At 50.0% G+C, this 72089-nt stretch overlaps 1 long non-coding RNA gene across 1 annotated transcript; it reads right to left on the bottom strand.

The window, feature by feature from the left end:
* Positions 1-48879: 48879 nt before the first annotated feature.
* On the bottom strand, positions 48880-62779 carry LOC123107048 (uncharacterized). Its single transcript, XR_006451579.1, has 5 exons — positions 62676-62779; positions 62525-62588; positions 60307-60311; positions 58996-58999; positions 48880-48889 (listed from the first exon to the last, which is right to left on the bottom strand). It is a non-coding gene; the product is annotated as an uncharacterized lncRNA (long non-coding RNA).
* Between the last annotated feature and the right edge of the window lie 9310 nt (positions 62780-72089).

Raw genomic sequence — 72089 nt, 5'->3', positions numbered from 1 at the left:
TGGGCATCCACTTTCGAGTCTTCCCCGGCTCCGCGTCATCCCCTTCCTAGGCCTCGCCTTCATCCACCGCCCTGGTGCTCTCGGCGCGGCGTGGTCAATGTGGTCAACGGACGACTTCCGTCGGAAGAGTACTGTACGTGAAGAGGTTGACAGCTGGGTCCACGGCCGCAGCAAGGAAGTGCCTCCTTATTACGCGCAAAATAATTATTCCTCCACCTGACAGTAGGGACCCATCGTATGGGCCACTGTATTTTGCAATAAAAACGTTTCCCCCTGACTGCTGGGACCCACCATCTACATCTTTGCACACAAGGAAGTGCCTGACAGTCGGGACCCACCTGGTCGAAGCTTACGTAGCGTTGTCTTTATGGTCGCGAACGTGTACGTACATACTGGTCGATGTAGAGGTGCGCACGTGTCATAGTACAGGCGCGCACGTAGCATGTCCATGTACGTACAGTAGCCAGGGTGCAAGAAAGAAAATACGGCCACGTACATACATACGGGCGGGGTCTCGAACGCCTACTCGCGCATATGTACGGCCAGGGCTCGTGTACATGGCTGCGTCGGAATGGAGAAGTTGTGTCGTCGTCGTGTTCATGGGGAGGCAACCGGCTGGGTCAGAACGGAATGCGTCGTCGTGTTCAACGGGATCCAACCGGCTTGGATGGAACAACCAATGGAAACGAGGCCTGGCGTACCACAAAACGGAGGAAACGGGCTTGTGTTCGACCGGCCACGGTCGAAACGGGATCCTGTTCATCGGGAGGGGTATAGCGTACCGCAAAACGGAGGAAACGGACATCCTATGGTGGAAACGGGGTCCTGTTGACCGGGAGGGGTGTGGTGTACCGCAAAACGGAGGGAACAGACTTGTGTTAACGCTACAGTCGAAATGGGGGTCCTGTTCATCGGGAGGGATGTGGCGTACCGCAAAACGGGACTCCACGGGATAATGTTCATCTCCACCATCGACTGCCTCCATGGGCTACTATTCATCTACTGTCGACCTTCTCTAGCCTCCACCTGTGACTGTTCATCCACGGGCTCCTATTCATCCAGCCTCCACCGCACGCTCCTCCACCAGTTACTGTTCAACCAGCCCTCTCCATGGGGTCCTGTTCAACCACCCCTCCACGGGCTACTGTAAATCCAGCCCTCCGCCGGCTAGTGTTCAACTAGCCCTCCACCGGCTACTCTTCATCCATCCCTCCATGGGGTCCGGTTCATCCGTCGGCTCAATCGATCAGGGTACTCTTCAACCAGCGACAACAGCCTCTACTACCACGGGGTCCTGTTCATCCAACCCCCACCGTGAATTGTTCATCCACCCCCCAACAACGCTCACTGTTCATCTAGAGGCAGCATCGACCGGCTTCAATTAGCAGCAGTAGCGAAGGAATCACTCGGGTTCAGTTAACAGCAAGGGATCGATCGATCGCTCGGGTTCAGTAACGCGTAGCCTGCAGTGCAATTGCTCGGGTTCAGTTAGAGCCCAGCGCCTTGCTCGGGTTCAGTTAGAGCCCAACGCCTCGCACACACGTGTGTACATACGAGAGAAACGTGCATCGCTCGGCCCCCGACCACCCGTCGTGACAGGGAACTCCCCGATATTTTCCTCGCACTCGCTTCTACCATGGTTTTTTCTGTCATGGACGGCCCAAAGAATGTCATGCAGCTGCGTCTCTGGCCTGCCCAAGACGAAAAGCCCATTTTCTGTCATGATTTTTTGTCATAGAAGTAGGACCGCACCACATCTATGATGATACCGGGTTTTGTCACAACTATCATCCTAGAAGTGTCATAAGTAGGCCAGAAAAAAATTTCGTTCAGCCCAAAGTGTCACGGATGTGTCTTTTTTTTGTAGCGATGATTATTATTTGTGAGTAGTTACATTTGTTCTTGAGGTGATGGGAGAAATCATGTTGCAAGTAATCATGTGAATTTGATATGTGTTCGATATTTTGATAGTATGTATGTTGTGATTCCCTTAGTGGTGTCATGTGAACGTCGACTACATGACACTTCACCATATTTGGGCCTAAGGGAATGCATTGTGGAGTGGTAAATAGATGGTGGGTTGCGAGAGTGATAGAAACTTAAACTCCAGTTTATGCACTATTCCGTAAGAGACCGATGTAACACCCATGATGCGACTATATCTCCCACGGGTCGGAGCATGACTTAGAGGCATAACCGCATAGTAGGCATGTCGCAAGAGGGTTAATCTTTACATCCCATGTACTGAATAAGAAAGGGATAAAGAGTTGGCTTACAATCACCACTTCACACAATACATAAATATAACATTACATCATCCAGAATACAATCAAGGTCCGACTACGGAACCAAAATAAAGACAACCCCAAATGCATAGATCCCTGATCATCCTGACTGGGCTCCACTACTGATCAACTGGAAAACAAAACAACACAACGAACACGATCTTCATCGAGCTCCCACTCAAGCTGGGTTGCGTCACCTGCGCTGGTATCACCGGCACCTGAAACTGTTTGGAAGTATCTCTGAGCCACGAGGACTCTGCAATCTCATGTTGGGTTTCGTAGTAATTTCAAAAAATTTCCTACGCTCATGCAAGATCATGGTGATGCATAGCAACGAGAGGGGAGAGTATGATCTACGTACCCTTGTAGATCGACAACGGAAGCGTTTGGTTGATGTAGTCGTACGTCTCCACGGCCCGACCGATCAAGCACCGAAACTACGGCACCTCCGAGTTCTAGCACACGTTCAGCTCGATGACGATCCCCGGACTCCGATCCAGCAAAGTGTCGGGGAAGAGTTCCGTCAGCACGACGGCGTGGTGACGATCTTGATGTACTACCATCGTAGGGCTTCGCCTAAGCACCGCTACAATATTATCGAGGACTATGGTGGAAGGGGGCACCGCACACGGCTAAGAGTATGATCACGTGGATCAACTTGTGTCTCTAGGGGTGCCCCTGCCTTCGTATATAAAGGTTCAAGGGAGGGGGGCCGGCCGGCCAAGGTGTGGCGCGCCAGGAGGAGTCCTACTCAAGTAGGACTCCCCCCCTTTCCTAGTTGGGGTGGGAAAAGAGAGAGAGAGAAGGAGGGGGGCGCCGGCCCCCTCTCTCCTTGTCCTATTCGGACTAGGGGTGAGGGGCGCGCGGCCCAGCCCTGGCTGCCTCTTCTCTTCTTCCACTAAGGCCCACTAAGGCCCATATACCTCCCGGGGGTTCCGATAACCTCCCGGTACTCCGGTAAAATCCCGATTTCACCCGGAACACTTCCGATATCCAAACATAGGCTTCCAATATATCAATCTTTATGTCTCGACCATTTCGAGACTCCTCGTCATGTCCGTGATCACATCCGGGACTCCGAACAACCTTCGGTACATTAAAATGCATAAACTCATAATATAACTGTCATCGTAACCTTAAGCGTGCGGACCCTACGGGTTCGAGAACAATGTAGACATGACCGAGACACGTCTCCAGTCAATAACCAATAGCGGAACCTGGATGCTCATATTGGCTCCTATATATTCTACGAAGATCTTTTATCGGTCAGACCGCATAACAACATACGTTGTTCCCTTTGTCATCGGTATGTTACTTGCCCGAGATTCGATCGTCGGTATCCTATACCTAGTTCAATCTCGTTACCGGCAAGTCTCTTTACTCGTTCTGTAATACATCATCCCGCAACTAACTCATTAGTTGCAATGCTTGCAAGGCTTAAGTGATGTGCATTACCGAGAGGGCCCAGAGATACCTCTCCGATAATCGGAGTGAAAAATCCTAATCTCGAAATACGCCAACCCAACATGTACCTTTGGAGACACCTGTAGAGCTCCTTTATAATCACCCAGTTACGTTGTGACGTTTGGTAGCACATAAAGTGTTCCTCTGGCAAACGGGAGTTGCATAATCTCATAGTCATAGGAACATGTATAAGTCATGAAGAAAGCAATAGCAACATACTAAACGATCGGGTGCTAAGCTAATGGAATGGGTCATGTCAATCAGATCATTCAACTAATGATGTGATCCTGTTAATCAAATGACAACTCTTTGTCCATGGTTAGGAAACATAACCATCTTTGATTAACAAGCTAGTCTAGTAGAGGCATACTAGTGACACTCTGTTTGTCTATGTATTCACACATGTATTATGTTTCCGGTTAATACAATTCTAGCATGAATAATAAACTTTTATCATGATATAAGGAAATAAATAATAACTTTATTATTGCCTCTAGGGCATATTTCCTTCAGTCTCCCACTTGCACTAGAGTCAATAATCTAGATTACACAGTAATGATTCTAACACCCATGGAGCCTTGGTGCTGATCATGTTTTGCTCGTGGAAGAGGCTTAGTCAACGGGTCTGCAACATTCAGATCCGTATGTATCTTGCAAATCTCTATGTCTCCCACCTGGACTAGATCCCGGATGGAATTGAAGCGTCTCTTGATGTGCTTGGTTCTCTTGTGAAATCTGGATTCCTTCGCCAAGGCAATTGCACCAGTATTGTCACAAAAGATTTTCATTGGACCCGATGCACTAGGTATGACACCTAGATCGGATTGAACTCCTTCATCCAGACTCCTTCATTTGCTGCTTCCGAAGCAGCTATGTATTCCGCTTCACACGTAGATCCCGCCACGACGCTTTGTTTAGAACTGCACCAACTGACAGCTCCACCGTTTAATGTAAACACGTATCCGGTTTGCGATTTAGAATCGTCCGGATCAGTGTCAAAGCTTGCATCAACGTAACCGTTTATGATGAGCTCTTTGTCACCTCCATATACGAGAAACATATCCTTAGTCCTTTTCAGGTACTTCAGGATGTTCTTGACCGCTGTCCAGTGATCCACTCCTGGATTACTTTGGTACCTCCCTGCTAGACTTATAGCAAGGCACACATCAGGTCTGGTACACAGCATTGCATACATGATAGAGCCTATGGCTGAAGCATAGGGAACATCTTTCATCTTCTCTCTATCTTCTGCAGTGGTCGGGCATTGAGTCTGACTCAACTTCACACCTTGTAACACAGGCAAGAACCCTTTCTTTGCTTGATCCATTTTGAACTTCTTCAAAATCTTGTCAAGGTATGTGCTTTGTGAAAGTCCAATTAAACGTCTCGATCTATCTCTATAGATCTTTATGCCTAGTATGTAAGCAGCTTCACCGAGGTCTTTCATTGAAAAACTCTTATTCAAGTATCCCTTTATGCTATCCAGAAATTCTATATCATTTCCAATCAGTAATATGTCATCCACATATAATATCAGAAATGCTACAGAGCTCCCACTCACTTTCTTGTAAATACAGGCTTCTCCAAAAGTCTGTATAAAACCAAATGCTTTGATCACACTATCAAAGCGTTTATTCCAACTCCCAGAGGCTTGCACCAGTCCATAAATGGATCGCTGGAGCTTGCACACTTTGTTAGCTCCCTTTGGATCGACAAAACCTTCCGGTTGCATCATATACAACTCTTCTTCTAGAAATCCATTCAGGAATGCAGTTTTGACATCCATCTGCCAAATTTCATAATCATAAAATGCGGCAATTGCTAACATGATTTGGACAGACTTAAGCATCGCTACGGGTGAGAAGGTCTCGTCATAGTCAATCCCTTGAACTTGCCGAAACCCTTTTGCGACAAGTCGAGCTTTGTAGACAGTAATATTACCATCGGCATCAGTCTTCTTCTTGAAGATCCATTTATTCTCAATTGCTTGCCGATCATTGGGCAAGTCAACCAAAGTCCATACTTTGTTCTCATACATGGATCCCATCTCAGATTTCATGGCTTCAAGCCATTTTGCGGAATCTGGGCTCACCATCACTTCTTCATAGTTCGTAGGTTCATCATGATCTAGTAGCATGACTTCCAGAACAGGATTACCATACCACTGTGGTGTGGATCTCACTCTGGTTGATCTACGAGGTTCAGTAGTATGTTGTTCTGAAGTTTCATGATCATTATCATTAGCTTCCTCACTAATTGGTGTAGGTGTCACAGAAACAGTTTTCTGTGATGCACTACTTTCCAATAAGGGAGCAGGTACAGTTACCTCGTCAAGTTCTACTTTCCTCCCACTCACTTCTTTCGAGAGAAACTCCTTCTCTAGAAAGTTTCCGAACTTAGCAACAAAAGTCTTGCCTTCGGATCTGTGATAGAAGGTGTATCCAATAGTCTCCTTTGGATATCCTATGAAGACACATTTCTCCGATTTGGGTTCGAGCTTATCAGGTTGAAGCTTTTTCACAAAAGCATCGCAGCCCCAAACTTTCAGAAACGACAACTTTGGTTTCTTTCCAAACCATAGTTCATAAGGCGTCGTCTCAACGGATTTTGATGGTGCCCTATTTAACGTGAATGCGGCCGTCTCCAAAGCATAACCCCAAAACGATAGCGGTAAATCAGTAAGAGACATCATAGATCGCACCATATCTAGTAAAGTACGATTACGACGTTCGGACACACCATTACGCTGTGGTGTTCCGGGTGGTGTGAGTTGCGAAACTATTCCGCATTGTTTCAAATGTACACCAAACTCGTAACTCAAATATTCTCCTCCACGATCAGATCGTAGAAACTTTATTTTCTTGTTACGATGATTTTCAACTTCACTCTGAAATTCTTTGAACTTTTCAAACGTTTCAGACTTATGTTTCATTAAGTAGATATACCCATATCTGCTTAAATCATCTGTGAAGGTGAGAAAATAACGATATCCGCCACGAGCCTCAATATTCATCAGACCACATACATCTGTATGTATGATTTCCAACAAATCTGTTGCTCTCTCCATAGTACCGGAGAACGGTGTTTTAGTCATCTTGCCCATGAGGCACGGTTCGCAAGTACCAATTGATTCATAATCAAGTGGTTCCAAAAGTCCATCAGTATGGAGTTTCTTCATGTGCTTTACACCGATATGACCTAAACGGCAGTGCCACAAATAAGTTGCACTATCATTATCAACTCTGCATCTTTTGGCTTCAACATTATGAATATGTGTGTTACTACTATCAAGATTCAATAAGAATAGACCACTCTTCAAGGGTGCATGACCATAAAAGATATTACTCATATAAATAGAACAACCATTATTCTCTGATTTAAATGAATAACCGTCTCGCATCAAACAAGATCCAGATATAATGTTCATGCTTAACGCTGGCACCAAATAACAATTATTTAGGTCTAATATTAATCACGAAGGTAGATGTAGAGGTAGCGTGCCGACCGCGATCACATCGACTTTGGAACCGTTTCCCACGCGCATCGTCACCTCGTCCTTAGCCAATCTTCGCTTAATCTGTAGTCCCTGTTTCGAGTTGCAAATATTAGCAACAGAACCAGTATCAAATACCTAGGTGCTACTGCGAGCATTAGTAAGGTACACATCAATAATATGTATATCACATATACCTTTGTTCACCTTGCCATCCTTCTTATCCGCCAAATACTTGGGGCAGTTCCGCTTCCAGTGACCAGTCTGCTTGCAGTAGAAGCACTCAGTTTCAGGCTTAGGTCCAGACTTGGGTTTCTTCTCTTGAGCAGCAACTTGCTTGCTGTTCTTCTTGAAGTTCCCCTTCTTCTTCCCTTTGCCCTTTTTCTTGAAAGTAGTGGTCTTGTTGACCATCAACACTTGATGCTCCTTTTTGATTTCTACCTCCGCAGCTTTCAGCATTGCGAAGAGCTCGGGAATAGTCTTATTCATCCCTTGCATATTATAGTTCATCACGAAGCTCTTGTAGCTTGGTGGCAGTGATTGGAGAATTCTGTCAATGACGCAATCATCTGGAAGATTAACTCCCATTTGAATCAAGTGATTATTATACCCAGACATTTTGAGTATATGCTCACTGACAGAACTGTTCTCCTCCATCTTGCAGCTATAGAACTTATTGGAGACTTCATATCTCTCAATCCGGGCATTTGCTTGAAATATTAACTTCAATCTCCTGGAACATCTCATATGCTCCATGACGTTCAAAACGTCGTTGAAGTCCCGGTTCTAAGCCGTAAAGCATGGCACACTGAACTATCGAGTAGTCATCAGCTTTGCTTTGCCAGACGTTCACAACATCTGGTGTTGCTCCAGCAGCAGGCCTGGCACCCAGCGGTGCTTCCAGGACATAATTTTTCTGTGCAGCAATGAGGATAATCCTCAAGTTACGGACCCAGTCCGTGTAATTGCTACCATCATCTTTCAACCTTGCTTTCTCAAGGAACGCATTAAAATTCAACAGAACAACAGCACGGGCCATTTATCTACAATCATACATAAACAAGCAAGATACTATCAGGTACTAAGTTCATGATAAATTTAGGTTCAATTAATCATATTACTTAAAGAACTCCCACTTAGATAGACATCCCTCTAATCCTCTAAGTGATTACGTGATCCAAATCAACTAAACCATGTTCGATCATCACGTGAGATGTAGTTTCATTGGTGAACATCACTATGTTGATCATATCTACTATATGATTCACGCTCGACCTTTCGGTCTCCGTGTTCCGAGGCCATATCTGTATATGCTTGGCTCGTCAAGTATAACCTGAGTATTCCGCGTGTGCAACTGTTTTGCACCCGTTGTATTTGAACGTAGAGCCTATCACACCCGATCATCACGTGGTGTCTCAGCACGAAGAACTTTCGCAACGGTGCATACTCAGGGAGAACACTTCTTGATAATTTAGTGAAAGATCATCTTATAATGCTACCATCAATCAAAGCAAGATAAGATGCATAAAAGATAAACATCACATGCAATCAATATAAGTGATATGATATGGCCATCATCATCTTGTTCTTGTGATCTCCATCTTCGAAGCACCGTCATGATCACCATCGTCACCGGCGCGACACCTTGATCTCCATCGTAGCATCGTTGTCGTCTCGCCAATCTTATGCTTCCACGACTATCGCTACCGCTTAGTGATAAAGTAAAGCATTACAACGCGATTGCATTGCATACAATAAAGCGACAACCATATGGCTCCTGCCAGTTGCCGATAACTCGGTTACAAAACATGATCATCTCATACAATAAAATTTAGCATCATGTCTTGACCATATCACATCACAACATGCCCTGCAAAAACAAGTTAGACGTCCTCTACTTTGTTGTTGCATGTTTTACGTGGCTGCTACGGGCTTAAGCAAGAACCAATCTTACCTACGCATCAAAACCACAACGATACTTTGTCAAGTTGGTGCTGTTTTAACCTTCGCAAGGACCGGGCGTAGCCACACTTGGTTTAACTAAAGTTGGAGAAACTGTCACCCGCAAGCCATCTATGTGCAGAGCACGTCGGGAGAACCGGTCTCGTGTAAGCGTACGCGTAATGTCGGTCCAGGCCGCTTCGTCCAACAATACTGCCGAACCAAAGTATGACATGCTGGTAAGCAGTATGACTTATAACACCCACAACTCACTTGTGTTCTACTCGTGCATATAACATCAACATATAAAACCTAGGCTCGGATGCCACTGTTGGGTTTCGTAGTAATTTCAAAAAATTTCCTACGCTCACGCAAGATCATGGTGATGCATAGCAACGAGAGGGGAGAGTATGATCTACGTACCCTTGTAGATCGACAACGGAAGCGTTTGGTTGATGTAGTCGTACGTCTCCACGGCCCGACTGATCAAGCACCGAAACTACGACACCTCCGAGTTCTAGCACACGTTCAACTCGATGACGATCCCCGGACTCCGATCCAGCAAAGTGTCGGGGAAGAGTTCCGTCAGCACGACGGCGTGGTGACGATCTTGATGTACTACCGTCGCAGGGCTTCGCCTAAGCACCGCTACAATATTATCGAGGACTATGGTGGAAGGGGGCACCGCACACGGCTAAGAGTATGATCACGTGGATCAACTTGTGTCTCTAGGGGTGCACCTGCCTCCGTATATAAAGGTTCAAGGGAGGGGGGCCGGCCGGCCAAGGTGTGGCGCGCCAGGAGGAGTCCTACTCCCTCTGGGAGTAGGACTCCCCCCTTTCCTAGTTGGAATAGGATTCGTGGGGTGGGAAAAGAGAGAGAGAGAAGGAGGGGGCGCCGGCCCTATCTCTCCTTGTCCTATTCGGACTAGGGGTGAGGGGCGCGCGGCCCAGCCCTGGCTGCCTCTTCTCTTCTTCCACTAAGGCCCACTAAGGCCCATATACCTCCCGGGGGGGTCCGGTAACCTCCCGGTACTCCGGTAAAATCCCGATTTCACCCGGAACACTTCCGATATCCAAACATAGGCTTCCAATATATCAATCTTTATGTCTCGACCATTTCGAGACTCCTCGTCATGTCCGTGATCACATCCGGGACTCCGAACAACCTTCGGTACATCAAAATGCATAAACTCATAATATAACTGTCATTGGAACATTAAGCATGCGGACCCTATGGGTTCGAGAACAATGTAGACATGACCGAGACACGTCTCCAGTCAATAACCAATAGCGGAACCTGGATGCTCATATTGGCTCCTACATATTCTATGAAGATCTTTTATCGGTCAGATCGCATAACAACATACGTTGTTCCCTTTGTCATCGGTATGTTACTTGCCCGAGATTCGATCGTCGGTATCCTATACCTAGTTCAATCTCGTTATCGGAAAGTCTCTTTAATCGTTCTGTAATACATCATCCCGCAACTAACTCATTAGCTGCAATGCTTGCAAGGCTTAAGTGATGTGCATTACCGAGAGGGCCCAGAGATACCTCTCCGACAATCGGAGTGAAAAATCCTAATCTCGAAATACGCCAACCCAACATGTACCTTTGGAGACACCTGTAGAGCTCCTTTATAATCACCCAGTTACATTGTGACATTTGGTAGCACACAAAGTGTTCCTCTAGCAAACGGGAGTTGCATAATCTCATAGTCATAGGAACATGTATAAGTCATGAAGAAAGCAATAGCAACATACTAAACGATTTGGTGCTAAGCTAATGGAATGGGTCATGTCAATCAGATCATTCAACTAATGATGTGATCCTGTTAATCAAATGACAACTCTTTGTCCATGGTTAGGAAACATAACCATCTTTGATTAACAAGCTAGTCTAGTAGAGGCATACTAGTGACACTCTGTTTGTCTATGTATTCACACATGTATTATGTTTCCGGTTAATACAATTCTAGCATGAATAATAAACTTTTATCATGATATAAGGAAATAAATAATAACTTTATTATTGCCTCTAGGGCATATTTCCTTCATCTCACACCCGCGAGATCAAGACTATTTAAGCTTATGGGTAGGAAAGGGTAGTGAGGTGGAGCTGCAGCAAGCACTAGCATATATGATGGCTAAGTTACGCAAATAAGAGCGAGAAGAGAAGCAATGCAACGGTCGTGAACTAGAAGTGATCAAGAAGTGATCCTGAAACTACTTACGTTCAAGCATAACCCAAGAACCGTGTTCACTTCCCAGACTCCGCCGGAAAGAGACCATCACGGCTACACACGCGGTTGATTCATTTTAATTAAGTTAAGTATCAAGTTTTCTACAACCGGATATTAACAAATCCCCATCTGCCCATAACCACGGGCACGGCTTTCGGAAGTTCAAAACCCTGCAGGGGTGTCCCAACTTAGCCCATCACAAGCTCTCACGGTCAACGAAGGATATTCCTTCTCCCAGGAAGACCCGATCAGGCTCAGAATCCTAGTTACAAGACACTTCAACAATGGTAAAACAAGACCAGCAAAGCCGCCCGATGTGCCGACAAATCCCGATAGGAGTCGCACGTATCTCGTTCTCAGGGCACACCGGATGAGACATCCTACGAGTAAAACCAAACCTCAAGTTGCCCCAAGGTGGCCCCGCAGTCTACTCGGTTCGGACCAACACTTAGAGAAGCACTGGCCCGGGGGGGTTAAATAAAGATGACCCTTGAGTCTGCAGAACCAAGGGAAGGTGATAGGTTGTTAGTGCAAATGTAAAACCAAGGTTGGGCCTTGCTGGAGGAGTTTTATTCAAAGCGAACTGTCAAGGGGTTCCCATTATAACCCAACCGCGTAAGGAACACAAAATCAAGGAACATAACACCGGTATGATGGAAAATAGGGCGGCAAGAGTGGAACAAAACACCAGGCATAAGGCCGAGCCTTCCATCCTTTACCAAGTATATAGATGCATTAAATAATTAAATAAGAGATATTGTGATATCCCAACAATAACCATGTTCCAACATGGAACAAACTTCAGCTTCGCCTGCAACTAGCAACGCTATAAGAGGGGCTGAGCAAAGCGGTAACATAGCCAAACAACGGTTTGCTAGAAAAAGATTGGTTAGAGGCTTGACATGGCAATATGGGAGGCATGATAAAGCAAGTGGTAGGTATCGCGGCATAGCAAAAGAGCGAGCAACTAGCAAGCAAAGATAGAAGTGATTTCGAGGGTATGGTCATCTTGCCTGAAATTCCGCAAGGAAGAAGAACGAGTCCATGAAGAAGATAAACGGACGTAGTCGAACGGATCCTCACAACTCTGGAACGAAACCGAAGCTAACGCGAGAAGTAACCCGGAAAGAAGCAAACAACAAAGTAAACAACCATCACATAAGTATGGCATGATGCACAACCAAGTATGATGCATGTCTGGTTTAATGAGGCATGGCATGGCAAAGTGCACAAGCAAAACTACAAGTTAAGTGGAGCTCAATATGCCACGAGTTGCATATTGACGGAACACCACATGAATTATTTAGTTCACTCCCGGTTAGGTACTCAACAATATTAAATGTTAGTTAACATAGCAAGAGGTGAAGCATAACAAAACTATACTATCTAAACAATTTAAATGGGGCCGGATATAACAAACAACAAATTCAGTAAAACCCCATATGCATTTAGCAAATTAATGCAAACTACAAATTACACATCTTAAATGTTATTATCATGATGCGGATGACATATTCAAGTTTATGCAATTTTTGTTAAAAGTTGACATGAACATGATATGAAGTATTTGTCACCGTGGTGGAAAGAAAAGGGGTGCCACGGCAACGTTCCGGCTCCGGTAACTCGATTGACATACCGATGCAAAGGAGAAGTGTGTGGAGCGTGCAAAAGATGAACGTTGGGGTGCTCCCGGTTACCGGGTTCCCGCATGAGGGTGGCAAGGAAAAACAGGGGCTTCATGCAACGAACAACTCAGACACAGAGCAAACACTGGCATCTCATACACCACACATGCATTCGTTCACGGGCGTCGTCTCAGCGTTATACCTTTGAAGCGTGCGGTTTTGCGGCGGTTCGAGTTCGTAGTGGAAGTAGCGGTACTCGCGGATCGTAGTGGAAGTAGAGGTTCACGAGTCGAAGAGGAAGTAGTCGTTCATGTTCAAGGAGCGGTAGTGGTACACGGTCGTCATCGGACTTGGCGTCACATCGCGTAGTCGTACACATTCCGTAGATATTCATGTCATTGGTGTCATGGTACTTGGGGTCTTCGGACTTGCCGGTCCCGTTCTTGCGACGGTAGTCGTTCACGTCCGTTCGGAGAGGCACTTGATGACTCCAACGTCTTCAGGGCGACGGTAGTGGTACACACGAGGGTAGTCGAACTTGACGGATGCGAGGGCTACTTGGCAACAGTAGAGGTACACGCGGTCTTTAGCGTGAACAGTTGTACACGGTCGGAGGGAAACTTGGAGCGTCATCGTGTAGTCGTACATCGAGGTCCTCGTGCACTTTAACGACTCTGGAAGAGGAACTTGGCACCCACGGTCTTGACGTCAACAGTGACAGGCTGCGAAGAGCATGCACAATAGGGCATGACAGAAGTTGTGCACGGCAGCAACGGGTCATCCGAAGGAGGCAGAGGCCATGGTGCCAAGGGTGAGCGGCGGCGGAGCTTGCAGGTCGGAGCAGGGGCGACAAAGCGGAGCAGCTTGTACGGCGGGGGACTTGAGGTCACGAGGGTCTGGGCGGCGCGGTCGCCGGTGGTGACAGCGGAGGCACTGGCCTACTCCAGCGGCCGGCGGTGAAGGTCGGGGCTGCGCAGCAGCCATGGACAGGCGGCCTTGGCGAAGGGCGTAGGGAGGAGAGGAGGCTCCATCTCGGGGAGGTGCAGCGAGGAGAACCGCGTGGTGACGGGGCGGCAGCCAGCAGCGGCGGAACATGGCAGCAGGACAGCGGCGCTCCTCGAGGAAGGGTCTGGCTGCGAGGAACTCCGGTGAAGCAGGGGAACGAGGCGGCTGTGCCGTTGCGGGCGACGAACTTAACGGCAGGGACGACGCGGGGACGGCCTGATCCGGGCGGCGGCTTGCGAGGGAACTTGGCGCTTGCCTCGGCAGGGACGCAGGGCTTGAGCGAAGGGGATCGGGGAGAGGGAGACGAGTGAACGAGGGAGAGAGGGATGGGGATCGAGCAGAAAGGGATGGCGGCGCTGGAGGAAAGGGTCGAGGGAGATGGGGTTCTTCTGGCGCATAGGTTAAAGGAGGAGGAGGGCCGGCCTAGTGGGCTGAGAGGAAAAGAATGGGCCGGCCTCACTGGGCTTCCTCTTCTCCCACTTGAGTTTTTTTAGCAAAATAAGAATTAGAGAGAATAAAAGAAAGAGAGGTGTTAGGGTAGGAATTTGGGCAGGAGGACAATTTTCCCGGGCTCATAAAAATATGAGGAATTTAAATAAAATGGTGAAAGGAATTTAGAGAGAATAAAGTTCACACAAAGGAACAAGTTTGAATTTAATCAAACTTGCATGAATTTATAACCTAACCAAACTGAATCCAAATGGGCTTAAATTTTATAGGATGACCCTACATAATATATATGATTTATGGGCAAAAGATGAACATTTATTTGAGCAATTCTATTTGCAACTCAAATAAATAGAGAAAAGGGAAAGAAAGAAGTGGCATAGGGATTTGAAACTTGGGCGAAACCAAGTTGGAAGTGAGCATGGTGTTGATGGAAAGATCAAGAGAAGAAAATAAGTTGCAATGCACATGAGCAACTAAATTAAACAAACACAACAATGGTATGGAGACGATGCATGATGCAATGCACAAGATGCAATGATGAATGCAACAAACAAACAACTCACATGACGAAACTCGGAAAACAAGGAAGGCGTCTGAAGCTCCGTCTTGGGGCGTTACAACCGATTGGATCCTAGAGTTTAATGCTATGGTTAGAATTTATTCTTAATACTTTTCTCGTATTTGTGGACGCTTGCGGGAGGGTTAATCATAAGTAGGAGGTTTGTTCAAGTAAGAACATCACCTGAGCACCGGTCCACCCACATATCAAATTATCAAAGTAGCGAACACAAATCAAACCAATATGATGAAAGTGCCTAGATGAAATTCCCGTGTACCCTCAAGAACGCTTTGCTCATTATAAGAAACCATTTTGGCCTATCCTTTGCCTCAAAAGGATTGGGCTACCTTGCTGCACACTTGTTACAATTATCATTACTTGCTCGTTACAAATTGCCTTGCCATCAAACTACTCGCTACTTACAATTTCAGCACTTGCAGACACTACCTTACTGAAAACTACTTGTCATTTCCTTCTACTCCTCGTTGGGTTCGACACTCTTACTTATCGAAAAGAGCTACAATTGAACCCCTATACTTCTGGGTCATCAAGGCTATTTTCTGGCACTGTTTTTGGGGAGTGAAGTGCTTCTGGTAAGTGGAATTCGGTAAGTAAATATTTATATAGTGTGCTGAAATTTATTGTCACTTGTTACTATGGAAAACAATCCTTTGAGGGCTATGTTCGGGGTATCTTCACCTCGTCCGGAACCACAATTAGTTACCCGTCAACCTACTGCACCTACTGAAAATATTGAATATGAAATTCCTTTGGGTATGATTGAACAAATGCTAGCTAATCCTTATGCAGGAGATGGAACTGAACATCCTGATATGCACTTGATATATGTGGAACAAATTTGTGGATTGTTTAAGCTTGCAGGATTTACCCGGAGATGAGGTGATGAGAAAGGTTTTCCCTTTATCTTTGAAGGGAAAATCATTGGCATGTGTCGGTGTACAAAAGTAGGGGCTCTCCTTTTGCACCCCTTTACTTGTGCACGGGCAGTCAGAGCCGCGCCCACGGCCGCACTGAGCAAGGCAGAGGAGGGATGCCGGAGCGCAAGACAGCCAGAGCAACGCCAAGACCAGGGGTGCAAAGAGAGCAAGAGGGCGAGGTGGGATCCCCCGGCAAGCTTCTGCAGCCCCGTCAAGGTCCTTGCCGGGGCAACTTCCCTGACGCCAGCAGAGTGCACCACCCTTGAGCCCATGGGTTTCCCACGCCATCGGCCATGTCAAAACCAAGGCTTGGGAGGTCCATTTTGGCATGTAGATTGATGGAGTCCTGGATTAGGGGGTCCTCGGATAGCCGAACTATATACTTTGGCCGGACTGTTGGACTATGAAGATACAAGATTGAAGACTCCGTCCCGTGTCTGGGTGGGACTCTCCTTTGCGTGGAAGGCAAGCTCGGCGATTTGGATATGTAGATCTCCTTCTCTGTAACCGACTCTGTGTAACCCTTGCCCCCTTCGGTGTCTATATAAACTGGAGGGTTTAGTCCATAGGACAACAACAATCGTAATCATAGCCTAGCTTCTAGGGTTTAGCGTCTACGATCTCGTGGTATATCAACTCTTGTAATACTCATATCATAAAGATCAATCAAGCAGGAAGTATGGTATTACCTCCATTGAGAGGGCCCAAACCTGGGTAAACATTGTGTCCCCCGCCTCCTATTACCATCAGCCTTAGACGCATAGTTCGGGACCCCCTACCCGAGATCCGCCGGTTTTGACACCGACATTGGTGCTTTCATTGAGAGTTCCATTGTGCCGTCATGATAAAGGCTTGATGGCTCCTTCGGTCATCGGCAACGATGCGATCCAGGGTGAGGTTTTCCTCCCCGGATAGATCTTCGTATTCGGCAGCTTCGTACTTCGGGCCAACTCGCTTGGCCATCTGGAGCAGATCGAGAGTTACGCCCCTGGCCATCAGGTCAGGTTTGGAAGCTTGAACTATACTGCCGACATCCGTGGAGACTTGATCTTCGACGGATTCGAGCCCATGTCAGGTGCGCCGCACAGTCACGATGAGCATGACTTAGCTCTGCCGTCAGACGGTGTTTGGGATATCACACCTGCGGTTACTCTGTCCCTCAATCCGGAGCAGATCGTGCCGTCCAAGGACGGGTGGATAGACCCCGCCACGGAGGCCGCACACTCAATGGCGATAGAGCCGAATACTGACTTCACCTCCTATGAGACTTGTGTTACCGGACCCTTGGATTCGTCCCCGGCCACAGGCTCTGAACCGCCTGCGTCCGTGCCTATCCAATCTGATTGGGCACCGATCATGGAGCTCACCTCCGCGGATATTTTTCAGCACTCACCCTTGGGCGATGTGCTAGATTCATTGAGGTCTCTCTCCTTGTCAGGACACCCTTGGTTGAACTATGTCTGGCTTGAGTGGAAAGCGGACGACAAAGAAATTCATTCCCCACCCACCACCCACTTAATAGCCACTGTCGATGACTTAACCGACATGCTTGATTTCGGCTCCGAAGACATCGACGGTATGGATGATGAGGCAGGAGAAGAACAGGAACCACTACCCATAGGGCGCTGGACAGCCACCTCATGATATATATATATGGTGGACACCCCCAAAGAAAGTGATGGAAATAAGGCAACAGAGGATAATCCCCCCAAGAAGCAATCTAAGCACCAGCGTCATCGGCGCCGCTCTAAGCCCCGCCATAGCAAAAGCAGCGATACCGACACAAGAGACAATAACACTATGGATAGTGCCAAAGACGAAGACAATCCCTTCTAGCCAGGCTTCGAGCGGGAGGATGGGCAAGCTAGCCCTAAAGAATAGGCGACTACGGAGAATCAGAGGATGACAATTACATGCCCCTCTCCGAAGACGAGGTGAGCCTCGGCGACGAAGAATTTATCATGCCTGAGGATCCCGTCGAGCAGGAGCGCTGGCTTATAGCCACAGCAAAAAGCCTGAAGAAAAAGCAGCAGAAACTTCAAGCTGATCAAGATCTGCTAGCGGATAGATGGACCGAGGTCCTGGCAGCCGAGAATACGAACTCGAGCGCCCAACCAAAAGTTACCCAAAGCGCAGGTTGCTACCCCAACTCGAGGAGGAAGCATTAAAGCATACACTACGAGCGTATGATGCGGCTGACCGGCCATCTCGTGGCAGAGACAAAGCAGCATATCAGCCCGAAGTCCAGCCGGCACCTCGTCGCCAGTCAAACAAAAACACCAAGGCCCGGGGCTACACGCAGGACTTGCAAGACGTATTGGAAAAGAAAGCAGGACATACAAGATCGATCTATGGATCACGGGGGCGCGCCCCAACGTGTGGCGACGACCGTCATGCCGGATATACTAAAAGCAAATCCGGCCGAGCCGAATACAGTAGATAAGACATGTATGAACTGCGTCGTGACATAGCCCGACACGAAGACGCCGCACACCCCCTATGCTTCACCGACGAAGTAATGGATCACGAATTCCCAGAAGGGTTTAAACCCGTGAACATTGAATCATATGATGGTACAACAGACCCCGTGGTATGGATTGAAGATTTCCGCCTCCACATCCACATGGCCCGCGGTGACGATCTACATGCCATCAAGTTCCTCCCACTAAAACTCAAAGGGCCGGCTCGGCATTTGTTGGGGATATTACTACTGGAGGTAAACCGGCCTTATGTAGCCAGGTTGACTCTTTGAAGATTAGAAGCCCATGAAGATGTAAGGATAATGGCGCTTTAAGGAAGGCCCAAAGGCGGGTTACAGCCTGTAAATGTAAACCAACCTAGTCATATAACTTGTATAGTAAGATAGGGAGAGTAGAGACCAAACCGGACATGTTTATGATCCGGCTTCGGGACTCTGTAGCCCGGCGGGCGTCAACCTATGTATATAAATGGACGACCCGGCCGCGGTTTAGGGACAGACAACAACAATTCGAGAGCCAGACAAAGCGGATTCGCTCCCTGGCCTTCGAAACCCTAGCAATACCAATCACAACTAGACATAGGATTTTACCTTCCTCGAAGGGGCCGAACTAGTATAAAACTCCCCGTGTCCCTTGTCCGGTTTAACCCCTTAAAGCTAACCCGTAGCGATGGCTCCACGACTAAGTCCTTTCACAAGGACATCTGCCGTGACAAATCCACGACAGTTGGCGCCCACCGTGGGGCTATCACACGATGGTTTTGAGTTCTTGAAGGGCAGCTTCGATGGACTTAAGGGATACGCTGTGGGCCGGATGACGAAGAGTCATCGCGGCAAGCTCTACATCGACAACGCAGGATGGGGTCCCGAGGCTGATTCAATCGAATACGGGTACCGGGTTCCCTTTGGTGGGATTCACGTCTTCATCGGCAAGATCGGCGTACCGGCCCCCTAGCCAAACATCTACACCGACATCATCGAAACGGCTCGGCATGCAAGTTCTTCACCGGTTCAGCCCGAGGCAAGGCATGTTTTCGTAGGTGTCATCCATGGATCGATGTACAAGGATGGACCAGTGTCCAATGGAGAAACCGTGGTCTATTCTGATGACGAGTCTCCTGGAGAGACCGAATCACTTTACCAGTTGCAGGACGGCCGGATTGAGGGATGATCCGAGGGCAATAGTATTCCGGATTCCCCGGGTCTACCAAACCGGGCCGCCATCTTCATGGCCGGCACACAATCGGTGCCTCATTCATCTAACGCCGCAGCAATGCTCTCCGGTTCAACAGCAGCCACACCAGCAGGGGCAGGAAGCTCGGCGCCGCCTCCGGCCCAAGTCTTGTCTGATTTGTTCGACGCTTTGGTAACGTTGATGTCCGCGGAGGTGGATGCAGCAGCCAGGGATCAGCACAATGCGGAGATTGCAAAGGTGAAAGATCAGATAGCCCAGGCTAAAGCGGACCTGGCAACAGAGAATGCTAGGATGGCTACAGAGCGGGCTGAATTGGAAGCACAGGCCTACTGGATTAGACTGGATCAGAATGCTTCAGAGAAAGTCATGAGAAGAAGGTATCGATCACGTCTCCCGTCGGTTTATGAGCCGCAGAATCTTTTCAACACACCAGGTGCAGGAGCTGGTAACCAACCAACGCTAAACCGGGCGGGGGCGCCGGGAACAGGAGCGCCGGTTCAGCCACGCACGACGGACCCACCTCGCCAGAACAACGGTGTGCCTTCGACACCGCCCGGCCATTATTCCAACCCGTTGGACAACATTGTGGCCGCCGCTTCACGCCTGGCGGCCCTCCCAGCCGACGGCGAGTCACCAATTGCAGTGGAAGCACGTCGGGCCAGGGATCTCCTTCAAACAGCACTAAATCAACATCAGGCATATTCACACAGTCGTGAGAGGATTCATTCCACTCCCCGTCCAATCCGGAGTTACAGCAGACACATGGAGGACGAACCGGCCGTGTCCAGTAGTGCACGTCGCCGAAATTAACCACGAGGGAACAACCTGGCCGGGGGAGGCGCTAATGCGCAAGATGTTGTGGACCATGGCCGCGCACGTCGGGAGGCCGAGTTGACAGCTCGACATGGAGCATGACATCATACTCCGGTTCACCCCACGGCCTCCGTGGAGCCAGGGGTGATGTTCAGTTCCTTAGGGGTGTCGTGTTTAACTCCCGCTTTGCGTAATGTGAGACTGCCCAAGGATTTCAAGGGACCTCGTAAGGTACCAAATTACACCGCCGATTTGCAACCAGAGGTGTGGGTGGAGAGCTATGAGATGGCAATGGAGATGTTAGATGTGGATGAGGCAGTCTGTGCTAAATATTTCACCATGATGTTGGAAGGAACAGCTCGCACTTGGTTGAAGAGCTTGTCGACCAACTATGTTGGATCATGGGCCGAATTGAAGCACCGGTTTATCCAGAACTTCAAGGATACGTGTAAGCAGCCAATGTCAATCGTAGATCTGGCCGCTTGTGTCCAAGAGGAAGGGGAGTCCACGACCCATTGGGTCAAACGGGTCTCGGTGATTTTGCATTCATCAGATCGTATCAATGCAGACACTACAGTGTTAACATTAGAGGGCAATTGCAGTTTCAAACCGTTAAAACAGAAGTTAGGAAGGCTCAAACGTCACTGCAATGACATGTCAACACTCATGGCCGCTTTGGTTAAATACGCCGATTTAGATAATACCAAGGATCCGGATTCAGAGGAGGACAAGCCGGAGAAAGGTAAGAAGAACGGCAATGCCAAAGGTCAACAACATAATCCAGCAGGCCATGGAAACGGTGGTAAGCGCTAGGCCGATAGTAGCATGGACTTTGTTGCAAATACCAACACGCAGGAGAATGGCCAGTGCCGTAAAGGCAAGCAGCCCCAGAGGGGTGGAGGTTCAGGCAACAATTTGGAGCGCTTAAGCATGGATCGAAGGAGAAGCCGACATCACATCTTTAGAAAGACTGTTATATCATGAGGGATTTCAAGAATTCCAATATGTTCCAATATGACAACAGCCCACCCGGCGGTTCAGGAGGAGGTTTCCACGGGCCGGGTTACGGTGGCGGTGGTTCTTGTTCAGGGTTTCCAGGTAACCAAACCGGACACGTCAATCAAGGGCACCAAGGCAACGAGGGAGGTTACAACCATAAGGGGAGTCAGCAGCAGCAGCAGCAGTCGGGTTATCAGAGCAATCCCAAGCAGCTGAACAGCGGGCAATATCATGTCTTCACTACTAGTTTGTGCAAACGTGATCAGAAGCTTCACAAAAGGGCAGTAAATTCTATTGAGCCGGCAGTACCTTAGTATTTACGCTGGTCTAAGCAACCTATCTTGTGGAGTAGAGATGATCACCCCCCCCCCCCCCGGGTTGATAATCCAGGTCATTTGGCCCTGGTGGTAGCCCCTCAAGTTGGGGGATACAAGTTCACTAAAGTGCTCATGGATGGGGGAAGTAGTATCAATATTTTGTATTATGATACATTCCGCCGTATGGGGTTGATAGATAAGGATCTTAAACCATCAAATACGGTCTTTCATGGTGTGGTGCCTGGTTAGTCTGCATATCCTGTTGGCAAGATAGCTTTGGAGGTAGCTTTTGGAAGTGACTACGATTCAAGGTCAGAAACATTGACATTTGAGGTGGTAAATATCAAAAGTCCGTACCACGCCTTGTTTGGGCAGCTGGTTTATGCTAAGTTTATGGCAAGGCCATAATATGTTTATCTACAGCTTAAAATGACAGGTCATAAAGGGACTATCACAGTACATGGAAGTAGAAAGATTGCTTTGGAGTGTGAAGAAGGCGATGCGGCTTATGCTGAGTCGGTTTGTGCCACGGAGGAGTTAAAATTCTATAAGGAGCAAGTTGATCCGACAGACATGACCTCTTTAAAAAAGCCAACTACGGAACATGATCCAGCGTTGAAGTTCAAATCGGCTACAGACACTAAGATGGTTGACTTTGTTCCTGGAGATTCATCCAAACAGTTCAGCATCAGCGCTAACCTGGATCCCAAATAGGAAAGCGCGCTCATCGAGTTCATCCGTGAGAATCGGGACATCTTTGCATGGAAACCTTCTGACATGCCAGGTGTACCGAGGGAACTCGCTGAGCACACACTCAACATTGATCCTAAGTTCAAACCGGTCCGGCAGTTCCTCTGCCGTTTCAACAAGGAGAGACGCAAGGCTATAGGTGAAGAAGTAGCCCGTCTGTTGGCTGCTGGGTTTATTGTCGAAGTTTTCATCCAGAGTGGTTAGCCAATCCGGTGCTGGTTCTTAAGAAAAACGGCACTTGGCGCATGTGTGTGGATTACACAGATTTAAACAAGGCTTGCCCCGCAGACCCCTTTGCTCCCCCTCGCATTGATCAGATAATTGATGCTACGGCGGGTTGTGACCGTTTGTCTTTTCTGGATGCTTACTCTGGTTATCATCAGATCAAAATGTCGGTTAAGGACCAGGAGAAGACAGCCTTCATAACTCCCTTTGGAGCCTTCTGCTATGTTTCCATGCCTTTGGACTCAAGAGTGCCCAGGCAACTTACCAGCGATGTGTTCAGAATTGCCTTCATAAACAAATTGGGCGCAATGTTCATGCATATGTGGATGATATTGTGGTCAAATCCAGAAAAGAGGGGACATTGATAGATGATATACGAGAAACCTTTGACATTAATCTCCGGGTTTACAAGATGATGCTCAATCCGGAGAAGTGTGTCTTCGGTGTCCCGGCAGGCAAGCTCTTAGGCTTTCTAGTTTCAAACAGAGGCATTGAGGCTAATCCGGAAAAGATTGCAGCAATTACATCCTTGGCTAAACCGGCATGTATTAATGATGTTCAACGTCTAGCCGGCCGGATTACAGCCTTGAGCCGGTTTATCAGCCGCCTTGGAGAGAAGGCCATCCCTTTATATCAGATGCTCAAGAAAACAGATAACTTTGTCTGGAGTGAGGCAGCTGATAAGGCGTTCGAGGATCTGAAGAGGCAGCTAGCTGAACCGCCCGTGCTTGCAGCACCGATCGATAAAGAGCCATTATTATTATATGTGGCTGCTAATGCCCGGGCTGTTAGCATAGCCATTATGGTAGAGCGCAAGGAGCCTGGCAAGGAGTATCCGGTTCAACGACCGGTTTATTATATCAGTGAGGTGCTCATTGAGTCAAAGCAGAGGTATCCACATTGGCAGAAACTGGTGTATGGGGTGTTTGTGGCAAGCCGGAAGCTTAAACACTATTTTCAGGGCCATCCTATCACAGCGGTCAGTTCAGCTCCTCTGGGAGACATCATTCAAAACAGAGAGGCAACTGGCCGGATTTCCAAGTGGGCCATTGAGCTTGGACCTCATGGGCTCAAATATATACCCCACACGGCGATCAAGTCCCAGGCACTTGTGGATTTCATCAACGATTGGACGGAGTTACAGGCACCTGAAGAGAAACCAGATAATACATATTGGACTATTCATTTTGATGGGTCCAGAGAGTTGGAGGGCTCGGGGGCTGGAGTCGTATTAACTTCCCCACGAGGTGACAAGTTTTGTTATGTCCTCCGTTTAATGTTCCCTTGTACTAACAATGCAGCTGAATATGAGGCTTTGCTCCACGGTCTTCGGATGGCTAAGGAGATGAATTTGAGCCGGGTTAAGTGCTTCGGTGATTCAGATCTAGTGGCTCAGTAGGTGTCTGGCACTTGGGATTCTAAGGACCCACTTATGGCTGCATATCGGTGAGAGGTGGATGCAGTGGCTGGTCACTTTAAAGGTTATCAGGTGGACCATATAGACCGGCGGAAGAATGAAGCGGCGGACGCTTTAAGTCGTCTTGGTTCCCAACGTAAACCGGTTCTCGCCAATGTCTTTCTTGATGTGTTGCACAATCCGTCAGTCAAAGTACCAACCGAAGAAGATTTGGCTATTCCTGATCCGGAGGCTCAGTTGGTGGCAGCTCTGCATGCCATACCGGATTGGACGATCCCATATCTGGATTACATGAACCGGGGCGAGTTACCAGATGATGAAACGTTGGCTCGACAGATAATCCGGCGTTCCAAGTCCATGACCATACTCAACGGGGAGTTACATCGTTACAGTGTTTCAGGAGCAATTCAGCGCTGTGTTTCTCCTCAAGAAGGTTGTGAGATTTTGCGAGAAATCCATGAAGGGGATTGCGGTCACCATGCCGGTTCAAAGTCGTTGGTTGCCAAAGCTTTTCGCCACGGTTTTCACTGGTTGATGGCACATGCTGATGCGGAGGATTTAGTCAAGAGATGTGATGGATGTCAAAAATTTGCCCGCCGTGCGCACGTTCCGGCTCAAGAGTTGCGGATGATTCCAATTACGTGGCCGTTTGCAACTTGGGGGCTTGATATGGTTGGACCCTTCAAGCGCTCTAAGGACAAAAGACCCACCTGTTAGTAGCAGTTGATAAATTCACTAAATGGGTGGAGGCAGAGCCAGTCAGCAAGTGTGATGCAGCCACGGCGGTTCAATTCATCAAGAAGGTGATATTCCGGTTTGGCTTTCCACACAGCATTATAACAGATAATGGTACTAATCTGTCAAAAGGGGAGATGGAAGAATTCTGTCAATGTGAGCACATCTGGCTTAATCTAGCATCGGTGGCTCACCCCCAATCTAATGGTCAAGCAGAAAGGGCAAATCAAGAAATTCTACGGGGTATCAAACCAAGGCTTATGGTTCCCTTAAAGCGGACGCCGGGTTGTTGGGTTGAGGAGCTACCTTCTGTGTTATGGAGCATCAACACCACACCCAATAGGTCTACGGGTTACACACCTTTCTTCATGGTTTATGGAGCGGAGGCAGTTCTTCCTAGTGACATCCGTCACGATTCGCCCCGTGTGGCAGCTTATGTTGAAGCTGATAATGAGAAGGCACGTCAGGATTCTCTGGACCTGTTGGATGAAGAGCGTGATCTTGCAGCAGCACGTTCGGCGATTTATCAACAAGATCTTCGACGTTATCACAGCCGCCGGGTTAAAACCAGAACCTTTCAAGAAGGTGATTTGGTGCTCCGGCTCATCCAGGATCAGACTGATATGCACAAGTTATCCTCCCTTGGGAAGGACCCTTTGTGGTCAGCAAAAATCTGCACAACGGATCTTACTACCTCATTGATGTTCGAGAGCATGAAGACTCACGTCAATCGGAGGAGGAGACAAAGCGGCCATGGAACATAGCTCTCCTTCGGCCTTACTATACTTGAAGCCATAGGCTCTTCATCTGTACATATTTACGACAGTGTATATATCATATAATAAACCGGAGCCTCCGTTATAAGCGGGGTATCTGTTCTTTTTATATCATGTGTGTGCTTTTACAAGTTAACTGACAAAGCGGAGTCTTTGTTAAACCGGCTTTAGCAGCTGCATAGATATAAAGAGAATCACTAGGGGGCTTGGTCATATTTGAACTACAGCTACACCTCTTGATCGGTTTTTAAACCACGAAGGGATATCACTAGGGGGCTTGGTTGTCCTCACACCATAGCTACACCTCTTGATAGGCATTTAAGCCACAAAGGGAAAATTTGTGGAGCCAAAGAGAGTGTTGTACACAGTACAGACTCAAACATGGGCACACACTGAGCATTGCTCACAAAGTTACTTGGGGGCTCTTTTTGCAAAGCAACAAAGAGTTTGAAAGGACCCTCGTAATTGGCTATCAAGCCACGGCTTGGAAGCCTGGTGTATTCACCTAAAAACCCGGGTTAACCTGCCTTCATCAAGTAAGCCACTCCTGTCCAAGTAATCCTGGTATGACCCATCGAACGTTTGACAAGTAAATCTTTTACAGACCCTGAACTTGTCACAGTTAAAACGATGATTGGTTAACTGGAGGCCCATCTTAAAAGGCTTTGTTAAATGGTTTAACTCAGAGGCCTGGCAGCCCATGAAAAGCCTCGATTTGGAGCCTGGCAGCTCGTAAAAAGCCTCACATATTTTCCTGTTTGAATTTTGTTTGTTGAAAATCATAAGTATTTTTTGATAAACCGGTGTCCTTGACCCGGCTTGCTTTTCAACTACTAGTTGTTGGCACATGATCAATTATAAACCGGTGTTCATTGACCCGGTCTGGTTTGACTAAATCACCAGTGTTATAAAGAAAATCCGGTAGTTATACCTGTCCGGTTTAATATATAGACCAGCATTATGAAGATGAAATTATCAAACATTCCGGATTGGTATTAACACCTTTGCCGTATACATGTTTGGTCAATCAATGAGGTATGTTTTGTACATTACTTTTTGTACAAACACTTGATTATTCATCTAAGTACTATATACTTCTTGGATATTATGACACGTCTAGCGGTAAACCGCTAGACACTTTTAAGTTTTTGTACACAGGAAGGCAATTCATCATGGATTATGCATAAATATATCCCGAAGGCCGGCACAGATTGTCACAAAGTATTACGAAACATGCTCGATGGCATGGCAGATAAACGGAGTTTCATCCAATTACATGAAGCTTCAAAGCGGCTCAAACAGTGCCATTGTTTTTCACAGCAGCCATATAAACCGGTGACCAGATCAGGACTCTTCATCGCGACGGTTTGACGGTTGAGGATCAGTTGATGTAGGCACTTCTTCATCCCTCCCGAGACGCTGGAAATCAGCTGTTGACCAATCGATTCCGGTTAAATCTTGGAACACTACTTCCTCATGGATAAGATTGGAAGGGTTAATATTAGGGGCGTAAGTGTGCTTATGAATCGGAGGCACAAATTCTTCGACTTCATGGATGTCGGCCGGCTGTCTTTTCTCTTCTGCATCATAAAACAGTTGAAAATGGGACAAATCGGTATCCTCAGCCAACTTGCTGGCCGCTGGCCGCATCTGTTTGGTCAGCCCCCGAAGATCATCATTGTCGAAGTTTGAACCGTCTTCTTTAACACCTGGGTATCCTTTAATGATATCCTCCGCTTCAAGGTCTGGAATCCAGGCCTTGGCTCGAATAAGGGCGGTTAAAGCTCCTTCTCTGGCAGCGGCTCTCTTCAACTCGGCAATACGGGCTGGTAACATGCCCAACTTCTCAAGGGTCTCCTTAATCAAAGTTGGAGCCGGTTTGTTATAAGCCGTCGTACTAATGGCCTGCTGAGACCCAGAGTATAGCTGCTCAACCAATGTATATGCCGCTTTGAGCTTCATCCGCATATCTGCACCAAGATGAGCGATCCGAGTGCCTGCCAAAGATTTTACCAACATTTTGGTCAGTTTTAAGATTCATTGACTGGCGCAACATACATAAGAAGACACTTACCAAAGATCGCAGAGGTCATAGCATTGATTTGGCATTTCAAACCGGCTAGTTCTTCAACCACTGGTTTCAGGGCTGCCTCGGCGTCTACAGCTCTTTTGGTTAAACCAGCCTTTTCGGTTTCCCATTCAGCATGCTCTTGGTTGAAGGATTCTTTCAGCTTTTCCATTCCGGCCAGGGCCTGGGTCAGCTCCTCTTTGGCTTTTGCAGCTTCGGCTTGTTGAGACTTCACATTTTCTTGCAAGTCAGAATTTCGGGCATCTTTGCTTCTCAGTTCAGCCTGCAACATTGAAAGTCTATTCAACAAACAACATATTTATGCACTAAGTATAAAGCGTATAACAAAGTTATGCACTTCATACTTGGGGGCTAATGCCTATTTGCTCTCAAATACTACACTCTATACAAGTCTCCAGAACAATGCAAGCATTATCCTTGACACTTGGGGGCTAGTGTGCGTCTGTTCTAAAACGGTTGTCTGAATTAAAAACTGAATTAACTTGCCAAGTTAAACCGGCCTTTGGGGGCTATGCTGCAGAAAGTTATCTCATTTTTTCAAGATGAGTCTTATCTATTATTGGCGACACGCCATTGCAAGGATCAATGATGGGATGCTTGAAGTGTTACAAAGACCCGGTTTGTGATTAACAATCATAAAACGACCCTTGGGGGCTACTTGGGATAGTGTTTCAGCTATAAATCAATATACAAAGGGAGAAGAATTTACCTCATATCGCTCTTTCATCAAGTTCACCAAACCGGCTTCATAATCCTGGTTTGAGTGCAGACGGTTCAAGAAGCCGGAATGAAGCTCATCAGCGTTAAGACGAGCATAGTTTGATAAGTCGCTACTCCATTTACCTTTATCCCTGGCAATTTGCTCTTCTTTGGCACTATGCTGAGCTAAAATGACGGGATGGCCAGGAGAGCTGTGGCCTATTCCAATAATAATAACATCATCACCTTGGCCTTCAGGATTTTTGGTGGATGATGTAGGAATTTCAGTGTCTTTCACCGGACTAGCCCGGTTTGGTTCTGCCGATTCAGTATCGGGTGTGGTAGGCTCAGCATCTGTTGGTTCGTCGGTATGTTGGCCTTCAAGGGGCGGATCATCAAAAGTAGCTTCAGGATGGGGGCCTTCCGGTTCACCAGTCTGTTCTGGTTCACCTCTTGGTTCTTCTTCTTCGGTGATAGGGTCTTCTGGCGGATTGGTGACCCGAGTTTTCTTGCTGGGTCTGGCTTTGGCCCTGCAAACAAAATAAAAAAAGGATTAACATCCTATTCAAAGGATTTAGGGTGCATTGAAAGGAAAGGTTTTTACAACTCACCCGGCCATAGTTTTCAAAGGGGGGAGTTGAGTTGCTGTCGATTCACCAGAAGAGGAAGGAGGTGTCACCTGATAATTTGAATCGGACGGATTAAGAGGCTATCTGAAATAACCTGCCTTGAGGTAAGAATGGTCAGAAGTAGGAGAGACCTCAGACCGGCGCTTCCGAACTGGAGTGTCAGGTAAACCGGCTGAAGTGACCTGTTGGCCACTATGCCGGGTTGTCCGGCGAGCTTCATGCTGTTGAGTCTTCAAAATAAATGTTGGATCCAAGTGAGCAAGAGGATGAGAAAAGCTTACTTTCCAGATTGCTTGGCGAGTTTTTTGTGTTGGCATAGAGTCTGAACCGGAGGAAAGGGTAATTACCTCTACGTCATCAGCTTGACTAGCTTCTGCATCCTCCTGAGGAAGATCATTGTTAATGAGATGCATAAAAAGAGAGCCAAGTGAGTCAAGTTCTACCTCAACTTTTGGATCATCAGTATCATCATCAAGCTCCATATTAATCCAGTCAGCCGTTTTCTGCTTTGACGTCCGTTTTACGGCTTTGGTCTTCGGGCGGGATGGCTTGACCACTTTGTCTCCAGTCGGCTTTGCCTCTTTCTCTATGGATTTCCGTTTCCAGAACGGGTCATCGCCCTATACATATAAAGAAGAAGGGTTACAGGTTGCATAAGTTCAAGATATTAGAGATAAAGAGGGAGTATAATGCTTACAGCAGGCGGTTTGTTCTTGACATAGAAGGGATTCAGACCAGTTTGACTACAGACCAGTTCTGATTCATTCAGAATCTTCTTTACACCTTCAGTAACTTCTTCCTCAGATAATTGGATGTTGCAATGGCGTCAAGGGTCATCAAACTCACCGGTATATTCGCACATTAAACCGAGACGTCGACTTAGCGGCAAGATACTCCAGGATATCCAGCAGCGCACAAAGTCCACGCCTGTTAAACCATTTGCCATAAAGGCCCGGAGCTTGGCGAGTTGAGGAGCGTATTTCGCCCTTTCTGAAGAGCTCAGGCGTTGTGGCATTGGGTGAGTATTGGATAGTCTGTGATCATGAAAGCCGGGGAGGGGATTTTCATCCTCAGGCGAAGTGTCTCTGCAATAAAACCATGTTTGGTTCCATTCCTTTGGGTGGCTATGATGTTTGGCATGAGGAAATTCCACTTCTTTCCGCTTTTGAATCAAGACGCCACCAAGCTCTGTGTTCGGGCCATTTACAAACTTTATGCGCCGGTTTAAGTGAAAGAAATCCCGGAACAATTCTGCAGTTGGTTCTTCTTGTAAATATACTTCACAGAAGACTTGGAAGTTGCATAACTTGGAAACTGAGTTGGGACCAATATCTTGTGGATGCAGTTGGAAGCTAGCAAGCACATCTCGATAAAAGTTTGACCCTAGTGGTTTGGAACCATGGCCTATATGGTGAACAAAGACCACCACCTCGCCCTGCCTCGGGGTTGGAGGATTTTCTGTTCCTGGAACTCGCCATTTGATCTCAGTTTTCTTAAGCAGAGAGCCGATGCTAACCATCTCATTCAACTGAGCCTCAGTAACCCGGGAACGAGCCCAGTTGCAGGCAGTGAATTGTTTGGCCATTGCAAAGAGAACAAACTGAAAATGAAAGGCCGATTTATAAATTACGCATGATTATATACAAGAGACAAGGGAGTAAGAAACATACTGATATGTGAAATGGTACAATCCGGAGACCAATGCAATAAGAGAAAAAGGTAATACTAGCACAGGAGTACTCAGACACTGTTAAACCGGAGCATAATTATGAAGGTAAAATGCTCCTCCGGTTTTTCAGAGGGGTAATGGCATAGACGGCTTATACAAGGTCAAATTGCCTATATTGGTGCGAGGAGAAACGGATCTCACAGGAACATAGAAACAGATCTCACAGTGATATATAAAACTTTCGGATCTAAGATAAGACAGAAAAGCAAAAATAATTGGATCTTGAAGGGGTGCAGAACTAAAGCAATTTATGACAGACTAGATCAGTTCTTTGCGCATAAGGATTTGTGATGACCATGGTAGGTTAGCTACGGCAAGAGATACGTCAAGCATGAAGTATCCATCTACATACTAAAGGAAGAACAGGGAAGAACAACATTGATGAACTTCGGAAGAACTGCGAAGAACGTCGAAACCCTAGAACAGATCTATGGCAGAAAAAGCAGAGAACATACCGGAGCTGGTGAGGAAGCGGAAAGACGCCACAGTATTCTGGTGCATTTAGGGTGATGTGGCGGCCAGGGTCGGAGTAGAGGCGACGATCGACGGTGGAGGCGGATCTCCAGAGGCTGAGCGACGCAAGGAAGATGACGCGAAGAGGCACGGGGGGGAAAGGTGAAAATGACCCCTCGGTCCTATTTATAAGGCGAAGAGATAAAACGGCAAGTACGGGAATCGAGGAGCCCAAAAAATGGATAAGCTAATAAAGGTGTCGCCTCGATGACTGAATATATATTAAATGAAGGTAATCTCCGACATCAACGGATGGATGACATCAGGGCAGTTTATCATAATTTTGAAGTATGACGTCACGGCGGTTTACAAGATCAAAAGTGAAGATAGGAGAGAAGATTTTTTCTAAGTATGGAAGATTGACATGAACAAGTTCAAACCAATCTGGGGCCTATTGTTGGGGATATTACTACTGGAGGTAAACCGGCCTTATGTAGCCGGGTTGACTCTTTGAAGATTAGAAGCCCATGAAGATGTAAGGATAGTGGCGCTTTAAGGAAGGCCCAAAGGCGGGTTACAGCCTGTAAATGTAAACCGACCTAGTCATATAAGTTGTATAGTAAGATAGGGAGAGTAGAGACCGAACCGGACACGTTTATGATCCGGCTTCAGGACTCTGTAGCCCGGCGGGCGCCAACCTATGTATATAAAGGGACAACCCGGCCGCGGTTTAGGGACAGACAACAACAATTCGAGAGCCAGACAAAGCGGATTCGCTCCTTGGCCTTCGAAACCCTAGCAATACCAATCACAACTAGACGTAGGCTTTTACCTTCCTTGAAGGGGCCGAACTAGTATAAAACTCCCCGTGTCCCTTGTCCGGTTTAACCCCTTAAAGCTAACCCGTAGTGATGGCTCCACGACTAAGTCCTTTCACAAGGACATCTCCCGTGACAAATCCACGACAGCATTGGCTGAATAGCCTGCCGGCAAACTCCATTGGCAGTTGGGAGAACTTGGAAGACGCATTCCTTCACAACTTCCAGGGCACTTATGTGCGACCATCGGATGCTGATGACTTGAGTCACATAATTCAAAAACCCGGGGAATCAGCCAGGAAATTTTGGACCGATTCCTAACTAAAAAGAACCAAATTGTCAACTGTCCGGATGCCGAGGCCTTATTGGCATTTAAGCATAACATCCGCGATGAGTGGCTCGCCCGACACCTCGGCCAAGAGAAGCCGAAGTCCATGGCAGCCCTCACGTCACTCATGACCCGCATTTGTGCGGGCGAGGACAGCTGGCTGGCTCACAGCAACAACACATCGGGAAATCCTGGCAATTCAGATGCCAAAGATAGCAACGGCAAGCCACGTCGCAATAGACACAAGCGCCACAACAATGGCGACAATGCCGAAGAAACGACAGTCAACACGGGATTCAGTGGCTCTAAATCCGGTCAGCGGAAAAGGCCGATCAAAAAGCAATCCGGGCCCGTCTAGTTTGGACCGCATACTCGATCGCTCGTGTCAAATTCACGGCACCCCCGATAAACCAGCCAACCACACCAACAGATAATGTTGGGTGTTCAAACAGGCCGGCAAGTTAAATGCCGAAAACAAGGAAAACAGGCTGCATAGCGACGAGGAGGAGGAGCCCCAGCCGCCGAACACCGGAGGACAGAAGAAATTTCCTCCCCAAGTGAAAATGGTGAACATGATATACGCAACCCATATTCCCAAGCGGGAACGGAAGCGTGCACTAAGGGACTTCTATGCGATGGAGCCAGTCGCCCCAAAGTTCAACCCATGGTCTTCTTGTCTAATCACTTTCGATCGCAGTGACCACCCTACCAGTATCCATCATGGTGGTTCTGCCGCATTGATCCTTGACCCCATCATTGACGGATTTCACCTCACTCGAGTCCTTTTGGACGGTGGCAGCAGCCTGAACCTGCTCTATCAGGATATAGTGCGCAAAATGGGTATCGACCCCTCGAGGATCAAACCCACAAAAACCACCTTTAAAGGTGTCATACTAGGTGTAGAGGCCTGTTGCACGGGCTCAATCACACTAGAAGTGGCCTTTGGATCCCCGGACAACTTTCGAAGCGAGGAATTGATCTTCAATATTGTCCCCTTCCGTAGTGGCTATCATGCACTGCTTGGACGAACCACATTTGCCAGATTCAATGCGGTACCGCATTATGCATACCTCAAGCTCAAAATGCCAGGACCTCGCGGGGTTATAATATTTAATGGAAACACAGAACGCTCGCTCCGTACGGAGGAGCACACTGCGGCCCTCGCAACAGAAGTACAAAGCAGCCTTCTGAGGCAAACCGCCAATTCAGCGACAAAGCCCCCGGACACCTTCAAGCGAGTCCGGAGTACCGTGCAAAAGGATCGCCCGGCACGTTCAGAGCTCGCCTAGAAATTCGGCCTCCGTTCTAGTCCGAGTCAAGCGGCGAAATTTTCGTCGCGCGTACATAATTACGCACTCAAAATACCGTGGGCATAGGCGGAGGCACGGCTATGGCACGACCCACAATGCGGCTCAACCGCCTCAGGACCCGTATATCTTTACCATTTTCTTCCTTTCAGGCCCCTATTCTCTGAAGGCCCTCTTCGATAGCCTGATTATCGGACCCACCACAGGAAGGAAACACCAAGGAAGCAAGAAGCTTCGACGTACAAGGGAATACCAAGGTCGTCTCTGATAACGATCGCTATACCTATTTTACATACCACGGGATAGGACATGTCAAATAGTCCTATTTTTGCTTATTGCATTACTTGTATACATACGCTTTGATGTATCATTTAAATAAAAATGTATAACGTTAGCTTATTATTGCATTTCTTCATCTTTTTTCCTGTCTGCTTATTTATGACAAATTGCACCCATACATTCTGGTACATCCAGTGCACCAGGGGCTTCAGTGTACCCCATAACACGGCAAGAAAAGCCCGAACACTTTCAACAGTGTGGCACCCCGAACTTATAGCATTATATGCATCAGCTTCGAATCATGTCTTGGGTCAATAGTTGGGTTTTCCCGGCTCCCATGTTTTGGTACCTTACGTTCCGCTATATCGGCTAAGGTAGCACTTGGAGAACTACTGCGATTGTGTCCCGATTCTTCCGGACGAGCACCTCAGTAGAGAAAGCCGAAAACCGACTGTCATGATGCAGCGAGAGCTGGTCGCTGTTTGAGAGGTCTCAAATCCTTAAAGATTTTTTCCGCTTCGGGCGAGGAATCGACCTTGTCCAATTTAGGCGTATATAGCGCCCCAAGTTCGGCCTTCTGAATACTAGGGGCTTCGCCAAAATTTAAAATTGTAGGCTTCTATGGCTAAGTGAGAGTGATAAAGTTGTATAGTCCGATTGCCTTGTTTGCTACGCTAAACACTTCCTTAAAGGACCAATTTTTTTTTGGATAAAGAGTGTTTAAGATTTATCCCGAACACCTCAGTACTAGTTATGTGGGGGCAGAAGCCGACGACTGGCGAACTCTCAAATTTTATAAACAGCCGCAGAGAAGGTAATATTTTAAATCGACAAGCATTATATAGCGCACATGAACTCGTTTTTCATATTACAGGATCACATGAGTACATTCATTCAAATATTACATCCTTAGCACATTCCTCCGCCACAAGGCGGGCACCCTTCAGGACACTGTCATAATACTTTTCGGCGTGGCGATGCTCCTTGCCCTCCGGTGGCCCCTCCTTCACCAGCTTTTCAACGTCCATCTACGCCCAGTGCACTTTTGCACGGGCAGAGGCCCTGCGCGCACCTTCAATGCAGGAGGGCCGCTTTATGACTTCAAACCGTGGGCAGGCATGCACAAGACGCTTTACCAAGCTGAAGTAGTGCCAGGCAGGGGCTCGCCAAGCCACATCCGGACTATGAGACCCTTCATGGCCAGTTCGGCCGCCTTGTGAAGCTCGACCAGTTGCTTCAGCTGGTCGCTCAAGGGCATCGGATGTTCGGTCCGAGTATATTGAGACCCGAACAATTTTTCCGTCGAGCTCCCTTCCTCGGCCCAGTATAACTCCGCGGCATCTGATACACTGCTGGGTAGATATGCGAGCGCTCCTGGAGAGCTCCAAATTCGGGTAAGTAAAAGGAAAGTTTCCTTCACATGCTTGCTTTGCATAATGAATGCCTTACCCGCCGATATCTTCTTGACCACCTGAATCTCCTGGAGGGACTTTTGAGCTTCGACCTTGGCATTTTGTGCATTCTCGAGGGCCTTCGCAAGCTCAGACCCCTGCATCTTAGAGTCACGCTCCAAGGACTCGTATTTTTTGACGAAATCCTGGAGTTCTTGCTGAACCTCGCCGGCTCGGGCCTCTTGCTTCTCACGCTCGATGCGCTCCTGGGCCGCTCTGTCTTTGGCCTCGGACAGCGCCTTCTTCAGGGCCGCCACTTCGGTCATGGGCCCTAGCAAAATTCATGATGATCCTATGATCTAATAACCACTTTTTTCTTTATCGATATACAGACGGGGTATCACTTACCTTTGTTCTCTTCAAGCTGCCTCTTAGTAAGGCCGAGCTCTTCCTCGGACCGCTCAAGGTCCCGCTTCAGTCCGGAGACCTCCGCAGTATGAGCGGCAGCGGCCAGCAGCGAAGCCTGCTTATTAACATAGACATATTCTGATTAGACTCCTGTGATTGTTATTTGATCCTCTGTTTAGCCTTTCTTTTCGAACACCAAACAGAGCATCAGGGGCTACTATCTATGCTGTGATATTTTCTCATAATTCGATTACTTACCTCAAAGCCTGTTAGGAGGCTGGCACAGGCTTCGGTCAATCCGCTTTTGGCAGACCGAACCTTCTCGACCACCACACTCATGATAGTGCGGTGCTCTTCGCCAATGGAAGCACTGCGAAGTGCTTCCAGCAAGTTGTCCGATGCCTCTGGATGGACAAATGCCATCAGCATAGACGGCTCGCCCCCCTTAGCGAGGGGTCGACTGACAGAATCTGGAACCACTGGAGGTTCTAGCGTAGTATCCGGCTGGGGGCCGAACTTGCTGCAGCCCCCGTCATTAGAACCCATGGGAGTTTTACCCCCCATGCGCCCACATCTGGGATGTCACCTTGGGATGCCCCCATAATTATCTCCCATTGGTCCGGTGCCCTCTGAGACAACACCTCGATGTCGTCCGTGGGCCGGGGAGAGGTGGCTATCGGGAGTGAATCATTGTTCATCGCCGACTGGCCCAAAGACTCATCCGAAGATGATATGTTGATGTGGGCTTTGGATGGACTGCACAATCATGTTTGACGTGATAAGAAGCAATGAAACAAAACATACCTGAACTATTATAGTATCCGGATACTTATGACTTTGCCAGGGGCTTGTCCCTGGGCAACCACTCCTCGTCGCTGTAAGCGGCTGTTGTGGAGTGGTCCGGAAGGAGGGTCCTTCCCTTCTTGGACCCTTCGGCCTCCCCTAATGGGGCGGCCTTCCTTTTCTTGTCTCCCTCAGTTGGGGGGAGAACTTTCCTCTTCCTCCTCCTCGTTTTCGTGGGAGGAGTGCGCCTCGGTGTTTTCGGACAATGAGTTTGATATAACCTTGCGCCAGAGACCTTTCCTAGTCCCCGCGGCCTTCTTCTTGGCCTTCTTCTCCGGCGCCTCATAGGGCGCCGGAACCAGCATCTCCGTTAAGAGAGCCCTTGCTGGATCTTCGGGCAGTGGGGCCGGATAATCGATCCGCTCCGCTGTTGCTACACAGTCCTGTTAAAATGGCGTGGAGGCTCAGATACCTCACATGATTATACTGGGGAAAAGAACATCTTATGAGATATAAAGAGCTTACCGGATTGGCAGGGCGCTTTGCGCTAAGACCGCGATCCTCGGTAAGGGGAGGAGGTACCTCAGCGGCCTTGAACAGCACCTTCCAGACGTCTTTGTGCGTTGTGTCGAAAAGTTCTCATAGTGTCTGGTGCTTGGCCGGGTCGAACTCCCACATATTGAATGCCCGTCTTTGACACGGAAGGATCCGGCGGAAGAGCATGACCTGGACCACGTTGACAAGCTTGATTTTCTTGCTTATCATATTTTTAACACAGTTCTAGAGTCCGGTCAGCTCCACCGATGAACCCTAGGATAGGCCCTTCTATTTCCAGGAGGTGAGCCGCGTGGGGATGCCGGATGGAAATTCCGGGACCGCCACACAGTTGGTGTCGCGCGGCTCGGTTATATAGAACCACCCCGATTGCCACCCCTTCACGGTCTCCACATAGGAGCCTTCGAGCTAGGTGATGTTGGGCATTTTGCCCACCATGGCGCCTCCACACTCCGCTTGCTGACCGACCACCAGCTTCGGTTTCACGTTGAAGGTCTTCAGCCACAGGCCGAAGTGGGGCTTGATGCGGAGGAAGGCCTCGCACACGACGATAAACGCTGAGATGTTGAGGATGAAATTAGGGGCCAGATCATGGAAGTCCAGCCCGTAGTAGAACATGAGCCTGCGGACAAATGGGTGGAGGGGAAATCCCAGTTCGCAGACGAAGTGGGTGAGGAATACAACCCTCTCATGGGGTTCTGGAGTAGGGACGATCTGCCCCGCGTCTGGGAGCCGGTGCGCGATGTCTGCGGCCAGGTATCCAGCTTCCCGGAGCTTCGTAATGTTCTCCTCCATAACGGAGGAGTCCATCCACTTGCCTCCCGCTCTGGACATGTTTGGGATGGATTTGCGGAGAAGATGAGAACTTGGGCGCTGGAGCTCGAGTACGCGAGAATGGATGGGCAGGGGAAGAAGAAGGCGTGGGTGAAAAAGAGGAATCCTTGTCCCTTTATAAAGGCGGTAGAAACTGTGCGCCTCCCCACTTGCCTCATTAAATCGCTTATTCCCCAAGCGCCGCGATTGATTGCACGGTTGGGTTACCCGTACCAGTATTGATGAGAATCCCGTGTTAAGGGGAACACGATCTCTGCTTCAACAAGACGTGCCAATAAAACCGCCTCGCAACACGTGCAGTGGCAGGCTGGAAAAAACGGTTCATAATGACCGGACCGCGACAGGATGTCGGGTTATGAAAAGTTGTCAGCAGATTAGATTTGTGGAATATTATACTCTCTACGGTGGGATGTGGAATTTGTTTTGCAGAGCCGGACACGATCCTTGTGTTCAAAATCTTCTATGGAGTATTCGGAGAAGGAACCCGTCTTGCAATGCCGAAGACAATCTGCGCGCCGAACTCATCGTCATTGAAGCCTGGTTTAGGGGCTACCGAGGGAGTCCTGGATTAGGGGGTCCTCGGACAGCCGGACTATATACTTTGGCCAGACTGTTGGACTATAAATATACAATATTGAAGACTTCGTCCCGTGTCTGGGTGGGACTCTCCTTTGTGTGGAAGGCAAGCTCGGTGATTCGGATATGTAGATCTCCTTCTCTGTAACCGACTCTGTGTAATCCTAGCCCCCTCTGGTGTCTATATAAACCGGAGGGTTTAGTCCGTAGGACAACAACAATCATAATCATAGGCTAGCTTCTAGGGTTTAGCCTCTATGATCTCGTGGTAGATCAACTCTTGTAATACTCATATCATCAAGATCAATCAAGCAGGAAGTAGGGTATTACCTCCATTGAGAGGGACCGAACCTGGGTAAACATTGTGTCCCCCACCTCTTGTTACCATCAGCCTTAGATGCACAGTTCAGGACCCCCTACCCGAGATCTGCCGGTTTTGACACCAACATAGATCTTTGTAGAGATCATAAATACACAAGATCAGATGAGAACCAGAAGACGACGATCCTTGGCAAGATCCTTGCCAAGGAAATCCACGAGACCCCCGACAAGATCCTTGCCGGGGATGACCGCGGCTCCACGGCAAGACCCTTGCCGAGCCCTCGGCAAGACGCTTGCCAAGGGCATATGAGGAACCGCATCCAGACCCACGTCTGCCAAGAGTCCATCGCCGCTCCCATGCAGCTGCTAGCTCAACCAGTTGGGCAGGCGTCTGCGTGGCAGCGTGCGGCCTCCACACTGACTCAGCAAGCACCTGCATGGTGGCATGCAGATCTTCGTGAAGGCTCCGCCATCACGCGAGCCCAGCAGCCAACCAACGTGGCGCTACAATGCCTCGTCAGCTCGGACGCGCATCGGAGTCATGCGAGGCGGCGATAGCTGGGACGAGCTTCCTTGCCGTCCCCGATAAAGCAAGAGGGGCACGTCGGTAGCGCATTAAATGTGTTTGTCCGACGGCACCAGAGGATAGACTCAGCCGCGATGCACCTTTCCACCTCATGTGTGCCACTGTGGCGACCCCTTTTGTCTATAAAAGGAGGCCCAAGGCGTACTAGAGGGGGATTCGGATCTTTGGAACTAGAGAGACACCGTAGCTAGTTCAAGAACTCAAGAACACTCAAATATACATCAAAGCAGGACTAGGATATTACGCGTCTCCGTGGCCCGAACCTGGGTAAATGATCCTTGTGCTGACGCCAGACCCGCTCTTTGCACAACCCCGCGCCCCCCAACCGTAGAAGGGATCCCAGTGACCCCATAGGTGTTTTTCCCACAGACATCTTTGGCGCGCCAGGTAGGGGGTGCATAGTTGTGGAAATCTGGTCTAGTTGAAGAAGCGGCTTCATCATGGTCGTTACTCCAAGGAAGAAGACGACCGAACAAGTGGCGTCCTCGGTGGACGCAGTGAACGCTCACGCAATGGCAGAAAAGCTAAGTCATGCAAAACTTTGAGTAATTCCTTTTTATATATAAGGTTATCGTCCTCGACAATCTTGCCATGTGTATGGAAAACCTGCATGCAATGGGGCCTTCCACTATTGGCAACGCCCTCGTTCTATTTCGAGTCTGCTCAATAGTTCGAGCGGCTGCGTCGAGAATGGCAGGGTGACCTTCTGCGATCGGAAACGCTCTCGTTCTGTCTCGAGTCCGCTCGACAGCTCGAGCGGCCGCGCTAAGAGCAGTGAGGTGGTTTTCCCGGTAGCAAGCATACCCGGCAGGCCATTGGGGATCCGTCCTCATGGCGCTGCAGCCTAGGTTTCCATGTCGGCATGCCTACCCGAATAACGTAGGGTGGACATACAAAGGGAGATCAAACAGGAAAATAACATGCATCATTTCAAAAGCAGTGCAGGGTTATATTACATCAATTGTTGCTGCGGTTCTAACTAAAGATAAAAATTGTCTTGGTTGTGAACCTGCAGCGGTGATAAGAAACAGGGTGCCTAGTCCTGGCGTTGGCCTTCTATCCTCCGGACTCTATCGATGCGACTGATGACAGGCTCGATACGCTCCTCGATCATCATGGTGTCCACGCCCTCCAGCAAGCTATCCAGCGCAGCTTCGAAGTCAAGGTCAAGGTTCCAGTATGCCATTTGGGTGAGGACCTTGGTCATGGCACCCCAGCAAAGCCTCCGGGCCTCATCGGCCAGAGAGGCCGCCCTGTTGGAGCGGAACCGCTCCAGGGCCCCGAGAACACCCTCTAAGAATAGAGTCAGCCTGGCATTAGGACTCACGTTTGGCATCCCCATGGTAGCCAGCTGCGTGGTGATCCTGCCAGTGACATCGGTGACGCGGCTGACCCAGAGCTTCTCGCCCTCCACAAAATCTTCGTGGTTGATGGCGTTGTTCTTCCGCAGCTGTCTATCCTCCTCCAAATTCTTGGTCAAGGTCTCCTCCCGGGCCCTAACCTCCGAGAGTGTCTCCTCAAGACCCTCCAGCTTCAGCTTCAGGTCGTTGATGGACTCGTTGGCTGTGGAGAGTAGCTTGACCTTGTCAAGAACTGCAGCCTGCGCGTCAGCCAAGGTGCCCTTGGCCGCGTCCCTCTCCCCCGTCAGCTCCTGGATCTGCTTCTTCAGCCTGTCCTGCTCCACCTCCAGCTCGTTCACCTTGCCGGCATGGATCTGGGCCTGAGCATTGAGGGCCTCCTCGTGCCTCTGCTCCAGTTCTTGGGCCCGCAGCATGACAAGCTCCTTGACCTCCTCGTCCTTGCCGCGGAGTGTCGCGGCGAGTTTCTCCTCACGAGTGGCAAGGTCCTCCTCCTGGGAGTTCAGCTCGGCCTAGTGCTGACGCTGAGCGGCCTCGTCCTTGGCAGCCTGTTGACTCGCCGCCTCCTAGGCCTTCCTAATATTGACCTACTTCATGACAAGCTCTAGCTTGCGCTCGGCCAGATGATCATGGGCGGTCTTCAGTTCCTCACAGGCCTGGTGGAACCAAGCCTACGTCTCGGCGACGCGCCCCTTGAGGTCCTTCTCCGCCTTGTCCATTGCTGCCATCCTGGACTTGGCCTTGTCCAGGCAGGCATGGTGAAGCGCCTGAAGCTTGTGGAAGTTGGCACTCATGCTCTGGAGGAGCCGCTCTTCCTGGGAACCGCCACCATCGATGCTCGGTTCGTCAACGACCTCGAGCCCGGCGGCGGAAAGCACCTCGCCGTCGAACACCTCCCCCTCAGCGGGCGCCCTGGTGCTCGCCGTCCATGGGAGGTGGACGAACAGGTCGTCGCTCACCTTCAGATACTTGCCCGAGCCAGAGGCCGCGGAGGAGGAAGGATGGTCGTCAACCACCTCCTCCTCGGCAACGGCCTTGCTGGCCTCCCCGGCAGGCCCCTTATCGGCCTCCTCAGCAGCTGCCTTGCCGGTCTCCCCGGCTGGCCCCTTGGCAGCGTCCTTAGCAACATCCTTGGCAGACTCCTCAGCGGCGATCTCGTCGGCCTCGGCCACGACATCCCTGGAGACCTCCTCGATGACAGTGTCCACATCCTCCCGGTCCGCCAAGGAAGGATCCGGATATCGAGAAGGGGAATGAGGCAAAGTCAAGATCAAAATTTGAAAGAAGAAAAATGAGCGGGAACAGGAGGCAACTCACCCTTGCCAAGCTGGGAAGAAGTGGCTCCTTCCACGCCGACATTCGGTGCCGGGACGGAGCCGCAGGCGCCCGGGGCCTCCTCATCCTCCTCCAAGCGCATGGGCTCAGTGCTTGGCGCCCTTGCCGGGGACGCCCCTCGGGGCGGCGTGGTTGATGGGGGCGGCGTGTTGAGGGTGGCCCTCAGTGGCTCCTCCTGCTGCAGTTCTCCTCCTGCAACCACGGCAAGGTCAGCACCAAGAGATCGTGTCCCAGCACACGTCGATGGGGAGCGAGTGATGAACGTATGCTGGGGGGCTGTGCTGGGGGCTGCTATCCGGGCTGCTCTCCACCACCAGCGGCGTACTCGAGGTGCCCACCGGGGGATGGCCGCCCCTCGAGGCCCTGGCCCTCTTCGCCATCCTCTGGGCCAGTGTCTCCATATCCCTGTGAAGATGAAGACAAGTCAAGAAAAAAGGCACGGTCTGGGGGGACAGAGATGACAAAAGACGAGACACTTACTCATCCTCTGCCGCCTCTTCCACTGCCTTCCTCTTCCTCCTCGGGCTAAGGGACCCGAGGTCGAAGATGACCTCCGCGTCGTTGTGTGCGGGAGGAGGGGAAGCAGGTGGAGTCCAAGGACGCTTGGATGAAAAAGAAGTAGTCGCTTTCTTCTTCGCCACCGTAGCCTACACCGCCTCCTAAGGTTGTTGCGGTTGTGCGGCTCTACGGGGCCGGACCAGCTCACCAGAGCTGGCCCACCACAGGACACGCCCTCTCCCCGTGGCTGGGGGGTCGACAGCCTCGACCTTCTCCCCGGACGACTCATCGACCTCATCTTCAATGAGAGGGGCCCCGGTGCCGGCGCTGCTGGCCTCCCCAGCGGATTCCGCCCACAGGGCGAGCTCCTTCTCCTCCGCGGCCGCCGCGGCCTCGTCCTCCACGCCTCCAGCGCTGCCGGCCTCCCTGGCGAGCTCCGCCTCCGCCGCCCTGGCGGCGATATAGTCCAGCTCTGCCTGGGTGGTGTCCTGGATGAGCAGCGGCTCTTCGCGGACGTACTTCTCCGACAAGGTGTCGAAGAACTTCTGCACTTGATCCGCCTCCGGCTCGACCCAATTTGGGTCAAGGCCGTGCGCATTACAATTCGGCATCATGGCGATGATGTTGGTTTGAAGGGAGTTGTTGCTCAGCGGGACCACCCCCGCCGGCAACCCGAACAGGGGCCCCTTGGCGACCTTGCCGGCCTTCGCGAACTTGCCAGTCCTCTCAGCCCTACCGTCGTGGTTCACATCGAGCTGAAAGAGCCGCTGGCAGAAGTGGGTGTGCCCCATCACCATGAAGTTATGATTCAGGCGGGGGCGGAGCCGCATGAGGTTAGCCGCATTCCTGAAGAGCCAGGTCGGCCTCCCCTTGTTGTGCAGTGGAGCGATGCGGCGGCGGATGAAATCCGCCCCAATCATCTCCAAGGTGAGCCCGGCAAAGGTGAGGCGATGGATTCTTTTGATGGCGACCGTGAGCTTCCCAACCTGGGCGTCGACATCACCCTAGTCGTATCTGCGAACCGGCGGCGCCTGGCGAACCTGGCAAAATTCCTACGGGTCCTCCTGCTCAATCCAACACCACCGGCTCCGCCACTCCTCCCACCTCTCCTTCTGAACGCTCTCTGGATACGTCCCCTTCTCCAGGGTCCTTGGGATCCAGGCGACACAACTGGAAATGGCGCCTCCCCTTTGGATCCGAGGATAGAAGTAGTGGCGAAAAAGCGTCGTGTTGGGATGCACTCCAGCGAAGCCCTCACGGAGATGGGCGAAAAGGGCCATGCACGCCACGGCATTTGGAGTTAAATCCAGAAGGTGGAAGTCATAGGTGTGCATGATATCATTGAAGAAATCCGAGAAAGGGGGGCAGAAGCCGCAGGAAAAGTAGTCGACGAAGAATGGCTACCGATTCAGGCTGGCCTTGCAGAAATCGGCGGGGATGATGCGTGTGGCCGGATGCCCCATCGTCTCTCCCCCCATCTTGCACCCCCGCAGGGTCTTGAAGTTGTCCCGGAGGTGGACCGCATCGACTGTCGAGGTAAAGTAGGCGAGATGCGTCCGCCGCACCGCCGACTCACTCTTCGATGGCTCCGTCCCCCCGGCGTCCTTGGCCACTCCTTTGCCTTTGCTGGTTTTGGGTGCCATGGCGGCTACGAGAGGTGAAGGAGGAAGGGCAGCGAAAATGCGGTGGCGGTGAGCAAGAGCAAGAGCTTGAGGAGGAAGAGGGAGGGGATGGCCGTTCCGAGATTGGAGAAGGCAAAGAGGGTAAATGAGCAGCACGCCCGCGGTTATTCCTTTTTATGGGGAAGGTGTGGGCCGCCTCTTTACCATCTACTGCGATGTGACGCATGCATGCGGAAACCGCCCCACGCATGATCCCCACGTCATGCATGACCCCCCACGTCGCACATTCAACGTAGGTCGTGGGGAAGCGCAGCAGATGGAAAAATTACTGCAGTAAAAATCCACCCCGCCTGCCCACGCACCGTTCTGGGCCTAGCCCAATAGCGCGTCGCGCTTATGTGTGGCCCTGGCCCGGGGGCTCCTGTCGGTGTACAAAAGTAGGGGCTCTCCTTTTGCACCCATTTACTTGTGCACGGGCAGTCAGAGCCGCGCCCACAGCCGCACTAAGCAGGGGAGAGGAGGGATGTTCGAGCACAAGACAGCCAGAGTAACGCCAAGACCAGGGGCGCAAAGAGAGCAAGAGGGCGAGGTGGGTGAGGGAGTCCTGGACTAAGGGGTCCTCGGGCGTCCAGTCTGTTATCCATGGGCCAGACTGATGGGTTGTGAAGACATGAAGGCGAAAGACTGCACCGTGTCCAGATTGGACTCTACTTGGCGTGGAAGGCAAGCTTGGCGATCGAAGATTCCTTTTTATGTAACCGACTCCATGTAAACCCTAGATCCCCTCGGTGTCTATATAAACCTAAGGGGATAGTCTGGAAAGGACACCACATATACTCATTACCATACCCACATAGGCTAGACTTCTAGGGTTTATCCATTACGATCTCATGGTAGATCAACTCTTATAATACTCATATTCATCAAGATAAATCAAGCAGGAAGTAGGGTATGACCTCCATAGAGAGGGCCCGAACCTGGGTAAACATCGTGTCCCCCGTCTCCTGTTACCATCGATCCTAGACGCACAGTTCGGGACCGCCTACCGAGTCCCTTTCGGTTCGGCGGACCAAGTCCCTTTTGGTTCGGCGGGGGCGAGGGTCGCACGAAGAGCGGATCGAGGCGAAGCACACGAGCAGTTTACCCAGGTTCAGGCCGCACGGATGCGTAAAACCCTACTCCTGCTTTGTGGTTTGTATTGAGTTCTTGCTCGGGAGCGCGGAGTGCTACAGTACACCTTAGCAGCTAACGAGACCGAGCGTGAGTGTTCTCTTCCCCCTTCCTACGTTGCGCATGGGCCTCCTTTTATATGCTCAAGGGGTCACCGACAGGTGGCAATGTAGACAAGGGTAAAAATGGAAAGGTGTTGCGGTTGGTACAGCTACCTGCTACAGTGTATCATACCTAACCTTGACGGCAGGGGACAAGGGCATTAAATGCCCGTCTGCGTCGCCTAAATAGTGCAAAAGGGATCGTCAGGGACGCCACCGCTCGCCATGATGGCAATCTTGTCAGTGCCGCTTGCCACCGCGCACCGCTGGCTGCACAGCCCCCCGCCACGTACGCCTGGAAGGGTCCCAGAGCGACACGTTGGTGGATGTGCTGGAGCGTGGGCGCAGAGTGGTGGCTTGCCACGGCAAGCGCCTTGCTGCGGTCATTGTCTTGTCGCGTCCGAGAGCTTGTCGCTCACCGGGCCTTGCCGGGACGCGTGGCGCGTCGCGGCAAGTTCCTTGAGATGCCTTGGTTGGTCTTCCCGGCAAGCTCCTCTTGCCAGGGTCTTGTCTCCTTGGCTTGGATACTTTGTCATGCCTTGGTTGGCCTTCCCGGCAAGCTCCTCTTGCCGGGGTCTTGTCTCCTTGGCTTGGATACTTTGTCCTTGAATGGCTCCAAAGGGACCACGGAGGACCTTGGCGGTCACTCGGCAAGCCTTGCCGCGGGATGCTGCGACTGTCCGTGCACAAGTTCGGGATACTAGGGTACCCCTACTCTAGTACACCGACAGGAGCCCCCGGGCCTGGGCCATACATGGTGCCGAGCGCTGTTGGGCCAGGCCCAAAATAGGACACGGGCACGCACGGCCTGGGTTACGCCGTATCTCTCCCCGTATCCACCGCGCCCTCCCCGAACGGCACGCGTTGAACGCGGCGTCGTGGGAGAAATCGTGGGTGGTTTCTTTATTCGGAAAGGCGGAACGTCCGCTCCCTCCCTCTTTATAAGCATGGGAAACAGGGGTAGTTCGCCCATTCGCCGGTTGCTACTCCAATCTCGGAAACCTCCGCCGCTCCCTCGTCTTCCCAATGCTGAAAGAGAGCAGCGCCCCGCCCCCCATCGCCACCAGCACCACCAACGCGGTCGACCTCCTCCACCACTTCCGCCATGGCTCCGAGAGCCGACAAGGGGAAGGTTGTGAAGTCAACCGAGGCGTAGCGGCTTGTGGCGCTGCGAAAGGAGCGGGCAATCTTCCCCCCCAAGCTCGCCGCGAGGGAGCTGAGGGAGAATTACTACCTCTTCTGGTCGACGGAGACGCGAGCGCATCCGCGCACGAAGGTACTTCCAGCCGCCGCTTGGAAAACGGCTCCAAATGGATATCGTTTCTTCGCCTTGTTCTTCTACTGCGGGCTCTGCCCGCCTTTCTCTGAGTTTTTCTGCGATATTATGAACACCTACGGGTTCCGCCTCCTTGACTTCACCCCCAATGCTGTTCTGACCATGGCAGTTTTCGCAAATCTCTGCGAAAACTTTGTCGGAGTCTATCCCAATGTAGCCCTTTTTCGCCACTTCTTTATGCCCCGAGTAGAGATAGGAGAGCCTTTATCCGGCGGAATCGCCTGGATCTCGAGGGCCGGCAAGAAGGACACTTATCTGGAGGGAGAGTTCCGCGGCAAGTGGGAGGAATGGAGAGCAGACTGGTGCTGGATTGTCGAGGAGAACCGGCAGCCGTTTACCGCCCGGTGCCAAGCCCCAGTAGCACGCGGCAGCGATTGGAGTGACGTGGCCCCGGAAGACGATAGGCTGAAGATTGCCGTCACCCGGATCCAACGCCTCAGGCTTGCCGGGCTCACTGTAGGCGCTGTTGGCGCAGATTTTCTTCGCCGCTGCATCGCCCCCCTGCAGGAACGGGGGAGACCCGCCTGGGAATTCAAGAATGCGGCGGATATCATGAGGCTGCGTCCGGGCCTCAACTTCAACTTCACTGTTCTGGAGCTTAACGCGATGCTCCAGGAGCTGTTCAAGTACGACCCTCAACATCCCGAAGTGTTCAGGTTGCCGAGGGGTGTCGTTGCGCTGTGCAACAACTCCGCGCTTGACCGCATCCGTGCAATGATGCCGCTGTGCGATTCGCATGGAATTGTCCCAACTTCGCAAGAGCCTGTAGACAACGTCGTACAGGAGTTCTTTGACGGCTTGGTAGAAGTGCCGGTCCGCTCCGACGAAAAGAATAGCCTCACCCGCGACACCACCAACGCGGAGATGACACACATCGCCACTAGGCTGGAAGAGGCGGTGGCAGCCGCAGCCGCGGGCGAATTTGGATTCACCATGGAGGAGGCAGAGGAAGTAGAGGCGGCAAGCCGTGCCGAGCAAGAGGAGCTCGTTGGCGAGAAAGAGCTTGCCGGGCATGATGTTGGGTCGAGCGAGCCTGCCGAGGACACGAGCGGCTCGTTCGAGATCAACTCCTCTTCCTCATCATCTTCAGGCAGCTCGCCGCAAGCAGAGCCTCCATCCCCACCAAGAAGGCGTCTCTGCAAGGCCGGGGACGTAGCGGGGCAGTGGGCGAGTGAACAGCCGCCGCGCCGCGCGACACGCTCCACCGCAGCAAGCACTGTTGCCGCGGGAGCATCTCACGCTGCTGCGGCAACTGGAGCGGGGTCCACCCGGACCACCGCTTCTGCTCCTGCCGCTTCTCATGCCGCGGCGGCCACCGGAGCGGGGTCGTCTCAGACCACCGCCACTGTTCCCGCCAAGCGGCCAAGGGAAACTACTCCTCCGCCTCCTCGCGACGGGCGTGAGCCGGACTTCGACTTCTCCGCGTTCAGCTCCGACGAGGAAGAAGAAGAGTAAGATTCTCTTGTTGTACTTGTAGTTCTTCAATTCTTGTTGTTTTGTCTTGTATCTCATTTGCTTTACTCTGAACTCATCCCTTTTTAGGACTCTGGCCCAGAGAGCAGCGAAGAGAGCCAAGGTCCCGGTGATTGTCATCGAGGACGAACCCACCGCGACAGCAGGGGGTGCGTCCGAGACAACCTTGTCGGACCCGGCAACTGTCCTCCAGAGCAGCCCCCAGTGTAAGTATATGGTTCGCTTTCCGCTGTTAGGCGCGCATGGATACTCTTTCTTTGCTGACATCTGACTGTTGGTTTGTGTAGGAGCAGAGCAGCCCCACCAGGAGCGCCCGGAGGCCGCCCCCGAAATGCCAAGGGAGAGTCCTCCGGCAAGGAAGAGTTCTCCGGCAAGGGAGAAGTCTCCGGCAAGGGAGAGTTCTCCGGCAAGGGACAGCACTAGCGGCCCTCCGGCGGCGGAGACCACGACTGCAGAACCCGGTACAGGTAATCTTCTTTTCAAAGCTTCCCTTGGGTTCTTCTTCTTTTTCGGTATTTGCTTGACTTTTCTCACTTTTCCGGCCATCAGACCCATCTGTTGCGGAGCCGATGGAGACCGACGTTGTTGCCGATGACGCCGCTGCCACTGAAGAAGCAGCCGGCGCTGATGATCCCGCCGCCGACGAGGACGCCAAAGCTGCCGCCGCAGCAGCTGGCGAGGGGTCTGGCGATCGCACTGACGGCCCCGAGGCCGCAGGAGCGCCAGGCGCTACGTCGACCGCCGACCCGTCCGCCGCTGCCGCAGCGCCAGGCTCCGAAGAGCCCCAGCCAGGCGTCTACTTGAAGGCCGGCGATGGCGTCTTCATCAACCTCCCCTGGGCGTCAAGCTCCAGGGCGCCGATCGAGGGAGAGAGCTTTGATGGAGAGGTGCTCGCCTCTGCTGGGCTGACGCTGGTTGACGCGCCGAGCAGCAGCAGCAGCGAGCCTGAGGAGGAGCGGCTGCTGCGGAAGCTGGTGTCGCTCTATCGTGCCCGGCAATCCAAGCTGGAATCCTGCGAGGCGCTTGTTGCGAAGGCGGGAGTGGACATCGAAAAGCGCGCGGAGGAGCTCCGAGGTCTCAACCAGGAAGCTCTCCGGTCCCTGGCAGAGGAGCGGGAGCAACTCGCCGAGGAGCAGAAGGCCTTCCTCCTCGAGAAGGCTGAAGTCGAAGAGCAACAGCGGCTTGCCGCTGAAAAGCTGTCTGCGCGGGAGGGCGAGCTGGTGCAGCGGAAGGTCAACCTTGACGCCCACGAGGAGGAGGTTGCCACGCGCGAGCGAACATTCGGCGGAGCCCTCAAGCAAGCGGAGGATGCTGCCGCAGCCGCCGAGGCCGCCAAGAAGGAGCTGGAGACGAAGGTGGCGCAGCTGGAGGCCGATCTCAAGGCGAGCGGTGAGGAGCTTGCCGCGCTCAAGCGTGAGTGGGAGAAGGACGCCTATAGCCACTCATAGCTGCAGGCTCGTCTCGCCGAGAAGGGCAAGGAGCTCAGTGCCGCCAAGGACTCCAACGCAGATCTTGAGTTGAAGCTGACTACTTTGACCAAGACGCTGGACGGCACCAGGGAGCAGGAGGTGGCCTTGAAGGAGGAGATCAAGGCCGACAAGGTGCTGCTGGCGAATGCTGCCGCCACCCAGAATGCTTTTAGGGAGAATGTGGAGCACTGGACGGAGGGTCTCGTGAAAGTTGCCGCAGATATCGACAGGGAGCTGGCGCAGCTGGGGGTGGAGGATCTCGGGTATCCCTCTGATGAGAACCTCCAACCCAGCGCCAAGCTCACCTTGTCCTTCAAAGGCGTGGCGACAGCCCTCCAGCGGCTCCGGGAGAAGATCCCAAAGCAGCTGGCCGACGAGTCGCGCAAGATCTGCGCGGGAGCTCTTCAAAAAGTGTTGGTGAAGGTGGCCTTCCGCAACCCGGGCCTCAACCTCACCAACGTCCTCAAGGCCCTGCCGCCGGATGCTGATCTGGAGGCGCTCAAGACCCTTGTCGCACCCATTGTGGACAAGGTGAGCGGGATCAAGAGGTTTGAGGGCGATCGCGTAGACTAGGCCGCCCGTTTTCTTCTTTTCTCGTCGCTGCTGGTCATGTTATGAGAACAATCTGTTAGAGCAGGCTGATTCATCCCTTTGTAAGTTCCCTCTACGCTTTTAGGGAACTTACCGGTGCAGGCACCTTAGCCGCGAGCGCTGAGTGCGGGACGTCAGCAGCCTGCTGGCGGTGCCGCTACCGACAAGAAACCTTGTCGCAACTAGTCGCAGCTCACTTAAGTTGTTGAGCGGACTCGAAACAAAGTAAGGGCGCAACTAGCTACGAGTTGGTTCCTCCGCGCACAGGTTTTCCATGCAAAGTGCGGTCGTTCAAGGGAGATAACTTAAAAATTTAAAATATCTGATTGCTCAAACTTTGGCAACTTAGCTTTTCTGTTGTTTGCTTCTCGGTAAGGCGAAACTTTCTTGAACGACGCCTGGTCCATACCATTATCTTCTCCTTTCCCCCCCCCCCCCCCGGCAAACTTGTGGGCGAGGGAACCTTCCTTTCCTTGAGAAAAAAGAAAGAGGAGAAAATAAAGATATGGAGCCTTACGGCTCGTTAATGCTTACCGGGGAGTAGGTGCTGCACAAAGTTTCAGATCACATATGCAAAAAATAGAAAGCATGAAATTGACAAGATGTGCGGAGCATATGAGCTTTACTTATGCACGGGGTCTGCGCCCGGCTTTGTACAAAGGATTACATGCAACAGTGGCAAGACTTGTACAAAAGGTGGTTGCCGGAACAGGTTCCGGCAACCGCGCCTTACGGGTAAAACTTACGAAGATGCTCAATGTTCCAGGAATTGCTCACCGGAATGCTATCTTTGGTCTCAAGGCGGACAGCGCCAGGCCTAGTGACTCGTTTCACTCGGTAAGGGATTTCCCACTTCAGCGTCAACTTGTTGGAATTCTTGGCGGACTGAACACGCCAAAGAACAAGGTCGCCTTCCTCGAGACTTCTGGCGTTAACTTTGCGGCTATGGTAGCGGCACAAAGCTTGCTGGTAGCGAGCAGCTCGTACAGCAGCCTGAAGACGGTCTTCCTCAAGGAGTAGCGCGTCATCTTGTCGCAGCTGCTCTTGCTCAAGCTCATCATAAGCGAGCACTCGAGGTGACCCATATACGAGTTCCGTGGGGAGAACTGCCTCTGCTCCATAGACTAGAGCGGAAGGTGTCTGGCCAGTGGCTCGATTTGGCGTCGTCCTGATCGACCAAAGAACCACCGGCAGCTCCTCGATCCAGTTTCTTCCGCACTTGTGCAGCCTGTCGAAAGTCCTGGTCTTGAGCCCACGCAACACTTCAGCATTTGCCCTCTCCGCTTGACCGTTGTTTCTCGGGTGAGCAACAGAAGCGAAGCAGACCTTGGTGCCAAGATCTTGGACGTACTGCATGAAGGTGCGGCTCGTGAATTGCGTACCGTTGTCGGTGATTATCCTATTAGGGATCCCGAAGCGGCAAACAATCGACCTGAAGAACTTGACTGCTGACTGTGCTGTCACCTTCCTCACTGCCTCCACTTCCGGCCACTTTGTGAACTTGTCGATTGCAACGTACAAGTACTCAAAGCCCCCGACTGCTCGGGGAAAGGGGCCGAGGATGTCGAGCCCCCAGACCGAAAATGGCCAGGATAAAGGGATCGTCTGGAGAGCTTGAGCTGGTTGGTTTATCTGCTTGGAATGGAACTGGCACGCTTCACACTTAGTTACTTGTGCAGTTGCATCCTGGAGGGCTGTCGGCCAAAAGAAACCTTGCCGGAATGCTTTGCCGGCAAGTGCTCTTGCACCAATGTGGTGACCACATATGCCTCCATGTATCTCTGCCAACAGCTTTTGTCCGTCTTCCCGGTGAATACACTTCAATTTCACACCGTTGAGTCTTCTTCTGTACAGTGTGTTGTCGACAAACTGGTACATACTTGACTGCCGGGCTACTCTTTCCGCTTCTTCTTGCTCTTCGGGAAGTTCTCCTGTCTGAAGGAAACGGACAATCTGCTGTGTCCACGCTGGAGCTTGTGGCTCGAGAACAAGGACTAAAGGCAAATCTGCTGCTGCGGGAACATCCGCTTCTACGGCGAGAACCTACGGCTCTGCCGGAGCTTGACGTTCCCCGGCAAGCTTGCCAGAGCAAAACTTGTCGGGAGCTTCTGCTTCAACAGAACAAACCCTAGGGCTTGCCGGAGCAGACTGCTCCTCAGCGCTCTTGGCGTTGATCTTGGGGACCTTCTTGGCGGCGGCTTCGGGAAGCTCTGCCGGAAAATAGTCACCAGAAATCAACTTCCTCTTCTTGCTCTGTCCAGTTGATGGCGTTACAGACGGTTGAGTCAGCTTGAGCACAAAGATCACTGGTTCCACAGGTAACTTAAGTGCGGCGCACTTTGATAGGCCATCGGCAATGGCGTTCTGAGCTCTTGGAACATGCTCCATCTGTAGGCCGTCAAAGTGCTCTTCTAGCTTTCTCACTTCGTCGACGTAGGCTTCCATCAACGGACTCTGATAGCTCTTACTCACTTGGCGAACGACAAGCTGCGAGTCACCCCTGACAATGAGCTTCTTGATCCCAAGGTCTGCCGCGATCCTGAGACCGGCAAGCAAGCCTTCATACTCTACAGTATTGTTTGTTGCTTGCTCCTTGGGAAAGTGCATCTGGACTACATACTTGAGGTGCTCTCCGGTGGGTGCGACAAGCAGCACGCCAGCGCCGACGCCTTGCAGCGAAAAGGCACCATCAAAGTACATCAACCACTCTTTGCTTGCTTCCTCGACGGGGATGCTCGTTTCTGGAATTTCTTCATCTGGTGTTGGCGTCCATTCTGCTATGAATTCTGCCAATGCTCTGCTTTGGATAGTTGAAGTACTCTCAAACTTGAGGCCAAAGCTTGACAGTTCCAGTGCCCACTCAACAATCCTGCTTGTCGCTTCTGGATTCTGTAGTATCCTCTTTAGCGGAAAACGAGTGACAACTATGATCTCATGTGCTTGGAAGTAATGGCGCAACTTTCTCTAGGCCATGAGAAGGCCGAAAAGCAATTTCTGCACACCAGAGTACCTTGACCTAGCCCCCTGCAGAAGGGAACTGACAAAGTAAACTGGGCGCTGTACCATTCTCTTCTGTATCTCCTCGTGCGTCTGCGCAGATCCATACTTGTCGGGACCAGAGCTTGTCGGGGAAGCCCCCTGCTTGTCGCTGGATGCGCCTGCCATGGTTGCTGGCTCGTCATATGCCTCCCTCTCTGCTACTAACGCAGCACTAACCACTTGATTGGTTGCCGCTATATACAACAACAACTTCTCTTGTGGCTTAGGTGCGACAAGTGTTGGAGTGGAGGACAGGTATCTCTTCAAGTCTTGTAGCGCAGCCTCCACTTCCGGAGTCCATTTCATTGGACCTGCCTTTTTCAATATTTCAATATTTTGAAAAACGGCAGGGCACGCTCAGCAGACCTAGAGATAAACCTGCTGAGAGCAGCCACGCAACTGGCAAGTCTTTGTACATCCTTGACGCGCTTTGGTGCTTCAATCTGCTCAATGGCCTTGATCTTGTCGGGATTGGCTTCGATTCCCCGCTGAGACACGAAGAACCCGAGAAGCTTGCCGGAGGAGACTCCAAACACACACTTCTCGGGGTTGAGCTTGAGGCTGATCTTGCGCAGATTTGCAAAGGTCTCGTCTAAATCTTGAATCAGAGTTGCCTTGTCCTTGCTCTTGACCACTATGTCATCCATGTAGGCTTCTACATTTATGTGTATTTGTGGCTCAAGAGCGACATGGACTACCCTTGCAAATGTTGAACCGGCATTTTTTAAACCGAAAGGCATCCGTATGAAACAGTATGTGCCACATGGAGTGATGAATGCGGTCTTCTCCTCATCCTCTTCTGCCATGAAGATCTGATGGTATCCTGAGTATGCGTCAAGAAATGAAAGCAAGTCACATCCGGCCGTGGAGTCAACAATCTGGTCAATGCGCGGCAAAGGAAATGGGTCTTTGGGACAAGCTTTGTTAACATCGGTAAAGTCGATACAAAGTCTCCATTTCCCGTTCGCCTTGCGCACGACTACAGGATTGGCCAACCACGTAGGATGGAGCACTCCTCTGACAAGGCCTGCTGCTTCCAACTTCTTGATCTCTTCTACGATGAATTCTTGGCGCTCCACTTCTTGCTTCCTGACCTTCTGCTTGACGGGCCGCGCGTGAGGACAAACGGCAAGATGGTGCTCAATTACTTTCCTGGGAACACCGGGGATGTCAGACGGTTGCCACGCAAACACGTCAACGTTCGCCCGCAGGAAAGCAATGAGCGCGCTTTCCTATTTAGGTTGAGAGTGGCACTGATGGTGAAGGTACCACCAGTGCCGTCCTCCTTGGCGGACACCTTCTTGGTCTCTGGCGGAGCTGCCATTGTCTTCTTACACTTGCCGGTGGAGCTCGATGGTGCGTCCTCGACGGCAGCGCAGCACTCCGAAGAGGTGCGCTTGCCGGAGTGGGCATCAGAACTCTTGCCAGACTTGGTCTTCTTCTTCCCCCCGGGAGCTTCAACGGCAGGTGACTTGTGATCTGTTGCGGCTGCCACTTCCCGGTAGATCTTGTCGGCGCAGATAAGAGCATCCTTCTTGTCGCCAGGGACAGAGATGACGCTTATCGGGCCTGGCATCTTCAGCATGTTGTATGCATAGTGAGAGGCTGCCATGAACTTGGCGAGTGCTGGACGGCCGAGTATCCCATTGTAAGGCAATGGAAAATCGGCAACGTCAAAAGTTACCCTCTCAGTCCTGAAGTTCACCTCGCTGCCAAATGTTACTGGCAACGTGACCTTCCCCTTCGGCTTGCTCCTTCTCGGGTTGATTCCTTGGAATGTGTCGGTCTCTTCAAGCTTGCTGTCAGGGATCTAGAGTTTCTGGAGTACAGCGGAGGAGATCAGGTTCAAGCCGGCCCTGCCGTCAACTAGCATCTTAGTGACCTTGAGGTTGCGGATAGTTGGTGAAACCAACATCGGCAAGCACCCGACCGCAGTTGTGCGATCAGGGTGGTCCTCAATATCAAAGATGATAGGCGTGCTGGACCATTTCAGAAGCTTGCGTGACTCGATAGGTGGTTCTGCCGCATTGACTTCTCGCACCCACTGCTTGAGTTGGCGGTGCGAAGTATGCAGAGAAGCACCACCGTTAACGCACAAGACCTCTGTGGCTTTCTGGAACTCCTGCTCACTGGTCTCGACATCATCCATGTCTTCGTCGTCGTCGTCATCTTCATCCTTGTCGCGGCCGCGGGGAGGTCTGTCTCCTTGCCGCTGCTTGGCCTTGCCGCGGTGTCCTCCCCGGCCGGCGCGCTTCTTGCCGGATTCTCCAGCGCCTCCTTGGGCCCTCTCCTTGTCGCGTTGCTCGTATTCAGCCTTTTGCTGCTGGACAAGCTGCTCGACCTTCTTGCAGCTCTGGAGGTCATGGCCCTTGGTGCGGTGGATCTTGCAGTACTGCTTGTCGGTGTCGTCCTGCTTGTCGGCGACCGCCAAAGTCTGGCAGTTGGTGCATGCGGCAATCTCCTTGCCGGAGCTACCAGCTTTGGCTTTCTTGGCGCCACCTTCGTTGGCGGACTGCTCAATGACTAGCACATCTTTGCCTTTCTTCTTCCTGTTGTTCCGCCGCCGGTTTTTTTTTGCCGGGGCAGCATCCTCGCTGTCAGATCCTCCTGCTCCTGTATTCTCTCTGGGGAGTTTCCTCCCTTCCTCAGCACGTGCACACTTGTCGGCCAGGGCATACATCTCACTGACGTCTGTGATCTTGCACATCGCCATCTCCTCCCGCATCTTGCAGTTACGCACGTTATGATGGAACACGCTGATGACCGCGGCAGGGTGGACATTTGGGATGTTGTGCTGTACACGGCTAAATCTCTGAATGTACTTGCGCAGGGGCTCTCCTTCCTTCTGGGCGAGCAGATGAAGGTCACTCTCTTGGCCATGAGGTTTGTGGCCTCCTGTAAAGGCGCCGACAAACTGATGGCATAGGTCTGCCCATGAGGATATGGAGTTATCCGGCAAGTGCATGAGCCAGGACCTGACGTTGGGCTTGAGCACCAGCGGGAAGTAGTTGGCAAGGATCTTGTCATCCCATCCCCCGGCAGCTTGCACCGCGATGGTGTAGATGCTGAGGAACTCCGACGGATGGGCATTGCCGTCGTACTTCTCTGGTACGTCTGGCTTGAAATTCTTCGTGCTGGGCCACTGGACTTGCCGCAGCTCACGAGTAAACGCTGGGCAACCTACTGCGTACGGCAAGTCGCCTGGTTCCCCTGGCGCGTGCATGTCGACAGAGGGCCCAGCGCGCTGGTCCGATTGACGTCGCGCTTCTCTTCGGCGCTCGATGCGAGTACGAGCGTCTTCTTGCTGTCGTTCGTGAAGAACTTGGCTCTGATCGCGACGAGCTCGTGGATCTGATGACAAGGTGGAGTCGCTGTCGAGGTGGATCCGGCGAGTCGGTGATCTTGGCCTTTGGGGTGGAGAGTGCACAGTGGTTGCACCCCCACCGGTCTTGTCGCCACCGGCTCGTGCCTGGCTGACTTGCCGCGGCTGTGACGTGCTCGGCTGCCATTGAGTGTCGCCGTTGGCGAAGCCGATGAGACTCTGAATGGTGGCCTTCCAGTCGTCGATCTTGTCTGCCGTTGGAGGGTATTCCAGGAGCAGTTGAGATCGCGCCAAAGCTTCTGCTGTAGTGGCGGGTGGCGGTGGCGAACGGTGCGAAGAGCGGGATATGCTCGGACTTCTAACTATGTTAGAAGGAGCAGTATCCCGTCCAGGCGACCGTGCCTCGCCCGTGCCAGCATTTTGGCGTGCATGCTGGTCTTGAGCACTCCGAGATCCACCAGCTTGATCTTGGTCCAGCAAACGCATGGTACCGTGAGTACCATGACGCTGTCGGTCCTGCGCCTCCTGAGATGGGCGCGGTGCATGTACGGACGCCGAGGTCTTGGAGTGCGCCCGGTCGTTGTGGGAGCCGGCTACGCCGCCGATGGGCAGCGCAGCCTTGTCCTTGGACCTGGCAGCACCGTGAGCTCCCTCGTCGATGCCCGTTCTTCCGCCGGCGTCTGCCCCATCAGCCGTTTGCTTCGGCGATGGTGGGTTCGGCGTGGATGGAGCAGCCGCCTCCGAAGCCTTCTTCTTCGGCGGCATGTCGATGAAGATGATGAAGATCTAGCTCGTGTGAACGCCGGATCTGGTTCACACAACCTCGATCCCCCTACCTGGCGCGCCAAAGATGTCGGGGGACTAATCCGCGAACACCTATGGGATCGGCGGACCGAGTCCCTTTCGGTTCGGCGGGGGCGAGGGTCGCACGAAGAGCGGATCGAGGCGAAGCACACGAGCAGTTTACCCAGGTTCGGGCCGCACGGATGCGTAAAACCCTACTCCTGCTTTGTGGTTTGTATTGAGTTCTTGCTCGGGAGCGCGGAGTGCTACAGTACACCTCAGCAGCTAACGAGACCGAGCGTGAGTGTTCTCTTCCCCCTTCCTACGTTGCGCATGGGCCTCCTTTTATATGCTCAAGGGGTCACCAACAGGTGGCAACGTAGACAAGGGTAAAAATGGAAAGGTGTTGCGGTTGGTACAGCTACCTGCTACAGTGTATCATACCTAACCCTGACGGTAGGGGACAAGGGCATTAAATGCCCGTCTGCGTCGCCTAAATAGTGCAAAAGGGACCTTCAGGGACGCCACCGCTCGCCACGATGGCAATCTTGTCAGTGCTGCTTGCCACCGTGCACCGCTGGCTGCATAGCCCCCCGCCACGTACGCCTGGAAGGGTCCTAGAGTGACACGTTGGTGGATGTGCTGGAGCACGGGCGCAGAGTGGTGGCTTGCCGCGGCAAGCGCCTTGCCGCGGTCGTTGTCTTGTCGCGTCCAGGAGCTTGTCGCTCACCGGGCCTTGCCGGGACGTGTGGCGCGTCGCGGCAAGTTCCTTGAGATGCTTTGATTGGCCTTCCCGGCAAGCTCCTCTTGCCGGGGTCTTGTCTCCTTGGCTTGGATACTTTGTCATGCCTTGGTTGGCCTTCCCGGCAAGCTCCTCTTGCCGGGGTCTTGTCTCCTTGGCTTGGATACTTTGTCCTTGAATGGCTCCAAAGGGACCACGAAGGACCTTGGCGGTCACCCGGCAAGCCTTGCCGCGGGATGCTGCGACTGCCCGTGCACAAGTTCGGGATACTAGGGTACCCCTACTCTAGTACACCGACAAGTGGAAACCCACACCCTTAGAGCATGTTGGATACTACGACAGGTATCCAAGCGCGGGGAGAACATCCTTATCAAGGACGCCCCAGAACAACACCCCCCTAGAAGCGGACTAAATCTCATTTATGAGGACACACTCCACAAAATGGAAATAGATAGGAGCCGCATCAAACAAAGTAACACAACCTTCCTGGGAATTATTCCTTGTCGGGAGGCGCGGTGCGTGGGCAAAATCACACTTGACGTGGTATTCAGATCTCCGGAGAACTATCGGTCCGAAGAAATAACCTTCCAAGTGGCCCCTTTCAGCAGCGGATATAACACCCTGTTGGGGCGGGATGCTTTTACACGCTTCCAAGCTATACCTCACTACGGAAATATGAATCTCAAAATGCCCGGACCAAATGGTATAATCACTCTCGTCAGTGATACGGACATAGCACTCCGCGCTGAAAACAAAACCGCATCCCTGGCCCTGGAGGCACTATCCGAAGCCCTCGCGGCCGAAGAATTAACCGCACTACACTCCAAAGTGGACATGGACAATGTGATCCTCGACAAATGTCCCAAATCCACATCGTTCAAACCGGCAGAAGAAATAATCAAATTCCAGGTCCACCCAATGGACCCCAAGAAGACAGCATCCATCGGAGCTCAACTGAACCCAACAGTCGACGCCGCACTACGAGAATTTCTGCGTGAAATCTGGGACATATTTTCCTGGCACCCTTTGGATATGCCAGGAATCCCACGCAAGTTGGCCGAGCATAGCCCCAACATATTAAAGTGATTTAAACCAATCAAGCAAACACTTCAGCGCTTTTCCGAACCTAAGCGACAAAGCCATGGGGGAGGAGCTGGTCAAGCTCATCGAGGCCGGATTCACCAGAGAAATCAAGCATCCGGACTGGCTGGCAAACCTAGTAATGGTACCAAAGAAAGATAAATCCTAGCGCCTATGTGTCGATTTCAAGGATCTCAACAAGGCTTGCCCTAAGGACCCCTTTCCCCTTCCCGCATTGATCAAATCATCGACCCCACCGTAGGACACGACTCACACTACAAGAAATATGTCAACTTGTGACCACCACTATTGGTCACTGAAAGGTCACAAATTTCCATTTGCGACCTTTTTGTGACCAAAAACAGAAGGTCATAAGCTGGCGGTCATAAACTGACTATAGCGACCTTTCTTCTGGAATGGTCGAAGACGTTTACGACCAAAATATGTCCACTATGGCGTTTTGGTCACTAGCAACCTCCCCAAGCCACGTAGGCATCCAGCGTGGCAAGCTGATGTGGCACAAGATTCAGCCTGGTCCAATTCAGTTTTCTACATGGGCCTGGTCCATTAATTCAGCCTTTCTATATTTTTTTCTGTCAATTTTTGGTCGACTTCATGGGCCTGGCCCAACATTGCAGCGTTTTTTATTATTGGGCCTTGGCCTTTTCATCTAAATAATTATAATTTCCTTTTTTATTAAATGGGTCCACCAGTCAGATGGGTCCCAGTTGTCAGGTTTGGGTCTGGTAAGTGAGTCCCATCTATCAGGCTCATATTCTTCATATTTCAACTAGTATTTAACTTGGCAGACAAAAGCACACATGATACTTCAAATAAGAGCAACCAGATCACGTTGCCAATACATATGACCATGTGTAATACAGTACTTTACAAGATCTACATGTGTAACGAGCTCTACAAGTGTGATACAATACTGCTTTACAAGAAAATGACGACATGCCGGACTCGCTGGACAAACATAGTCAAGGCTGGGAACAAACAAAACGGCAACATGGCTTCCTTTGTCAGGGCTGCCGGTGCTGCTCCTTCCCCGCCGCCGCCGCACAGGCGAATTTCCTGCACAAGTGAAATTGGACTGAATCTGTAAACTTGTTTATACTCCTGGACTGTGTTTGGAATGAATTTGGAGTACAAGGAAACCAAAACAATATCTGGACTGTGTTTGGACTAAATTTGGAGTACTCCTGGACTGAATTTGGACTGAATTTAACTGAAACAATGATCAGGACAATGAACAGTACACAAAACATTATAGTCCAGAACTATATGTGACAGACGGTACCCCGACATTACACAAAGGATGGTCAATGATCAAGACTAGTGTGCAATGATATATACCTTTGGTGACCGGGCTAGAATAATGGACCATAGCCTGAGGATCACGACGTTCGTCGTCTTGACGTACTCGTGCACCTTCTTCATGATGTGCTGTGCCTCCACTATACTCTCCATCGTCATCTTGTCCGAGGACTTGTCGATGATCACCTCTGAGCATATCTCACCTATCTTTCTCTGCTTGGCCCGGACCATCGCGCCCACCGCTAGTAGCAAGGATGCTGCCAGTGCATAACCGACCCACTCGCTGCAATAGAAAAGATGAAACTTGCATATTATTCCAAGTCCCATTTTCAACTTGAGTACACACAAATATGTAACCAGGATTCAATGAAAATGATGCTTATAATCTTAATGATGCACTAAGCAGACTAACGGAAATATATATGGGAGGTATTCAGAAACATGTTTAATGGAAATATCCAGCTTGGAGATATTCAGAAGCATGATACTCCTAATCATGTACTTATGCTGAGAATATTTATGCTTGCATGTTCAGAATATATACTCTACTCAGCTTTACTAAGAAATATTGTTAAATCTTGACAAGTTAAATCTTGTTCGGTCTTGTTAAATACTCCAAGCAACTAATCCTACTGCGACTGCATCTTGAGTATAGTTACTCCAAGCAACTCTCTTGGACGAGTACTAACTAGAAAGAGCACCATGGGGACGGGGAGGGTTGGATGGAAATCTCACCAGGATGAGGTCGAAGATGAACCAGGAGGTGCCGAAGAGGAACACGAACAGGGACAACAGGAACGGCATGAACTCCGGCCCTCTTCGACCAACCTCTGCACAAGCACAACCACATGCATGTCTCATGATTCAGTAGTCAGCGCGTACACCAAACTGTTGACTGTGGATTTCAGAAATGTGTGCGTGCGTACCGTCAAGACGGCGATCCGTGAAGCTGATTGTGACGTTGACGCAGGGCACGGCGATGGCGCCAAGCCGCGATGCTGCCGCCGAGGATGACGAGGCAGAGGACCAGGACCCCCGCTCGCAGTCGGTGGTGGCGACCAGGAACATACAAAGAGTATAAGAACAAACAAAGCTCATGGTTACACTTAATTGACATTTTCTAACTCTATTTTTACATGTATAAGATGCTAGAAATAAGATGTAGAGTTTTCAAAAAAAAATCAGCATACTTGCATTTTGCAATGCTACTGTGTGCACTGGACAACAATCATTTATGGACTTAATTCAAAACACTTGTAACATAACAGAAGCAGGGTGAGCAGGGTACCGCATTTGATACCAACTGAGAACACTTATTACATAACAAGACAAGAGAAAAGTGAACTTAGTGTCGTAGTGTTGTTTAAGAGAGCGGCTCGTTCAATTTAAATTCACACCGAATGAGGCCAGAACCAACTTACATGATCTAGTATAAATCTACCAAATACCCTATTTCAGCAACATCACAGAACACACGAACTAAACCTAACATACAAGTGAGGTCACGACCAATATACATGACCTAGTAAGGAACCAAGGACCTTCAGTAGAAACCACCAAAACCTCGGCACGATCCACAAAAACAATATTATTCTACCGTTTGGTTAAAGCTAGAACACTGCGACGCTGCATACATCTCCCTATGCAGCAACTAAAATCAAGTGTCTTCACCATACACAAGACCAACATGGTACCAAAAATGATCTATTGCACAACCACCACAGTTAGTACCAGCCAGCACAGTTAAAGTTGCATCCACGGATCATGGCAACTGGAGAGAAGTGATATACCTCGTTGATGGCGAGCAGCTGGCCGTTGGCCTTCTTCACCTTCTTGAGCTTCCTCAGGAAGTACCTGCGCACAAACAACCAAACAATCAAACACATAAGCGCCAATGAAACCAGCGCGCGAGGAAGATCGAGGTCGGGGGAGGAGACTGACCAGAACTTGGACTTGGCGCGGACCTCGTTGGTGGCCCAGAGCTTCATGCGGTAGATCTTGGGCTGCTCATCGCTGGGGGTCGGCAGCGCGCAACCGACCACATGGTACTGGTGGAACTGCGCGCAAACACAGAGAGGTCAGCCACGATGGGGTAAGATCAACGGCGCGGCAGATCTAGAGGACCGGGGGAGGACGGCGGGGCGGGGAAGAGAGAGAGAGGGGGAGGAGGAGCTTACCCTATGGGCGACCATTCTGGCGAGCTCTTGAGACCAGAGTGCGGGGCGGCGAGCGCGGGGCGGTGAAGCGAGAGGCAAGGTTGGATACGTAGTGCTGGAGGAAGGAGGAGGCGGCGGTGAGGGGGGTGGGAGGCAGGGAGGGGGAGGGGCACCGCTGAACTATATCAACGCCGCGGACGACGATGAGCACTGCCCTCCACCTCCGCCCCCGAAGCTCATCTCCATGCCTCCTCCCTGGTCACCGACGCCTTGCGCCCCAGAGATGGCTGCCGGCCTAGATGGCGGCAACGGAGAGGGAGTTGGGTGAGTGGGTGGAGAGAGGGAGTGGGTGGATCTGGCCGCCGGTTGAGGGGAGCGGCAGCGGAGAAGGGGGATCCGACGGGTTGTGGCGCAGGTTGAGGTACGGGTGTAGGGTTAGGGAAGGGAGGTGGCTTGGGGGTGGCGATGCGGTGGGGAAGGGAGGGGTCGGGGTGGCGACGCGGCGAGGATGGGCGCGGGGAGGCCATGGATGCGGGGAGGCGCCGCCGGCTGGTGGGATCGGGGGAGGGGGATCTGAGGGGGACGAGGGGATCTGCATCGGGGGAGAGGGGAGAGGAAGAAAGAAAGAAAGAAAGAAAGGAGGCGGGGGGGGGGGTGGGGAGTGGATGGAAGATGCCAGCTAGGGTTTCACCTCAGGTGGGGTTGGTGGCGGAGGCGAGGAGCGACGGCTACCGTTGGATCCGGGAAGATCCAATGGTGTTTTGTGCATGATCCGTGTGCCTTGTCCACGGACCAATCAGAACGCAATACAATATTATGACCAATTGAATTGGTCGCGATAAATTTAAAAATAAGATGTTAGATCATCTTAGCTATTTACTTGACCTGATACATTGGAAAAAAATGAAACAAATGAAAAACCTTCTCATCATGTCATCAAATGTGACCTAGTTTTTAGAAGAAAAAATAACAAAATAGTAATAAGGAACTTTTCATTTTCTTTGCACGAAAATTCATTTTTCATTTTTCGAGTGCTCAAAATGAGTTTTTTGTGAAGAACATACCAAATATTTGTTGCATAATTGTATCAAATCATTTTTCTAAAATACTAGACCATATTTAATGTACAAATAATCAAATGGTTGGGTGTCCAAACTTTTAATCCACCTCTCGTGAAAAAGACAAATTTCCGCCGATTCAGCTGGAAGCGGGTCAAATTTGAACTACAGCTGCCTCATAGTTTGCTATTTATTTTTTCCAAAAATCATTTCTAGGTACGATAAGTACCTATTTAATCAGAGAAACACCAAAAAAATTCCAAGATTCAACCACTAGCTAGGAACGGTCAAGCCCGCCGTTTTGACCGCATTTTGAAACGGGCATAAAAAATTCAAAAAAAATCAAAAAATTGGAAAACCTTCGCATTGTGTCATTATATGTGACCAAGTTTCCAGGAAAAATAATAAACTTCTAATACGGAAATTATTTTAGAAAAGTGTTCTCATAAATGAGCTATCATGTGTGAAGATTCATGGATTTCAACCCAAACGCTCAATCTCATGGTCACATTCATGGCATAGTTTGTTCAAATGATCTCATATTGTGCACAAGGGTGCATCTTGGAATTCCAAACAATGTTGCCAAAGGGAGTTTTCATTTTCTTTGCACGGAAAATTCATTTTCCATTTTTCGAGTGCCCGCAATGAGGTTTTTTTGTGAAGGACCTACCATATATTTGTTGCAAAATTGTACCAAATCATTTTTATAAAATATTAGGATATTTAATGCACAATTGAAAAAATGGTTGGGTGCCAAAAGTTTTGATCCACCTCTGGTGAAAAAGACAAATTCCCGCCGATTCAGTTGGAAGCGGGTCAAATTTGAACTACAGCTGCCTCATAGTTTGTTATTTATTTTTTCCAAAAATCATTTCTAGGTACATAGGTATCTATTTAATCATAGAAACATCAAAAGTTTTCCAAGATTCAACCACTAGCTAGGAACGGTCAAGCCCGCCGTTTTGACCGCATTTTGAAACGGGCATAAAAAATTCAAAAAAAAATCAAAAAATTGGAAAGCCTTCGCATTGTGTCATTATGTGTGACCAAGTTTCCAGGAAAAATAATAAACTTGTAATACGGTAATTATTTCAAAAAAGTGTTCTCAGAAATGAGCTATCAAGTGTGAAGATTCATGGCTTTCAAGCCAAATGATCAATCTTATGGCCACATTCATGGCATAGTTTGTTCAAATGATCTCATATTATGCACAAGGGTGCATATTGGAATGGCAAACAATGTTGCCTAAGGAAGTTTTCATTTTCTTTGGACGAAAAAACCATTTTCCATTTTCTGAGTGCCTGAAATGAGTTTTTTTTGTGAAGGACCTACCATGTGTTTGTTGCAAAATTAGACCTAATCAATTTTATAAAATACTAGTCCATATTTAATGCACAATTGACAAGATGGTTGGGTGTCAAAAATTTTGATCCACCTTTGGTGAAAAAGACAAATTCCCGTCGATTCAGCTGGAAGCGGGTCAAATTTGAACTGCAGCTGCCTCATAGTTTGCTCTTTATTTTTTTCCAAAAATCATTTCTAGGTAAATAAGTATCTATTTAATCAGAAATACATGGTTTGATGGCGAGACATCGAGGTTTGGATGGTGGACGAGGGCCCCAACTCTAGAGCGCGTAAGCTCGCATGCCCGCCGCGTGGTCACCGCGTGACTGTGGCGTTGCCATGTGTTCTGGGCAGCCTAGGCATGTCTAGTGGGTTGGGCACTCCCCAGGTAGGTGCTAGGAAGAAAATCACAACATAAGATTCTCACGAGGAGACCGATCGATGCTCAAACATGAATAAGCAGCCAAGTGTTTGATTTGTGGTACGGGAAATGCACATGGCTAATGGGCGTGAGTTTTGGCTGAGGATGATTAGTTACTAAGAAGACCGTGTTCACAAATTTTCACCTCAAAAGGAGGAGCCTAGGTGGTACTTGCTTTACAAAGTACCACACTTGACATAAATACGAATGTTGAAGCTGGGCTCAAAATAATGAATGGATTGAGTTGGCATTTGGTGGAGGATGGTTATTTGGGCATAGGAAAGCACTGTAGAAAGTGGGTACCATTTGGACATGCCAAAGTGGTACTTCCTTCACAAACTGTTGTTCTGAACAGAATAGGAAAATGAATATTTTTGAATTATTTTTGAACTAGGAAAGGAAGGTTTTTACATATTTGATGAAGATATGACCCAAAGAATTTATGAGATTTTTTTGGGAATTTTGGGAATGACAGAAATATAGGTTGCTTCACAACCTAGGGCAAAAACTACCACATGGACATGACACATAGGCAAAACTGATGAGATGGCGCCTAGTCATCGCAACCCACCATAGTTTACAAGGCTATGACCATCTATATTGGTCGTTAACAACTAGAAATAAGGCAGCAGACTAGCGTTGTTTGCTTTATGACCATTTCGTGTAAGGAAATTATGACCTTTCTGACCAAAATGGTCGCAATGGTTTAGGGTTTGGAGCCCCCCAGACAGCTTTTGACCAATTGGTCTAAAATGGTCATAAATTTATGACCAATTCTTCGAGGGTCACTGACAGAAGGTCATAAGTTGACATATTTCTTGTAGTGTCACTGTGTTTCCTCGATGCATACTCCGGATACCATCAAATCAAACTGAAGGAATCCAATCAAGCTGCAACAACATTTATTACCCCACACAGGCCATTCTACTTCAATACCATTCCCTTTGGGCTCAAGAACGCCGGCGCCACATATCAACGCATGATTCGAACATGCCTGGAGAAACAGATTGGCAAAACAGTAGAAGCTTACGTTGATGATGTCCTCATAAAAACCAGGCACGTGGAAACACTAATAGACGACTTACTTAATACATTCGACAACCTCAGGGCGTATGACATCAAGCTCAACCCGGAAAAGTGCATCTTTGGCGTCCCCGCTGGAAAACTCCTGGGCTTCATCGTCTCCAATAGGGGAATCAAAGAAAACCCAGCCAAAATCCAAGCTTTGTCACAATTGGCTAAGCCAACAGATCTTAAACAAGTTCAAAAACTTGTCAGTTGTGTGGCAGCTCTAAGCCACTTTATCTCCAGATTAGGAGAAAAGGCACTGCCACTCTATCACCTTCTACGGCGAAACGACCACTTCGAGTGGACGGACGCGGCAACAGCCGTACTGGAAGAAATAAAAACCATTCTTGCGAGCAATCCAATCCTGGCCGCACCAAACGCCGGCGAACCGATGTTATTATACATATCGGCAACACATCAGGTGGTGAGCGTCGTACTCATCGTTGAACGAGAACATGACAGACATAAATTCCCGCTTCAGAAGCCAGTATACTACGTGTCTACTGTCCTTACACCATGCAAATTCCGGTACCCTCATTATCAAAAAATTGCATACGCGGTCTTCATGGCATCCTGAAAGCTCCGTCACTACTTCCAGGAGTGTTCGATCATGGTGGCCTCCGAAGTACCACTCAACGACATTATAAAAAACTGCGATGCTACAGGCCGGATTGCCAAATGGGCCATTGAGCTACTGCCATTTGACATTACATACAAGCCATGTCGAGCTATCAAATCCCAAGTTCTGGCCGACTTCATCGCCGAATGGACAGAGGCCAAACTCCCTAAAGAGTACGACACATACTCCAATTGGGTCATGCACTTTGATGGCTCGAAAATGCTGGCAGGGTTAGGAGCGGGTGTCGTTTTAACGTCCCCCACTGGAGACATCGTCCAGTACGTTCTCCAAATACTATACACAGATTCCAATAATGCAGCCGAATACGAGGCCTTATTGCATGGTCTCCGGATGGCTGTCCCTATGGGCATACAACGTCAAGAAGTGCGCGGGGACTCAAACCTTGCAATATCTCAAATAAATGGAGATTTAGACGTTAAATATCTGAAGATGGCAGTGTATTATAACACAGTCATAAAAATGTCAGCTCGGTTCGAGGGGCTCAAGTTCCATCATGTGGCTCGAGAAAGTAATCAAGCGGCGGATGTTCTTGCTCGTATTGGCGCTAAGCGTGACCCCGTCCCACCTAATATCTTCCTGGAAAGGCTCTTTAAGCCATCCGTGATGTGTCAGGGGAAGACGGCAATACTAGTCCGGACCGAAACATAACCCAGATCCTGGAAGCACCGACATAACACCGTCGGCGCATCTCATCATGGCAGTCATTTCCCCATGGACCGAACCCTTCCTGTCCTACCTTAATAGGAAGGAGCTTCCTAAGGACCAGAATGAGGCTCGCTGCATTGTCCGGCGCTCAAAGGCCTACAAGGTTCATGATGGAGAGCTCTACAAGAAAAATGCCACCGGAGTCCTTCAACGATGTATATCCGAGGAAGAGGGGCGGCAACTCCTGGCTGAAATCCATGCCGGACTCGGTAGTCATCACACCGCAGCTCGGGCCATTGTTATAAAGGCCTTCCGTACAGGGTTTTATTGGCTGACGGCCCAAGCGGACGCACAGGACCTTGTCCAACGTTGCGTCAGATGCCAACTCTTTGCCAATCTAAGCCATATGCCCCCACTGCCCTACAAACAATCCCCATCACTTGGCCTTTTGCGGTCTGGGGACTCGACATGGTTGGCCCCCTTAAAGGGGGAAGCCATAAGAAAAAATATCTGTTGGTTATGGTGGACAAATTCACTAAGTGGATAGAGGCTAAACCGGTCAAGATGGATGAGTCTGGCCCGGTGATAGATTTCATATCTGATGTTGTGCACCGTTATGGTGTCCCACACAGCATCATCACTGACAACGGCTCCAATTTCGCAGCCGACGAGGTAAAAACCTAGTGTACTTATCTGGGTATTAAACTCGATTATGCCTTCCTCTACCACCCACAAACCAACGGTCAAGTCGAATGGGCCAACAGTCTTATTATGAGCGGCATCAAGCCCAGACTAGTGCGGTCTTCAAAAGAATCAGACAAGCACTAGGTTGAGGAGCTCGACTCCATACTCTCGGGGCTGCGGACCATGCCCAACCGTACTACCGGGTACACACCTTTCTTCATGGTGTACGGTGCAGAGGTTGTATTGCCCTGCGATATTATTCACGACTCACCTAGAGTGCGTATGTACGAAGACAGAGAAGCTGAGCTCAATCGGCAGGACAGCCTAGATGCCCTGGAGGAGGAACGCGATGTTGCAAAAGCCCGTTTAGCAGTTTACCAACGGCAGGCTCGAAGATATCAAAGAAGAGAAGTACGGGCCAAGACTTATAACGTTGGCGAACTCGTTCTACGGCTCCCGGAGAAGAAAAAGGACAAACTCAAGCCCAAATGGGAGGGTCCCTTCATAATTGACGAAGTTCTCACCGGAGGAGAGTACCGTCTTCGGGATGCATTAGACAATCGCCTCAAGTCGAACCCCTGGAACGCGGCCAGACTCTGGAGATTCTACACCTAGTGCTAAACCCCTTGTTCGTCTCCTCCTCCTGTGTAGTTTCCATTATTTTTTCTCTCTTTTCCGATTACTTTATTCTTTCTCGCTTTAAAGTTTCAGTGCGGCTAGACCGCACACCATCGACACGTAAATCTTTAAACATGTACGCCACTAGTACCTGGGGGCTTCTCGGACAGAAGTTATTGTCATTCCTTGAGCATCAAGCTCCTCACATATGAGTTTTTCCATATGTACCTTCTATTTGCCATTATATGCATCGATATGACTTTAGTTTTGGCCAAGCTGGGTTGCCTGGCTCCTGTGCTTATGCCCTACATTCCCATTAGTTCAGCTAGGGCATAAAGGGAGTACCTCTGCGATTGTTACTGCTGGGTCATCTGGATGTGTACCTCAGACTGGGTGAAGCCGAAAGCTAGCGTTCTTAAGGGAATATTTGGTCGGTGAATTAAAGATGTTTTTTAAAACTCACTCCATTGTGCACCCCCAGAAGTTATACAAACCGTGGTGCTCACATCACAATTCGGACATGCACATTAAATGCATGCACTCCCAGGGAAAGGAACCCTTAACGGAACTATTCTCTCTAGAAGATGTTTCTTACGATATCAATGTAATGTGACATAACTAGCCGGATACAACTTGTCTGTTCAAGCAACTATGACCCCTACGCATAGTTTTCCAGGCATACCCCGGCCTATTCGGCTGCGATGGTATTCGGAAACACTCCGCACCTTCAGGACCGGAGGTTGAAGCGAAAAGGTCTGCCATGACAAATGATATACAATTCAGCTACATGAGGAAAGTACACAGTCACTTGGACTCAAAAACCTCCTCCTCTACACCTTCCAATAGGCAGTCTAACTTAATTACAATCCTGTTGGGAATATTTGTCGGCCACCTCTACTTGGTCATATACTAAACTAATGGGAATTTCTTCCCCATTCGACCCTAGCGGTCCGACACAAGCCATGTGATTAGGATCCAGCTTGGTATATTGCGTATTCACCATGGCCTAGGCCTCTCACGCACCCTCTCGACTTGCCGATATCTTTAAGCATGAACAGGGACAAATCCTATGGTAATGTTACTCCGGGGCTTATGGAAGACATCATGCGGGATACAAAACTGCTCACAAGGTATTGCAATCTGGATTTATTGGCCTACTCTCTTCAAGGATTCCTGTAAGTTCGTCTTATCTTGTGATGAATGTCAAAGAATAGGTAATGTCGGTAAGCGTCAAGAAATGCCTATGAATTATTCACTTGCTGTTGAACCATTTGATGTTTGAGGATTTGATTACATGGGACCTTTTCCTTCCTCTAATGGGTGTACTCATATTTTGGTTGCTGTTGATTATGTACTAAGTGGGTAGAAGTTATTCCAACTAGTAGTGTTGATCACAACACCTCTATTAAAATGTTTAAGGAAGTTATTTTCCCAAGGTTTGGAGTCCCTAGATATTTAATGACTGATGGTGGTTCACACTGTATTCATGGTGCTTTCCGTAAAATGCTTGCCAAGAATGATGTTAACCATAGAATTGCATCACCTTATCATCCTCAGTCTAGTGGTCAAGTTGAACTTAGCAATAGAGAAATAAAATTAACTTTGCAAAAGACTGTTAATAGGTCCAGGAAAAATTGGTCTAAGAAATTAGATGATGCACTTTGGGCTTATAGAACAGCATATAAAAATCCTATGGGTATGTCTCCTTATAAAATGGTCTATGGAAAAGCTTGTCATTTGCCTCTTGAGTTAGAACATAAAGAATATTGGGCAGTTAAAGAACTCAACTATGATTTCAAACTTGCTGGTGAAAAAGAGGTTATTTGAAATAAGCACCTTAGATGAATGGAGAACCCAAGCTTATGAGAATGCAAAGTTATTCAAAGGAAAAATTAAAATATGGCATGACAAAAGAATTCAAAAGCGTGAGTTTAAAGTTGGATAATATGTTCTTTTCTACGACTCTCGTTTTAAATTTTTTGCAGGAAATCTCCTCTCGAAATGGGAAGTCCCCTATGTCATCGAGGAGGTTTACCGGTCTGGAGCCATCAAAATAAATAATTTTGAAGGCACTAACCCGAAGGTTGTCAATGGGCAACGAATAAAGCATTATATCTTAGGTACGCCTATTAATGTTGAAAGTAATATTATCCAAACTTTGACACTAGAAGAACACATAAAAGAGTCTTTCCAGAACACTCCAGAATCATGAAAATAAGGAGGTACGTGATACGGTAAGTTAACAGACTCCAAAAAATATGCAAAAATATTTTTTGTCAATTTTGGAATATTTTCAAATTTTGGAAATAAAGAAACTCCCAGGAAGCGTACTCTGGTGGGCATAAGACAACAGGGTGCGCCAGGCTTGCCTAGTGTGCCCAGGTGGGTTGTGCCCACCTGGGATGGCTCCTGTACTCTGTTTTTCTACCATATACTTGTCCTCCATGATAAAAAAACCATATATACTTCCCGAACCTGTTGATCACCGTATTGCAGAGAAAGCCTATGTTCTCTTTTTCCTTGTTGTTTTTTGTCAGATTCCATCTACTATGGTCTCTTCCAGCTTCTCCAAGGACAAGATATCTCCTTCATCACCACCATCATCTCCTTCACCACCAAAAGGAGAATTGACTATCGGGTATGGGCACTCCCCTTGGCTTTCGCAAAGCTTGGGGGAGGTGCCCCGGTATCGTATGATCCCACTATCTTTTTGCTTTTACT

Source organism: Triticum aestivum, chromosome 5A (genome assembly GCF_018294505.1).
Source record: "Triticum aestivum cultivar Chinese Spring chromosome 5A, IWGSC CS RefSeq v2.1, whole genome shotgun sequence".
NCBI classification, from domain to species: Eukaryota; Viridiplantae; Streptophyta; class Magnoliopsida; order Poales; family Poaceae; genus Triticum; species Triticum aestivum.
The sequence above is the reverse complement of the archived record's forward strand: the minus strand, read 5'-3'. Positions and strand labels throughout refer to the sequence as shown.